Below are 70,716 nucleotides of genomic sequence, written 5' to 3'. Positions count from 1 at the left end.
TGTGGAGGAGTCCTCTGGTTCACAAGACATTGTTGTGGAGGAGTCTTCTGGTTCACAAGACGTTGTTGTGGATGAGACTTATGGTTCACAAGACATTGTTGTGGAGGAGTCATTGGGTCAGCAAGACGTTGTTGTGGATGAGACTTATGGTTCACAATACGTTGTTGTGGAGGAGACTTATGGTTCATAAGACGTTGTTGTGGAGGAGTCTTCCGGTTCACAAGACGTTGTTGTGGAGGAGTCTTCCGGTTCACAAGACGTTGTTGTGGAACAGTCTACCAGTTCACAAGACGTTGTTGTGGATGAGTCTTCCGGTTCACAAGACGTTGTTGTGGAGAAGTATTCCGGTTGACAAGACGTTGTTGTGGAACCGTCTCTCCGGTTCACAAGACGTTGTTGTGGAGGAGTCGTTTTGCTTACAAGATGATGTTCTGGAGGAGTTTTCCGGTTCACAAGACGTTGTTGTGGAGGAGTCAGTTGTTCAGCAAGACGTTGTTGTGGAGGAGTCCTCTGGTCCACAAGACGTTGTTGTGGAGGAATCATTGGGTTAGCAAGACGTTGTTGTGGATGAGACTTATGGTTTACAATACGTTGTTGTGGAGGAGTCTTCCGGTTCGCAAGACGTTGTTGTGGACAAGTCTTTTGGTTCACAAGACGTTGTTGTGGAGGAGTCTTCCGGTTCACAAGACGTTGTTGTGGAGGAGTCTTCCAGTTCACAAGACGTTGTTGATCTATGTAATACCGGCACCATCCGCACAACAGAGATTAGTGGTGGTGACTGCAGAAATCTGTTGTCGGATTGGTGCACAATCGCACCCCCTGTTAACGAATAAGAATGGACAGGATTCTAACATTTTCTCCAGTGACCATCCTGATCGATGACGAAACTGTAATCGATAGTAATTGATAGATTAAAAATTTGGAAATGCTCTGCGACCCTCCGCCAGATCTGCAGGTGTGTTCCATTGTCAATAAACTTGTGGAGTGCTCGCCTAATTTTAAACACTCAAGCAAGCACTCCAAAGAAACGGTTGAGAAGGAACGGCTGGCTTGGCAAGCGACAGCAAGCTGATTGCTCATGGAAAATACATTGTGTTGCAAAGCCTGATTGTCGTTAAGGACGCGTAGACTGCCTGGAAACCGCGAAGCCACGCCCCTCGGTCAGTTGTGTTTTTAATGAGTCGAAATCGATGAACGAGTGCAACTTATAAACGTCTAATTGCTTCACTGTGAGTTGTGTCGTCCTTTAAAAGGCTGAAATATCATATGAAAACGAAGGTGGTTTCCTCGAGAAGAAGGAACGAGGTCAGAATACCTTCAAAGTATTAAATTGCTTATTTAAGTTGTGATTTTAACAGATTTTGAGGTTGTTTGAAGATGACTAAAGGAAAGTTATTCGAATATTCCCTTTTGGAGAATTTCTCAAAGAAATCCGCAATGAGGGAAATTCATGTGAGCTCCATCGGACGATGAACGGAAGAAAGGCGACGGTAAAGAGAGGGAAATAAAGCACAAACGTTTGGACGGATCAGGAGGGCGTGTCCTCGACGAAGTCCGCCTTTCCGGGATATAAATCGCGCAATTCAGCCAATTGATCTGGGTAGTGAACGGTCACCACCTCGTTGTCTCTTGTGGTCAAAGCTCCTTGGTCCTTGGAGGAGTCTTCCGGTTCACAAGACGTTGTTGTGGATGAGTCTTCCGGTTCACAAGACGTTGGGGTGGAGGAGTCTTCCGGTTCACAAGACGTTGTTGTGGAGGATTCTTCCGGTTCACAAGATGTTGTTGTGGAGGAGTCTTTCGGTTTACAAGACGTTGTTGTGGAGGAGTCTTCCAGTTCAAAATATGTTGTTGTGGAGAAGTCTTTTGGTTCACAAGACGTTGTTGTGGAGGAGTCTTCCGGTTCACAAGACGTTGTTGTGGAGGAGTCTTCCGGTTCACAAGACGTTGTTGTGGAGGAGTCTTCCGGTTCAAAAGACATTGTTGTGGAGGAGTCTTCCTGTTCACAAGACGTTGTTGTGGAGGAGTCTTCCGGTTCACAAGACGTTGTTGTGGAGGAGTCCTCTGGTTCACAAGACATTGTTGTGGAGGAGTCTTCTGGTTCACAAGACGTTGTTGTGGATGAGACTTATGGTTCACAAGACATTGTTGTGGAGGAGTCATTGGGTCAGCAAGACGTTGTTGTGGATGAGACTTATGGTTCACCATACGTTGTTGTGGAGGAGACTTATGGTTCATAAGACGTTGTTGTGGAGGAGTCTTCCGGTTCACAAGACGTTGCTGTGGAACAGTCTACCAGTTCACAAGACGTTGTTGTGGATGAGTCTTCCGGTTCACAAGACGTTGTTGTGGAGAAGTATTCCGGTTGACAAGACGTTGTTGTGGAACCGTCTCTCCGGTTCACAAGACGTTGTTGTGGAGGAGTCGTTCGGCTTACAAGATGTTGTTCTGGAGGAGTCTTCCGGTTCACAAGACGTTGTTGTGGAGGAGTCATTTGGTCAGCAAGACGTTGTTGTGGAGGAGTCCTCTGGTCCACAAGACGTTGTTGTGGAGGAATCATTGGGTTAGCAAGACGTTGTTGTGGATGAGACTTATGGTTTACAATACGTTGTTGTGGAGGAGTCTTCCGGTTCGCAGAGACGTTGTTGTGGACAAGTCTTTTGGTTCACAAGACGTTGTTGTGGAGGAGTCTTCCGGTTCACAAGACGTTGTTGTGGAGGAGTCTTCCAGTTCACAAGACGTTGTTGATCTATGTAATACCGGCACCATACGCACAACAGAGATTAGTGGTGGTGACTGCAGAAATCTGTTGTCGGATTGGCGCACAATCGCACCCCCTGTTAACGAATAAGAATGGACAGGATTCTAACATTTTCTCCAGTGACCATCCTGATCGATGACGAAACTGTAATCGATAGTAATTGATAGATTAAAAATTTGGAAATGCTCTGCGACCCTCCGCCAGGTCTGCAGGTGTGTTCCATTGTCAATAAACTTGTGGAGTGCTCGCCTAATTTTAAACACTCAAGCAAGCACTCCAAAGAAACGGTTGAGAAGGAACGGCTGGCTTGGCAAGCGACAGCAAGCTGATTGCTCATGGAAAATACATTGTGTTGCAAAGCCTGATTGTCGTTAAGGACGCGTAGACTGCCTGGAAACCGCGAAGCCACGCCCCTCGGTCAGTTGTGTTTTTAATGAGTCGAAATCGATGAACTAGTGCAACTTATAAACGTCTAATTGCTTCACTGTGAGTTGTGTCGTCCTTTAAAAGGCTGAAATATCATATGAAAACGAAGGTGGTTTCCTCGAGAAGAAGGAACGAGGTCAGAATACCTTCAAAGTATTAAATTGCTTATTTAAGTTGTGATTTTAACAGATTTTGAGGTTGTTTGAAGATGACTAAAGGAAAGTTATTCGAATATTCCCTTTTGGAGAATTTCTCAAAGAAATCCGCAATGAGGGAAATTCATGTGAGCTCCATCGGACGATGAACGGAAGAAAGGCGACGGTAAAGAGAGGGAAATAAAGCACAAACGTTTGGACGGATCAGGAGGGCGTGTCCTCGACGAAGTCCGCCTTTCCGGGATATAAATCGCGCAATTCAGCCAATTGATCTGGGTAGTGAACGGTCACCACCTCGTTGTCTCTTGTGGTCAAAGCTCCTTGGTCCTTGGAGGAGTCTTCCGGTTCACAAGACGTTGTTGTGGATGAGTCTTCCGGTTCACAAGACGTTGGGGTGGAGGAGTCTTCCGGTTCACAAGACGTTGTTGTGGAGGATTCTTCCGGTTCACAAGATGTTGTTGTGGAGGAGTCTTTCGGTTTACAAGACGTTGTTGTGGAGGAGTCTTCCAGTTCAAAATATGTTGTTGTGGAGAAGTCTTTTGGTTCACAAAACGTTGTTGTGGAGGAGTCTTCCGGTTCACAAGACGTTGTTGTGGAGGAGTCTTCCGGTTCACAAGACGTTGTTGTGGAGGAGTCTTCCGGTTCACAAGACATTGTTGTGGAGGAGTCTTCCTGTTCACAAGACGTTGTTGTGGAGGAGTCTTCCGGTTCACAAGACGTTGTTGTGGAGGAGTCCTCTGGTTCACAAGACATTGTTGTGGAGGAGTCTTCTGGTTCACAAGACGTTGTTGTGGATGAGACTTATGGTTCACAAGACATTGTTGTGGAGGAGTCATTGGGTCAGCAAGACGTTGTTGTGGATGAGACTTATGGTTCACAATACGTTGTTTGTGGAGGAGACTTATGGTTCATAAGACGTTGTTGTGGAGGAGTCTTCCGGTTCACAAGACGTTGTTGTGGAGGAGTCTTCCGGTTCACAAGACGTTGTTACAGAGGAGTTTTCTGGTTCAGAAAACGTTGTTGTGGAGGAGTCTTCCGGTTCACAAGACGTTGTTGTAGAGGAGTCTTCCAGTTCACAAGACGTTGTTGTGGAACAGTCTCCCAGTTCACAAGACGTTGTTGTGGAGGAGTCTTCCGGTTCACAAGACGTTGTTGTGGAGGAGTCTTTCGGTTTACAAGACGTTGTGGAGGAGTCTTCCGGTTCACAAGATGTTGTTGTGGAGGCGTCTTCCGGTTCACAGGACGTTGTTGTGGATGAGTCTTCCGGTTCACAAGACGTTGTTTTGTGGAGGAGTCTTCCGGTTCACAAGACGTTGTGGAGGAGTCTTACGGTTCACAAGATGTTGTTGTGGAGCAGTCTTCCGGTTCACAAGACGTTGTTGCGTCAGAGTCTTCTGGTTCACAAAACGTGGTTTTGTTGTGGAGGAAACGTTGTTTTGTGGAGGAGTCTTCCGGTTCACAAGACGTTGTGGAGGAGTCTTACGGTTCACAAGATGTTGTTGTGGAGCAGTCTTCCGGTTCACAAGACGTTGTTGCGTCGGAGTCTTCCGGTTCACAAAACGTTGTTGTGAAGGTATCTTCCGGTTCACAAGATGTTGTTGTGGAGGAGTCTTCCAGTTCACAAGACGTTGTTGTGGAGGAGTCTTCTGGTTCATAAGACGTTGTTGTGGAGGAGTCTTCCGGTTCACAAGACATTGTTGTGGAGGAGACTTCCGGTTCACAAGACGTTGTTGCGGAGGAGTTTTCCGGTTCAAAAAACGTTGTTGTGGAGGAGTCTTCTGGTTCACAAGACGTTGTTGTAGAGGATTCTTCCAGTTCACAAGACGTTGTTGTGGAACAGTCTACGAGTTCACAAGACGTTGTTGTGGATGAGTCTTCCGGTTCACAAGACGTTGTTGTGGAGAAGTATTCCGGTTGACAAGACGTTGTTGTGGAACCGTCTTCCGGTTCACAAGACGTTGTTGTGGAGGAGTCGTTCGGCTTACAAGATGTTGTTCTGGAGGAGTCTACCGGTTCACAAGACGTTGTGGTGGAGAATTTTTTTGGTTCACAAGACGTTGTTGTGGAGGACTCTTCCGGTTCAAAGACGTTGTTGTGGAGGAGTCTTCCGGTTCACAAGACGTTGTTGCGGGGGAGTCTTCTGGTTCACAAGACGTTGTTGTGGAGGAGTCTTACGGTTCACAAGATGTTGTTGTGGAGCAGTCTTCCGGTTCACAAGACGTTGTAGCGTCGGAGTCTTCCGGTTCACAAAACGTTGTTGTGAAGGTATCTTCCGGTTCACAAGATGTTGTTGTGGAGGAGTCTTCCAGTTCACAAGACATTGTTGTGGAGGAGTCTTCTGGTTCATAAGACGTTGTTGTGGAGGAGTCTTCCGGTTCACAAGACATTGTTGTGGAGGAGTCTTCTGGTTCACAAGACGTTGTTGCGGAGGAGTTTTTCGGTTCAAAAAACGTTGTTGTGGAGGAGTCTTCTGGTTCACAAGACGTTGTTGTAGAGGAGTCTTCCAGTTCACAAGACGTTGTTGTGGAACAGTCTACCAGTTCACAAGACGTTGTTGTGGATGAGTCTTCCGGTTCACAAGACGTTGTTGTGGAGAAGTATTCCGGTTGACAAGACGTTGTTGTGGAACCGTCTTCCGGTTCACAAGACGTTGTTGTGGAGGAGTCGTTCGGCTTACAAGATGTTGTTCTGGAGGAGTCTTCTGGTTCACAAGACGTTGTTGTGGAGAATTTTTTTGGTTCACAAGACGTTGTTGTGGAGGAGTCTTCCGGTTCAAAGACGTTGTTGTGGAGGAGTCTTCCGGTTCACAAGACGTTGTTGCGGGGGAGTCTTCTGGTTCACAAGACGTTGTTGTGGATGAGTCTTCCGGTTCACAAGACGTTGTTGTGGAGGAGTCATTTGGTCAGCAAGACGTTGTTGTGGAGGAGTCCTCTGGTCCACAAGACGTTGTTGTGGAGGAGTCATTGGGTTAGCAAGACGTTGTTGTGGATGAGACTTATGGTTTACAATACGTTGTTGTGGAGGAGTCTTCCGGTTCGCAAGACGTTGTTGTGGAGAAGTCTTTTGGTTCACAAGACGTTGTTGTGGAACAGTCTACCAGTTCACAAGACGTTGTTGTGGATGAGTCTTCCGGTTCACAAGACGTTGTTGTGGAGAAGTATTCCGGTTGACAAGACGTTGTTGTGGAACCGTCTCTCCGGTTCACAAGACGTTGTTGTGGAGGAGTCGTTCGGCTTACAAGATGTTGTTCTGGAGGAGTCTTCCGGTTCACAAGACGTTGTTGTGGAGGAGTCATTTGGTCAGCAAGACGTTGTTGTGGAGGAGTCCTCTGGTCCACAAGACGTTGTTGTGGAGGAATCATTGGGTTAGCAAGACGTTGTTGTGGATGAGTCTTATGGTTTACAAGACGTTGTTGTGGAGGATTCTTCCGGTTAACAAGATGTTGTTGTGGAGGATTCTTCCAGTTCACAAGACGTTGTTGTGCAATAGTCTTCCGGTTCACAAGACGTTGTTGTGGAGGAGTCTTTCGGTTCACAAGACGTTGTTGTGGAAGAGTCTTCCGGTTCACAAGACGTTGTTGTGGAGGAGTCATTGGGTTTGCAAGAAGTTGTTGTGGAGGAGTCTTCCGGTTCACAAGACGTTGTTGTGGAGGAGTCTTCCGGTTCACAAGACGTTGTTGTGGAGGAGTCTTCCGGATCACAAGACGTTGTTGTGGAGGGGTCTTCCTGTTCACAAAACGTTGTTGTGGAGGAGTCTTCCGGTTCACAAGACGTTGTTGTGGAGGAGTCTTATGGTTCACAAGACGTTGTTGTGGAGGAGTCTTCTGGTTCACAAGACGTTGTTGTCGAAGAGTCTGCCGGTTCACAAGACATTGTTGTGGAGGAGTCTTCTGGTTCACAAGACGTTGTTGTGGAGGAGTCTTCCGGTTCACAAGACGTTGTTGTTGAGGAGTCTTGTGATTCACAAGACGTTGTTGTGGAGGAGACTTAATGTTCACAAGACGTTGTTGTGGAGGATTCTTCCGGTTCACAAGATGTTGTTGTGGAGGATTCTTCCAGTTCACAAGACGTTGTTGTGGAATAGTCTTCCAGTTCACAAGACGTTGTTGTGGAGGAGTCTTTTGGTTCACAAGACGTTGTTGTGGAGGAGTCTTCCGGTTCACAAGACGTTGTTGCGGAGGAGTCATTGGGTTTGCAAGACGTTGTTGTGGAGGAGTCTTCCGGTTCACAAGACGTTGTTGTGGAGGAGTCTTCCGGTTCACAAGACGTTGTTGTGAAGGAGTCTTCCGGTTCACAAGACATTGTTGTGGAGGAGTCTTTTGGTTCACAAGACGTTGTTGTGGAGGAGTCTTCCAGTTCACAAGACGTTGTTGTGGAGGAGTCATCCGGTTCACAAGACATTGTTGTGGAGGAGTCTTCCGATTCACAAGACGTTGTTGTGGAGGAGTCTTCCGGTTCGCATGATGTTGTTGTGGATGAGACTTATGGTTCACAAGATGTAGTTGTGGAGGAGTCTTCCTGTTCACAAGACATTGTTGTGGAGGAGTCTTATGGTTCACAAGACGTTGTTGTGGAGGAGTCATCCGGTTCACAAGACATTGTTGTGGAGGAGTCTTCCGGTTCACAAGACGTTGTTGTGGAGGAGTCTTCTGGGTCGCATGACGTTGTTGTGGATGAAACTTATGGTTCACAAGACGTAGTTGTGGAGGAGTCTTACGGTTCACAAGACGTTGTTGTGGAGGAGTCGTCTGGTTCACAAGACGTTGTTGTGGATGAGTCTTCCGGTTCACAAGACGTTGTTGTGGAGAAGTATTCCGGTTGACAAGACGTTGTTGTGGAACCGTCTTCCGGTTCACAAGACGTTGTTGTGGAGGAGTCGTTCGGCTTACAAGATGTTGTTCTGGAGGAGTCTTCCGGTTCACAAGACGTTGTTGTGGAGAATTTTTTTGGTTCACAAGACGTTGTTGTGGAGGAGTCTTCCGGTTCAAAGACGTTGTTGTGGAGGAGTCTTCCGGTTCACAAGACGTTGTTGCGGGGGAGTCTTCTGGTTCACAAGACGTTGTTGTGGATGAGTCTTCCGGTTCACAAGACGTTGTTGTGGAGGAGTCATTTGGTCAGCAAGACGTTGTTGTGGAGGAGTCCTCTGGTCCACAAGACGTTGTTGTGGAGGAGTCATTGGGTTAGCAAGACGTTGTTGTGGATGAGACTTATGGTTTACAATACGTTGTTGTGGAGGAGTCTTCCGGTTCGCAAGACGTTGTTGTGGAGAAGTCTTTTGGTTCACAAGACGTTGTTGTGGAACAGTCTACCAGTTCACAAGACGTTGTTGTGGATGAGTCTTCCGGTTCACAAGACGTTGTTGTGGAGAAGTATTCCGGTTGACAAGACGTTGTTGTGGAACCGTCTCTCCGGTTCACAAGACGTTGTTGTGGAGGAGTCGTTCGGCTTACAAGATGTTGTTCTGGAGGAGTCTTCCGGTTCACAAGACGTTGTTGTGGAGGAGTCATTTGGTCAGCAAGACGTTGTTGTGGAGGAGTCCTCTGGTCCACAAGACGTTGTTGTGGAGGAATCATTGGGTTAGCAAGACGTTGTTGTGGATGAGACTTATGGTTTACAAGACGTTGTTGTGGAGGATTCTTCCGGTTAACAAGATGTTGTTGTGGAGGATTCTTCCAGTTCACAAGACGTTGTTGTGCAATAGTCTTCCAGTTCACAAGACGTTGTTGTGGAGGAGTCTTTCGGTTCACAAGACGTTGTTGTGGAAGAGTCTTCCGGTTCACAAGACGTTGTTGTGGAGGAGTCATTGGGTTTGCAAGAAGTTGTTGTGGAGGAGTCTTCCGGTTCACAAGACGTTGTTGTGGAGGAGTCTTCCGGTTCACAAGACGTTGTTGTGGAGGAGTCTTCCGGATCACAAGACGTTGTTGTGGAGGGGTCTTCCTGTTCACAAAACGTTGTTGTGGAGGAGTCTTCCGGTTCACAAGACTTTGTTGTGGAGGAGTCTTACGGTTCACAAGACGTTGTTGTGGAGGAGTCTTCTGGTTCACAAGACGTTGTTGTCGAAGAGTCTTCCGGTTCACAAGACATTGTTGTGGAGGAGTCTTCTGGTTCACAAGACGTTGTTGTGGAGGAGTCTTCCGGTTCACAAGACGTTGTTGTTGAGGAGTCTTGTGATTCACAAGATGTTGTTGTGGAGGAGACTTAATGTTCACAAGACGTTGTTGTGGAGGATTCTTCCGGTTCACAAGATGTTGTTGTGGAGGATTCTTCCAGTTCACAAGACGTTGTTGTGGAATAGTCTTCCAGTTCACAAGACGTTGTTGTGGAGGAGTCTTTTGGTTCACAAGACGTTGTTGTGGAGGAGTCTTCCGGTTCACAAGACGTTGTTGCGGAGGAGTCATTGGGTTTGCAAGACGTTGTTGTGGAGGAGTCTTCCGGTTCACAAGACGTTGTTGTGGAGGAGTCTTCCGGTTCACAAGACGTTGTTGTGAAGGAGTCTTCCGGTTCACAAGACATTGTTGTGGAGGAGTCTTTTGGTTCACAAGACGTTGTTGTGGAGGAGTCTTCCAGTTCACAAGACGTTGTTGTGGAGGAGTCATCCGGTTCACAAGACATTGTTGTGGAGGAGTCTTCCGATTCACAAGACGTTGTTGTGGAGGAGTCTTCCGGTTTGCATGATGTTGTTGTGGATGAGACTTATGGTTCACAAGATGTAGTTGTGGAGGAGTCTTCCTGTTCACAAGACATTGTTGTGGAGGAGTCTTATGGTTCACAAGACGTTGTTGTGGAGGAGTCATCCGGTTCACAAGACATTGTTGTGGAGGAGTCTTCCGGTTCACAAGACGTTGTTGTGGAGGAGTCTTCTGGGTCGCATGACGTTGTTGTGGATGAAACTTATGGTTCACAAGACGTAGTTGTGGAGGAGTCTTACGGTTCACAAGACGTTGTTGTGGAGGAGTCGTCTGGTTCACAAGACGTTGTTGTTGAAGAGTCTTCCGGTTCACAAGACATTGTTGTGGAGGAGTCTTCTGGTTCACAAGACGTTGTTGTGGAGGAGGCTTCCGGTTCACAAGACGTTGTTGTTGAGGAGTCTTGTGATTCACAAGACGTTGTTGTGGAGGAGACTTAATGTTCACAAGACGTTGTTGTGGAGGATTCTTCCGGTTCACAAGATGTTGTTGTGGAGGATTCTTCCAGTTCACAAGACGTTGTTGTGGAATAGTCTTCCAGTTCACAAGACGTTGTTGTGGAGGAGTCTTTTGGTTCACAAGACGTTGTTGTGGAGGAGTCTTCCGGTTCACAAGACGTTGTTGTGGAGGAGTCATTGGGTTTGCAAGACGTTGTTGTGGAGGAGTCTTCCGGTTCACAAGACGTTGTTGTGGAGGAGTCTTCCGGTTCACAAGACGTTGTTGTGGAGGAGTCTTCCGGTTCACAAGACGTTGTTGATCTATGTAATACCGGCACCATCCGCACAATAGAGATAAGTGGTGGTGACTGCAGAAATCTGTTGTCGGATTGGCGCACACTCGCACCCCCTGTTAACCAATAAGAATGGACAGGATTCTAACATTTTCTCCAGTGACCATCCTGATCGATGACGAAACTGTAATCGATAGTAATTGATAGATTAAAAATTTGGAAATGCTCTGCGACCCTCCGCCAGGTCTGCAGGTGTGTTCCATTGTCAATAAACTTGTGGAGTGCTCGCCTAATTTTAAACACTCAAGCAAGCACTCCAAAGAAACGGTTGAGAAGGAACGGCTGGCTTGGCAAGCGACAGCAAGCTGATTGCTCATGGAAAATACATTGTGTTGCAAAGCCTGATTGTCGTTAAGGACGCGTAGACTGCCTGGAAACCGCGAAGCCACGCCCTTCGGTCAGTTGTGTTTTTAATGAGTCGAAATCGATGAACAAGTGCAACTTATAAACGTCTAATTGCTTCACTGTGAGTTGTGTCGTCCTTTAAAAGGCTGAAATATCATATGAAAACGAAGGTGGTTTCCTCGAGAAGAAGGAACGAGGTCAGAATACCTTCAAAGTATTAAATTGCTTATTTAAGTTGTGATTTTAACAGATTTTGAGGTTGTTTGAAGATGACTAAAGGAAAGTTATTCGAATATTCCCTTTTGGAGAATTTCTCAAAGAAATCCGCAATGAGGGAAACTCATGTGAGCTCCATCGGACGATGAACGGAGGAAAGGCGACGGTAAAGAGAGGGAAATAAAGCACAAACGTTTGGACGGATCAGGAGGGCGTGTCCTCGACGAAGTCCGCCTTTCCGGCATATAAATCGCGCAATTCAGCCAATTGATCTGGGTAGTGAACGGTCACCACCTCGTTGTCTCTTGTGGTCAAAGCTCCTTGGTCCTTGGAGGAGTCTTCCGGTTCACAAGACGTTGTTGTGGATGAGTCTTCCGGTTCACAAGACGTTGGGGTGGAGGAGTCTTCCGGTTCACAAGACGTTGTTGTGGAGGATTCTTCCGGTTCACAAGATGTTGTTGTGGAGGAGTCTTTCGGTTTACAAGACGTTGTTGTGGAGGAGTCTTCCAGTTCAAAATATGTTGTTGTGGAGAAGTCTTTTGGTTCACAAGACGTTGTTGTGGAGGAGTCTTCCGGTTCACAAGACGTTGTTGTGGAGGAGTCTTCCGGTTCACAAGACGTTGTTGTGGAGGAGTCTTCTGGTTCACAAGACATTGTTGTGGAGGAGTCTTCCTGTTCACAAGACGTTGTTGTGGAGGAGTCTTCCGGTTCACAAGACGTTGTTGTGGAGGAGTCCTCTGGTTCACAAGACATTGTTGTGGAGGAGTCTTCGGGTTCACAAGACGTTGTTGTGGATGAGACTTATGGTTCACAAGACATTGTTGTGGAGGAGTCATTGGGTCAGCAAGACGTTGTTGTGGATGAGACTTATGGTTCACAATACGTTGTTGTGGAGGAGACTTATGGTTCATAAGACGTTGTTGTGGAGGAGTCTTCCGGTTCACAAGACGTTGTTGTGGAGGAGTCTTCCGGTTCACAAGACGTTGTTGTGGAACAGTCTACCAGTTCACAAGACGTTGTTGTGGATGAGTCTTCCGGTTCACAAGACGTTGTTGTGGAGAAGTATTCCGGTTGACAAGACGTTGTTGTGGAACCGTCTCTCCGGTTCACAAGACGTTGTTGTGGAGGAGTCGTTTTGCTTACAAGACGTTGTTGTGAAGGAGTCTTCCGGTTCACAAGACATTGTTGTGGAGGAGTCTTTTGGTTCACAAGACGTTGTTGTGGAGGAGTCTTCCAGTTCACAAGACGTTGTTGTGGAGGAGTCATCCGGTTCACAAGACATTGTTGTGGAGGAGTCTTCCGATTCACAAGACGTTGTTGTGGAGGAGTCTTCCGGTTCGCATGATGTTGTTGTGGATGAGACTTATGGTTCACAAGATGTAGTTGTGGAGGAGTCTTCCTGTTCACAAGACATTGTTGTGGAGGAGTCTTATGGTTCACAAGACGTTGTTGTGGAGGAGTCATCCGGTTCACAAGACATTGTTGTGGAGGAGTCTTCCGGTTCACAAGACGTTGTTGTGGAGGAGTCTTCTGGGTCGCATGACGTTGTTGTGGATGAAACTTATGGTTCACAAGACGTAGTTGTGGAGGAGTCTTACGGTTCACAAGACGTTGTTGTGGAGGAGTCGTCTGGTTCACAAGACGTTGTTGTGGATGAGTCTTCCGGTTCACAAGACGTTGTTGTGGAGAAGTATTCCGGTTGACAAGACGTTGTTGTGGAACCGTCTTCCGGTTCACAAGACGTTGTTGTGGAGGAGTCGTTCGGCTTACAAGATGTTGTTCTGGAGGAGTCTTCCGGTTCACAAGACGTTGTTGTGGAGAATTTTTTTGGTTCACAAGACGTTGTTGTGGAGGAGTCTTCCGGTTCAAAGACGTTGTTGTGGAGGAGTCTTCCGGTTCACAAGACGTTGTTGCGGGGGAGTCTTCTGGTTCACAAGACGTTGTTGTGGATGAGTCTTCCGGTTCACAAGACGTTGTTGTGGAGGAGTCATTTGGTCAGCAAGACGTTGTTGTGGAGGAGTCCTCTGGTCCACAAGACGTTGTTGTGGAGGAGTCATTGGGTTAGCAAGACGTTGTTGTGGATGAGACTTATGGTTTACAATACGTTGTTGTGGAGGAGTCTTCCGGTTCGCAAGACGTTGTTGTGGAGAAGTCTTTTGGTTCACAAGACGTTGTTGTGGAACAGTCTACCAGTTCACAAGACGTTGTTGTGGATGAGTCTTCCGGTTCACAAGACGTTGTTGTGGAGAAGTATTCCGGTTGACAAGACGTTGTTGTGGAACCGTCTCTCCGGTTCACAAGACGTTGTTGTGGAGGAGTCGTTCGGCTTACAAGATGTTGTTCTGGAGGAGTCTTCCGGTTCACAAGACGTTGTTGTGGAGGAGTCATTTGGTCAGCAAGACGTTGTTGTGGAGGAGTCCTCTGGTCCACAAGACGTTGTTGTGGAGGAATCATTGGGTTAGCAAGACGTTGTTGTGGATGAGACTTATGGTTTACAAGACGTTGTTGTGGAGGATTCTTCCAGTTAACAAGATGTTGTTGTGGAGGATTCTTCCAGTTCACAAGACGTTGTTGTGCAATAGTCTTCCAGTTCACAAGACGTTGTTGTGGAGGAGTCTTTCGGTTCACAAGACGTTGTTGTGGAAGAGTCTTCCGGTTCACAAGACGTTGTTGTGGAGGAGTCATTGGGTTTGCAAGAAGTTGTTGTGGAGGAGTCTTCCGGTTCACAAGACGTTGTTGTGGAGGAGTCTTCCGGTTCACAAGACGTTGTTGTGGAGGAGTCTTCCGGATCACAAGACGTTGTTGTGGAGGGGTCTTCCTGTTCACAAAACGTTGTTGTGGAGGAGACTTCCGGTTCACAAGACGTTGTTGTGGAGGAGTCTTACGGTTCACAAGACGTTGTTGTGGAGGAGTCTTCTGGTTCACAAGACGTTGTTGTCGAAGAGTCTTCCGGTTCACAAGACATTGTTGTGGAGGAGTCTTCTGGTTCACAAGACGTTGTTGTGGAGGAGTCTTCCGGTTCACAAGACGTTGTTGTTGAGGAGTCTTGTGATTCACAAGACGTTGTTGTGGAGGAGACTTAATGTTCACAAGACGTTGTTGTGGAGGATTCTTCCGGTTCACAAGATGTTGTTGTGGAGGATTCTTCCAGTTCACAAGACGTTGTTGTGGAATAGTCTTCCAGTTCACAAGACGTTGTTGTGGAGGAGTCTTTTGGTTCACAAGACGTTGTTGTGGAGGAGTCTTCCGGTTCACAAGACGTTGTTGCGGAGGAGTCATTGGGTTTGCAAGACGTTGTTGTGGAGGAGTCTTCCGGTTCACAAGACGTTGTCGTGGAGGAGTCTTCCGGTTCACAAGACGTTGTTGTGAAGGAGTCTTCCGGTTCACAAGACATTGTTGTGGAGGAGTCTTTTGGTTCACAAGACGTTGTTGTGGAGGAGTCTTCCAGTTCACAAGACGTTGTTGTGGAGGAGTCATCCGGTTCACAAGACATTGTTGTGGAGGAGTCTTCCGATTCACAAGACGTTGTTGTGGAGGAGTCTTCCGGTTCGCATGATGTTGTTGTGGATGAGACTTATGGTTCACAAGATGTAGTTGTGGAGGAGTCTTCCTGTTCACAAGACATTGTTGTGGAGGAGTCTTATGGTTCACAAGACGTTGTTGTGGAGGAGTCATCCGGTTCACAAGACATTGTTGTGGAGGAGTCTTCCGGTTCACAAGACGTTGTTGTGGAGGAGTCTTCTGGGTCGCATGACGTTGTTGTGGATGAAACTTATGGTTCACAAGACGTAGTTGTGGAGGAGTCTTACGGTTCACAAGACGTTGTTGTGGAAGAGTCGTCTGGTTCACAAGACGTTGTTGTTGAAGAGTCTTCCGGTTCACAAGACATTGTTGTGGAGGAGTCTTCTGGTTCACAAGACGTTGTTGTGGAGGAGGCTTCCGGTTCACAAGACGTTGTTGTTGAGGAGTCTTGTGATTCACAAGACGTTGTTGTGGAGGAGACTTAATGTTCACAAGACGTTGTTGTGGAGGATTCTTCCGGTTCACAAGATGTTGTTGTGGAGGATTCTTCCAGTTCACAAGACGTTGTTGTGGAATAGTCTTCCAGTTCACAAGACGTTGTTGTGGAGGAGTCTTTTGGTTCACAAGACGTTGTTGTGGAGGAGTCTTCCGGTTCACAAGACGTTGTTGTGGAGGAGTCATTGGGTTTGCAAGACGTTGTTGTGGAGGAGTCTTCCGGTTCACAAGACGTTGTTGTGGAGGAGTCTTCCGGTTCACAAGACGTTGTTGTGGAGGAGTCTTCCGGTTCACAAGACGTTGTTGATCTATGTAATACCGGCACCATCCGCACAATAGAGATTAGTGGTGGTGACTGCAGAAATCTGTTGTCGGATTGGCGCACACTCGCACCCCCTGTTAACCAATAAGAATGGACAGGATTCTAACATTTTCTCCAGTGACCATCCTGATCGATGACGAAACTGTAATCGATAGTAATTGATAGATTAAAAATTTGGAAATGCTCTGCGACCCTCCGCCAGGTCTGCAGGTGTGTTCCATTGTCAATAAACTTGTGGAGTGCTCGCCTAATTTTAAACACTCAAGCAAGCACTCCAAAGAAACGGTTGAGAAGGAACGGCTGGCTTGGCAAGCGACAGCAAGCTGATTGCTCATGGAAAATACATTGTGTTGCAAAGCCTGATTGTCGTTAAGGACGCGGAGACTGCCTGGAAACCGCGAAGCCACGCCCTTCGGTCAGTTGTGTTTTTAATGAGTCGAAATCGATGAACAAGTGCAACTTATAAACGTCTAATTGCTTCACTGTGAGTTGTGTCGTCCTTTAAAAGGCTGAAATATCATATGAAAACGAAGGTGGTTTCCTCGAGAAGAAGGAACGAGGTCAGAATACCTTCAAAGTATTAAATTGCTTATTTAAGTTGTGATTTTAACAGATTTTGAGGTTGTTTGAAGATGACTAAAGGAAAGTTATTCGAATATTCCCTTTTGGAGAATTTCTCAAAGAAATCCGCAATGAGGGAAACTCATGTGAGCTCCATCGGACGATGAACGGAGGAAAGGCGACGGTAAAGAGAGGGAAATAAAGCACAAACGTTTGGACGGATCAGGAGGGCGTGTCCTCGACGAAGTCCGCCTTTCCGGCATATAAATCGCGCAATTCAGCCAATTGACCTGGGTAGTGAACGGTCACCACCTCGTTGTCTCTTGTGGTCAAAGCTCCTTGGTCCTTGGAGGAGTCTTCCGGTTCACAAGACGTTGTTGTGGATGAGTCTTCCGGTTCACAAGACGTTGGGGTGGAGGAGTCTTCCGGTTCACAAGACGTTGTTGTGGAGGATTCTTCCGGTTCACAAGATGTTGTTGTGGAGGAGTCTTTCGGTTTACAAGACGTTGTTGTGGAGGAGTCTTCCAGTTCAAAATATGTTGTTGTGGAGAAGTCTTTTGGTTCACAAGACGTTGTTGTGGAGGAGTCTTCCGGTTCACAAGACGTTGTTGTGGAGGAGTCTTCCGGTTCACAAGACGTTGTTGTGGAGGAGTCTTCTGGTTCACAAGACATTGTTGTGGAGGAGTCTTCCTGTTCACAAGACGTTGTTGTGGAGGAGTCTTCCGGTTCACAAGACGTTGTTGTGGAGGAGTCCTCTGGTTCACAAGACATTGTTGTGGAGGAGTCTTCTGGTTCACAAGACGTTGTTGTGGATGAGACTTATGGTTCACAAGACATTGTTGTGGAGGAGTCATTGGGTCAGCAAGACGTTGTTGTGGATGAGACTTATGGTTCACAATACGTTGTTGTGGAGGAGACTTATGGTTCATAAGACGTTGTTGTGGAGGAGTCTTCCGGTTCACAAGACGTTGTTGTGGAGGAGTCTTCCGGTTCACAAGACGTTGTTGTGGAACAGTCTACCAGTTCACAAGACGTTGTTGTGGATGAGTCTTCCGGTTCACAAGACGTTGTTGTGGAGAAGTATTCCGGTTGACAAGACGTTGTTGTGGAACCGTCTCTCCGGTTCACAAGACGTTGTTGTGGAGGAGTCGTTTTGCTTACAAGATGTTGTTCTGGAGGAGTCTTCCGGTTCACAAGACGTTGTTGTGGAGGAGTCATTTGGTCAGCAAGACGTTGTTGTGGAGGAGTCCTCTGGTCCACAAGACGTTGTTGTGGAGGAATCATTGGGTTAGCAAGACGTTGTTGTGGATGAGACTTATGGTTTACAATACGTTGTTGTGGAGGAGTCTTCCGGTTCGCAAGACGTTGTTGTGGACAAGTCTTTTGGTTCACAAGACGTTGTTGTGGAGGAGTCTTCCGGTTCACAAGACGTTGTTGTGGAGGAGTCTTCCAGTTCACAAGACGTTGTTGATCTATGTAATACCGGCACCATCCGCACAACAGAGATTAGTGGTGGTGACTGCAGAAATCTGTTGTCGGATTGGTGCACAATCGCACCCCCTGTTAACGAATAAGAATGGACAGGATTCTAACATTTTCTCCAGTGACCATCCTGATCGATGACGAAACTGTAATCGATAGTAATTGATAGATTAAAAATTTGGAAATGCTCTGCGACCCTCCGCCAGGTCTGCAGGTGTGTTCCATTGTCAATAAACTTGTGGAGTGCTCGCCTAATTTTAAACACTCAAGCAAGCACTCCAAAGAAACGGTTGAGAAGGAACGGCTGGCTTGGCAAGCGACAGCAAGCTGATTGCTCATGGAAAATACATTGTGTTGCAAAGCCTGATTGTCGTTAAGGACGCGTAGACTGCCTGGAAACCGCGAAGCCACGCCCCTCGGTCAGTTGTGTTTTTAATGAGTCGAAATCGATGAACGAGTGCAACTTATAAACGTCTAATTGCTTCACTGTGAGTTGTGTCGTCCTTTAAAAGGCTGAAATATCATATGAAAACGAAGGTGGTTTCCTCGAGAAGAAGGAACGAGGTCAGAATACCTTCAAAGTATTAAATTGCTTATTTAAGTTGTGATTTTAACAGATTTTGAGGTTGTTTGAAGATGACTAAAGGAAAGTTATTCGAATATTCCCTTTTGGAGAATTTCTCAAAGAAATCCGCAATGAGGGAAATTCATGTGAGCTCCATCGGACGATGAACGGAAGAAAGGCGACGGTAAAGAGAGGGAAATAAAGCACAAACGTTTGGACGGATCAGGAGGGCGTGTCCTCGACGAAGTCCGCCTTTCCGGGATATAAATCGCGCAATTCAGCCAATTGATCTGGGTAGTGAACGGTCACCACCTCGTTGTCTCTTGTGGTCAAAGCTCCTTGGTCCTTGGAGGAGTCTTCCGGTTCACAAGACGTTGTTGTGGATGAGTCTTCCGGTTCACAAGACGTTGGGGTGGAGGAGTCTTCCGGTTCACAAGACGTTGTTGTGGAGGATTCTTCCGGTTCACAAGATGTTGTTGTGGAGGAGTCTTTCGGTTTACAAGACGTTGTTGTGGAGGAGTCTTCCAGTTCAAAATATGTTGTTGTGGAGAAGTCTTTTGGTTCACAAGACGTTGTTGTGGAGGAGTCTTCCGGTTCACAAGACGTTGTTGTGGAGGAGTCTTCCGGTTCACAAGACGTTGTTGTGGAGGAGTCTTCTGGTTCACAAGACATTGTTGTGGAGGAGTCTTCCTGTTCACAAGACGTTGTTGTGGAGGAGTCTTCCGGTTCACAAGACGTTGTTGTGGAGGAGTCCTCTGGTTCACAAGACATTGTTGTGGAGGAGTCTTCTGGTTCACAAGACGTTGTTGTGGATGAGACTTATGGTTCACAAGACATTGTTGTGGAGGAGTCATTGGGTCAGCAAGACGTTGTTGTGGATGAGACTTATGGTTCACAATACGTTGTTGTGGAGGAGACTTATGGTTCATAAGACGTTGTTGTGGAGGAGTCTTCCGGTTCACAAGACGTTGTTGTGGAGGAGTCTTCCGGTTCACAAGACGTTGTTGTGGAACAGTCTACCAGTTCACAAGACGTTGTTGTGGATGAGTCTTCCGGTTCACAAGACGTTGTTGTGGAGAAGTATTCCGGTTGACAAGACGTTGTTGTGGAACCGTCTCTCCGGTTCACAAGACGTTGTTGTGGAGGAGTCGTTTTGCTTACAAGATGTTGTTCTGGAGGAGTCTTCCGGTTCACAAGACGTTGTTGTGGAGGAGTCATTTGGTCAGCAAGACGTTGTTGTGGAGGAGTCCTCTGGTCCACAAGACGTTGTTGTGGAGGAATCATTGGGTTAGCAAGACGTTGTTGTGGATGAGACTTATGGTTTACAATACGTTGTTGTGGAGGAGTCTTCCGGTTCGCAAGACGTTGTTGTGGACAAGTCTTTTGGTTCACAAGACGTTGTTGTGGAGGAGTCTTCCGGTTCACAAGACGTTGTTGTGGAGGAGTCTTCCAGTTCACAAGACGTTGTTGATCTATGTAATACCGGCACCATCCGCACAACAGAGATTAGTGGTGGTGACTGCAGAAATCTGTTGTCGGATTGGTGCACAATCGCACCCCCTGTTAACGAATAAGAATGGACAGGATTCTAACATTTTCTCCAGTGACCATCCTGATCGATGACGAAACTGTAATCGATAGTAATTGATAGATTAAAAATTTGGAAATGCTCTGCGACCCTCCGCCAGGTCTGCAGGTGTGTTCCATTGTCAATAAACTTGTGGAGTGCTCGCCTAATTTTAAACACTCAAGCAAGCACTCCAAAGAAACGGTTGAGAAGGAACGGCTGGCTTGGCAAGCGACAGCAAGCTGATTGCTCATGGAAAATACATTGTGTTGCAAAGCCTGATTGTCGTTAAGGACGCGTAGACTGCCTGGAAACCGCGAAGCCACGCCCCTCGGTCAGTTGTGTTTTTAATGAGTCGAAATCGATGAACGAGTGCAACTTATAAACGTCTAATTGCTTCACTGTGAGTTGTGTCGTCCTTTAAAAGGCTGAAATATCATATGAAAACGAAGGTGGTTTCCTCGAGAAGAAGGAACGAGGTCAGAATACCTTCAAAGTATTAAATTGCTTATTTAAGTTGTGATTTTAACAGATTTTGAGGTTGTTTGAAGATGACTAAAGGAAAGTTATTCGAATATTCCCTTTTGGAGAATTTCTCAAAGAAATCCGCAATGAGGGAAATTCATGTGAGCTCCATCGGACGATGAACGGAAGAAAGGCGACGGTAAAGAGAGGGAAATAAAGCACAAACGTTTGGACGGATCAGGAGGGCGTGTCCTCGACGAAGTCCGCCTTTCCGGGATATAAATCGCGCAATTCAGCCAATTGATCTGGGTAGTGAACGGTCACCACCTCGTTGTCTCTTGTGGTCAAAGCTCCTTGGTCCTTGGAGGAGTCTTCCGGTTCACAAGACGTTGTTGTGGATGAGTCTTCCGGTTCACAAGACGTTGGGGTGGAGGAGTCTTCCGGTTCACAAGACGTTGTTGTGGAGGATTCTTCCGGTTCACAAGATGTTGTTGTGGAGGAGTCTTTCGGTTTACAAGACGTTGTTGTGGAGGAGTCTTCCAGTTCAAAATATGTTGTTGTGGAGAAGTCTTTTGGTTCACAAAACGTTGTTGTGGAGGAGTCTTCCGGTTCACAAGACGTTGTTGTGGAGGAGTCTTCCGGTTCACAAGACGTTGTTGTGGAGGAGTCTTCCGGTTCACAAGACATTGTTGTGGAGGAGTCTTCCTGTTCACAAGACGTTGTTGTGGAGGAGTCCTCTGGTTCACAAGACATTGTTGTGGAGGAGTCTTCTGGTTCACAAGACGTTGTTGTGGATGAGACTTATGGTTCACAAGACATTGTTGTGGAGGAGTCATTGGGTCAGCAAGACGTTGTTGTGGATGAGACTTATGGTTCACAATACGTTGTTGTGGAGGAGACTTATGGTTCATAAGACGTTGTTGTGGAGGAGTCTTCCGGTTCACAAGACGTTGTTGTGGAGGAGTCTTCCGGTTCACAAGACGTTGTTACAGAGGAGTTTTCTGGTTCAGAAAACGTTGTTGTGGAGGAGTCTTCCGGTTCACAAGACGTTGTTGTAGAGGAGTCTTCCAGTTCACAAGACGTTGTTGTGGAACAGTCTCCCAGTTCACAAGACGTTGTTGTGGAGGAGTCTTCCGGTTCACAAGACGTTGTTGTGGAGGAGTCTTTCGGTTTACAAGACGTTGTGGAGGAGTCTTCCGGTTCACAAGATGTTGTTGTGGAGGCGTCTTCCGGTTCACAGGACGTTGTTGTGGATGAGTCTTCCGGTTCACAAGACGTTGTTTTGTGGAGGAGTCTTCCGGTTCACAAGACGTTGTGGAGGAGTCTTACGGTTCACAAGATGTTGTTGTGGAGCAGTCTTCCGGTTCACAAGACGTTGTTGCGTCAGAGTCTTCTGGTTCACAAAACATGGTTTTGTTGTGGAGGAAACGTTGTTTTGTGGAGGAGTCTTCCGGTTCACAAGACGTTGTGGAGGAGTCTTACGGTTCACAAGATGTTGTTGTGGAGCAGTCTTCCGGTTCACAAGACGTTGTTGCGTCGGAGTCTTCCGGTTCACAAAACGTTGTTGTGAAGGTATCTTCCGGTTCACAAGATGTTGTTGTGGAGGAGTCTTCCAGTTCACAAGACATTGTTGTGGAGGAGTCTTCTGGTTCATAAGACGTTGTTGTGGAGGAGTCTTCCGGTTCACAAGACATTGTTGTGGAGGAGACTTCCGGTTCACAAGACGTTGTTGCGGAGGAGTTTTCCGGTTCAAAAAACGTTGTTGTGGAGGAGTCTTCTGGTTCACAAGACGTTGTTGTAGAGGAGTCTTCCAGTTCACAAGACGTTGTTGTGGAACAGTCTACGAGTTCACAAGACGTTGTTGTGGATGAGTCTTCCGGTTCACAAGACGTTGTTGTGGAGAAGTATTCCGGTTGACAAGACGTTGTTGTGGAACCGTCTTCCGGTTTACAAGACGTTGTTGTGGAGGAGTCGTTCGGCTTACAAGATGTTGTTCTGGAGGAGTCTACCGGTTCACAAGACGTTGTGGTGGAGAATTTTTTTGGTTCACAAGACGTTGTTGTGGAGGAGTCGTTCGGCTTACAAGATGTTGTTCTGGAGGAGTCTTCCGGTTCACAAGACGTTGTTGTGGAGGAGTCATTTGGTCAGCAAGACGTTGTTGTGGAGGAGTCCTCTGGTCCACAAGACGTTGTTGTGGAGGAATCATTGGGTTAGCAAGACGTTGTTGTGGATGAGACTTATGGTTTACAAGACGTTGTTGTGGAGGATTCTTCCGGTTAACAAGATGTTGTTGTGGAGGATTCTTCCAGTTCACAAGACGTTGTTGTGCAATAGTCTTCCGGTTCACAAGACGTTGTTGTGGAGGAGTCTTTTGGTTCACAAGACGTTGTTGTGGAAGAGTCTTCCGGTTCACAAGACGTTGTTGTGGAGGAGTCATTGGGTTTGCAAGAAGTTGTTGTGGAGGAGTCTTCCGGTTCACAAGACGTTGTTGTGGAGGAGTCTTCCGGTTCACAAGACGTTGTTGTGGAGGAGTCTTCCGGATCACAAGACGTTGTTGTGGAGGGGTCTTCCTGTTCACAAAACGTTGTTGTGGAGGAGTCTTCCGGTTCACAAGACGTTGTTGTGGAGGAGTCTTATGGTTCACAAGACGTTGTTGTGGAGGAGTCTTCTGGTTCACAAGACGTTGTTGTCGAAGAGTCTGCCGGTTCACAAGACATTGTTGTGGAGGAGTCTTCTGGTTCACAAGACGTTGTTGTGGAGGAGTCTTCCGGTTCACAAGACGTTGTTGTTGAGGAGTCTTGTGATTCACAAGACGTTGTTGTGGAGGAGACTTAATGTTCACAAGACGTTGTTGTGGAGGATTCTTCCGGTTCACAAGATGTTGTTGTGGAGGATTCTTCCAGTTCACAAGACGTTGTTGTGGAATAGTCTTCCAGTTCACAAGACGTTGTTGTGGAGGAGTCTTTTGGTTCACAAGACGTTGTTGTGGAGGAGTCTTCCGGTTCACAAGACGTTGTTGTTGAGGAGTCTTGTGATTCACAAGACGTTGTTGTGGAGGAGACTTAATGTTCACAAGACGTTGTTGTGGAGGATTCTTCCGGTTCACAAGATGTTGTTGTGGAGGATTCTTCCAGTTCACAAGACGTTGTTGTGGAATAGTCTTCCAGTTCACAAGACGTTGTTGTGGAGGAGTCTTTTGGTTCACAAGACGTTGTTGTGGAGGAGTCTTCCGGTTCACAAGACGTTGTTGCGGAGGAGTCATTGGGTTTGCAAGACGTTGTTGTGGAGGAGTCTTCCGGTTCACAAGACGTTGTTGTGGAGGAGTCTTCCGGTTCACAAGACGTTGTTGTGAAGGAGTCTTCCGGTTCACAAGACATTGTTGTGGAGGAGTCTTTTGGTTCACAAGACGTTGTTGTGGAGGAGTCTTCCAGTTCACAAGACGTTGTTGTGGAGGAGTCATCCGGTTCACAAGACATTGTTGTGGAGGAGTCTTCCGATTCACAAGACGTTGTTGTGGAGGAGTCTTCCGGTTCGCATGATGTTGTTGTGGATGAGACTTATGGTTCACAAGATGTAGTTGTGGAGGAGTCTTCCTGTTCACAAGACATTGTTGTGGAGGAGTCTTATGGTTCACAAGACGTTGTTGTGGAGGAGTCATCCGGTTCACAAGACATTGTTGTGGAGGAGTCTTCCGGTTCACAAGACGTTGTTGTGGAGGAGTCTTCTGGGTCGCATGACGTTGTTGTGGATGAAACTTATGGTTCACAAGACGTAGTTGTGGAGGAGTCTTACGGTTCACAAGACGTTGTTGTGGAGGAGTCGTCTGGTTCACAAGACGTTGTTGTGGATGAGTCTTCCGGTTCACAAGACGTTGTTGTGGAGAAGTATTCCGGTTGACAAGACGTTGTTGTGGAACCGTCTTCCGGTTCACAAGACGTTGTTGTGGAGGAGTCGTTCGGCTTACAAGATGTTGTTCTGGAGGAGTCTTCCGGTTCACAAGACGTTGTTGTGGAGAATTTTTTTGGTTCACAAGACGTTGTTGTGGAGGAGTCTTCCGGTTCAAAGACGTTGTTGTGGAGGAGTCTTCCGGTTCACAAGACGTTGTTGCGGGGGAGTCTTCTGGTTCACAAGACGTTGTTGTGGATGAGTCTTCCGGTTCACAAGACGTTGTTGTGGAGGAGTCATTTGGTCAGCAAGACGTTGTTGTGGAGGAGTCCTCTGGTCCACAAGACGTTGTTGTGGAGGAGTCATTGGGTTAGCAAGACGTTGTTGTGGATGAGACTTATGGTTTACAATACGTTGTTGTGGAGGAGTCTTCCGGTTCGCAAGACGTTGTTGTGGAGAAGTCTTTTGGTTCACAAGACGTTGTTGTGGAACAGTCTACCAGTTCACAAGACGTTGTTGTGGATGAGTCTTCCGGTTCACAAGACGTTGTTGTGGAGAAGTATTCCGGTTGACAAGACGTTGTTGTGGAACCGTCTCTCCGGTTCACAAGACGTTGTTGTGGAGGAGTCGTTCGGCTTACAAGATGTTGTTCTGGAGGAGTCTTCCGGTTCACAAGACGTTGTTGTGGAGGAGTCATTTGGTCAGCAAGACGTTGTTGTGGAGGAGTCCTCTGGTCCACAAGACGTTGTTGTGGAGGAATCATTGGGTTTGCAAGACGTTGTTGTGGATGAGACTTATGGTTTACAAGACGTTGTTGTGGAGGATTCTTCCGGTTAACAAGATGTTGTTGTGGAGGATTCTTCCAGTTCACAAGACGTTGTTGTGCAATAGTCTTCCAGTTCACAAGACGTTGTTGTGGAGGAGTCTTTCGGTTCACAAGACGTTGTTGTGGAAGAGTCTTCCGGTTCACAAGACGTTGTTGTGGAGGAGTCATTGGGTTTGCAAGAAGTTGTTGTGGAGGAGTCTTCCGGTTCACAAGACGTTGTTGTGGAGGAGTCTTCCGGTTCACAAGACGTTGTTGTGGAGGAGTCTTCCGGATCACAAGACGTTGTTGTGGAGGGGTCTTCCTGTTCACAAAACGTTGTTGTGGAGGAGTCTTCCGGTTCACAAGACGTTGTTGTGGAGGAGTCTTACGGTTCACAAGACGTTGTTGTGGAGGAGTCTTCTGGTTCACAAGACGTTGTTGTCGAAGAGTCTTCCGGTTCACAAGACATTGTTGTGGAGGAGTCTTCTGGTTCACAAGACGTTGTTGTGGAGGAGTCTTCCGGTTCACAAGACGTTGTTGTTGAGGAGTCTTGTGATTCACAAGACGTTGTTGTGGAGGAGACTTAATGTTCACAAGACGTTGTTGTGGAGGATTCTTCCGGTTCACAAGATGTTGTTGTGGAGGATTCTTCCAGTTCACAAGACGTTGTTGTGGAATAGTCTTCCAGTTCACAAGACGTTGTTGTGGAGGAGTCTTTTGGTTCACAAGACGTTGTTGTGGAGGAGTCTTCCGGTTCACAAGACGTTGTTGCGGAGGAGTCATTGGGTTTGCAAGACGTTGTTGTGGAGGAGTCTTCCGGTTCACAAGACGTTGTTGTGGAGGAATCTTCCGGTTCACAAGACGTTGTTGTGAAGGAGTCTTCCGGTTCACAAGACATTGTTGTGGAGGAGTCTTTTGGTTCACAAGACGTTGTTGTGGAGGAGTCTTCCAGTTCACAAGACGTTGTTGTGGAGGAGTCATCCGGTTCACAAGACATTGTTTTGGAGGAGTCTTCCGATTCACAAGACGTTGTTGTGGAGGAGTCTTCCGGTTTGCATGATGTTGTTGTGGATGAGACTTATGGTTCACAAGATGTAGTTGTGGAGGAGTCTTCCTGTTCACAAGACATTGTTGTGGAGGAGTCTTATGGTTCACAAGACGTTGTTGTGGAGGAGTCATCCGGTTCACAAGACATTGTTGTGGAGGAGTCTTCCGGTTCACAAGACGTTGTTGTGGAGGAGTCTTCTGGGTCGCATGACGTTGTTGTGGATGAAACTTATGGTTCACAAGACGTAGTTGTGGAGGAGTCTTACGGTTCACAAGACGTTGTTGTGGAGGAGTCGTCTGGTTCACAAGACGTTGTTGTTGAAGAGTCTTCCGGTTCACAAGACATTGTTGTGGAGGAGTCTTCTGGTTCACAAGACGTTGTTGTGGAGGAGGCTTCAGGTTCACAAGACGTTGTTGTTGAGGAGTCTTGTGATTCACAAGACGTTGTTGTGGAGGAGACTTAATGTTCACAAGACGTTGTTGTGGAGGATTCTTCCGGTTCACAAGATGTTGTTGTGGAGGATTCTTCCAGTTCACAAGACGTTGTTGTGGAATAGTCTTCCAGTTCACAAGACGTTGTTGTGGAGGAGTCTTTTGGTTCACAAGACGTTGTTGTGGAGGAGTCTTCCGGTTCACAAGACGTTGTTGTGGAGGAGTCATTGGGTTTGCAAGACGTTGTTGTGGAGGAGTCTTCCGGTTCACAAGACGTTGTTGTGGAGGAGTCTTCCGGTTCACAAGACGTTGTTGTGGAGGAGTCTTCCGGTTCACAAGACGTTGTTGATCTATGTAATACCGGCACCATCCGCACAATAGAGATAAGTGGTGGTGACTGCAGAAATCTGTTGTCGGATTGGCGCACACTCGCACCCCCTGTTAACCAATAAGAATGGACAGGATTCTAACATTTTCTCCAGTGACCATCCTGATCGATGACGAAACTGTAATCGATAGTAATTGATAGATTAAAAATTTGGAAATGCTCTGCGACCCTCCGCCAGGTCTGCAGGTGTGTTCCATTGTCAATAAACTTGTGGAGTGCTCGCCTAATTTTAAACACTCAAGCAAGCACTCCAAAGAAACGGTTGAGAAGGAACGGCTGGCTTGGCAAGCGACAGCAAGCTGATTGCTTATGGAAAATACATTGTGTTGCAAAGCCTGATTGTCGTTAAGGACGCGTAGACTGCCTGGAAACCGCGAAGCCACGCCCTTCGGTCAGTTGTGTTTTTAATGAGTCGAAATCGATGAACAAGTGCAACTTATAAACGTCTAATTGCTTCACTGTGAGTTGTGTCGTCCTTTAAAAGGCTGAAATATCATATGAAAACGAAGGTGGTTTCCTCGAGAAGAAGGAACGAGGTCAGAATACCTTCAAAGTATTAAATTGCTTATTTAAGTTGTGATTTTAACAGATTTTGAGGTTGTTTGAAGATGACTAAAGGAAAGTTATTCGAATATTCCCTTTTGGAGAATTTCTCAAAGAAATCCGCAATGAGGGAAACTCATGTGAGCTCCATCGGACGATGAACGGAGGAAAGGCGACGGTAAAGAGAGGGAAATAAAGCACAAACGTTTGGACGGATCAGGAGGGCGTGTCCTCGACGAAGTCCGCCTTTCCGGCATATAAATCGCGCAATTCAGCCAATTGATCTGGGTAGTGAACGGTCACCACCTCGTTGTCTCTTGTGGTCAAAGCTCCTTGGTCCTTGGAGGAGTCTTCCGGTTCACAAGACGTTGTTGTGGATGAGTCTTCCGGTTCACAAGACGTTGGGGTGGAGGAGTCTTCCGGTTCACAAGACGTTGTTGTGGAGGATTCTTCCGGTTCACAAGATGTTGTTGTGGAGGAGTCTTTCGGTTTACAAGACGTTGTTGTGGAGGAGTCTTCCAGTTCAAAATATGTTGTTGTGGAGAAGTCTTTTGGTTCACAAGACGTTGTTGTGGAGGAGTCTTCCGGTTCACAAGACGTTGTTGTGGAGGAGTCTTCCGGTTCACAAGACGTTGTTGTGGAGGAGTCTTCTGGTTCACAAGACATTGTTGTGGAGGAGTCTTCCTGTTCACAAGACGTTGTTGTGGAGGAGTCTTCCGGTTCACAAGACGTTGTTGTGGAGGAGTCCTCTGGTTCACAAGACATTGTTGTGGAGGAGTCTTCGGGTTCACAAGACGTTGTTGTGGATGAGACTTATGGTTCACAAGACATTGTTGTGGAGGAGTCATTGGGTCAGCAAGACGTTGTTGTGGATGAGACTTATGGTTCACAATACGTTGTTGTGGAGGAGACTTATGGTTCATAAGACGTTGTTGTGGAGGAGTCTTCCGGTTCACAAGACGTTGTTGTGGAGGAGTCTTCCGGTTCACAAGACGTTGTTGTGGAACAGTCTACCAGTTCACAAGACGTTGTTGTGGATGAGTCTTCCGGTTCACAAGACGTTGTTGTGGAGAAGTATTCCGGTTGACAAGACGTTGTTGTGGAACCGTCTCTCCGGTTCACAAGACGTTGTTGTGGAGGAGTCGTTTTGCTTACAAGACGTTGTTGTGAAGGAGTCTTCCGGTTCACAAGACATTGTTGTGGAGGAGTCTTTTGGTTCACAAGACGTTGTTGTGGAGGAGTCTTCCAGTTCACAAGACGTTGTTGTGGAGGAGTCATCCGGTTCACAAGACATTGTTGTGGAGGAGTCTTCCGATTCACAAGACGTTGTTGTGGAGGAGTCTTCCGGTTCGCATGATGTTGTTGTGGATGAGACTTATGGTTCACAAGATGTAGTTGTGGAGGAGTCTTCCTGTTCACAAGACATTGTTGTGGAGGAGTCTTATGGTTCACAAGACGTTGTTGTGGAGGAGTCATCCGGTTCACAAGACATTGTTGTGGAGGAGTCTTCCGGTTCACAAGACGTTGTTGTGGAGGAGTCTTCTGGGTCGCATGACGTTGTTGTGGATGAAACTTATGGTTCACAAGACGTAGTTGTGGAGGAGTCTTACGGTTCACAAGACGTTGTTGTGGAGGAGTCGTCTGGTTCACAAGACGTTGTTGTGGATGAGTCTTCCGGTTCACAAGACGTTGTTGTGGAGAAGTATTCCGGTTGACAAGACGTTGTTGTGGAACCGTCTTCCGGTTCACAAGACGTTGTTGTGGAGGAGTCGTTCGGCTTACAAGATGTTGTTCTGGAGGAGTCTTCCGGTTCACAAGACGTTGTTGTGGAGAATTTTTTTGGTTCACAAGACGTTGTTGTGGAGGAGTCTTCCGGTTCAAAGACGTTGTTGTGGAGGAGTCTTCCGGTTCACAAGACGTTGTTGCGGGGGAGTCTTCTGGTTCACAAGACGTTGTTGTGGATGAGTCTTCCGGTTCACAAGACGTTGTTGTGGAGGAGTCATTTGGTCAGCAAGACGTTGTTGTGGAGGAGTCCTCTGGTCCACAAGACGTTGTTGTGGAGGAGTCATTGGGTTAGCAAGACGTTGTTGTGGATGAGACTTATGGTTTACAATACGTTGTTGTGGAGGAGTCTTCCGGTTCGCAAGACGTTGTTGTGGAGAAGTCTTTTGGTTCACAAGACGTTGTTGTGGAACAGTCTACCAGTTCACAAGACGTTGTTGTGGATGAGTCTTCCGGTTCACAAGACGTTGTTGTGGAGAAGTATTCCGGTTGACAATACGTTGTTGTGGAACCGTCTCTCCGGTTCACAAGACGTTGTTGTGGAGGAGTCGTTCGGCTTACAAGATGTTGTTCTGGAGGAGTCTTCCGGTTCACAAGACGTTGTTGTGGAGGAGTCATTTGGTCAGCAAGACGTTGTTGTGGAGGAGTCCTCTGGTCCACAAGACGTTGTTGTGGAGGAATCATTGGGTTAGCAAGACGTTGTTGTGGATGAGACTTATGGTTTACAAGACGTTGTTGTGGAGGATTCTTCCGGTTAACAAGATGTTGTTGTGGAGGATTCTTCCAGTTCACAAGACGTTGTTGTGCAATAGTCTTCCAGTTCACAAGACGTTGTTGTGGAGGAGTCTTTCGGTTCACAAGACGTTGTTGTGGAAGAGTCTTCCGGTTCACAAGACGTTGTTGTGGAGGAGTCATTGGGTTTGCAAGAAGTTGTTGTGGAGGAGTCTTCCGGTTCACAAGACGTTGTTGTGGAGGAGTCTTCCGGTTCACAAGACGTTGTTGTGGAGGAGTCTTCCGGATCACAAGACGTTGTTGTGGAGGGGTCTTCCTGTTCACAAAACGTTGTTGTGGAGGAGACTTCCGGTTCACAAGACGTTGTTGTGGAGGAGTCTTACGGTTCACAAGACGTTGTTGTGGAGGAGTCTTCTGGTTCACAAGACGTTGTTGTCGAAGAGTCTTCCGGTTCACAAGACATTGTTGTGGAGGAGTCTTCTGGTTCACAAGACGTTGTTGTGGAGGAGTCTTCCGGTTCACAAGACGTTGTTGTTGAGGAGTCTTGTGATTCACAAGACGTTGTTGTGGAGGAGACTTAATGTTCACAAGACGTTGTTGTGGATGAGTCTTCCGGTTCACAAGACGTTGGGGTGGAGGAGTCTTCCGGTTCACAAGACGTTGTTGTGGAGGATTCTTCCGGTTCACAAGATGTTGTTGTGGAGGAGTCTTTCGGTTTACAAGACGTTGTTGTGGAGGAGTCTTCCAGTTCAAAATATGTTGTTGTGGAGAAGTCTTTTGGTTCACAAGACGTTGTTGTGGAGGAGTCTTCCGGTTCACAAGACGTTGTTGTGGAGGAGTCTTCCGGTTCACAAGACGTTGTTGTGGAGGAGTCTTCTGGTTCACAAGACATTGTTGTGGAGGAGTCTTCCTGTTCACAAGACGTTGTTGTGGAGGAGTCTTCCGGTTCACAAGACGTTGTTGTGGAGGAGTCCTCTGGTTCACAAGACATTGTTGTGGAGGAGTCTTCTGGTTCACAAGACGTTGTTGTGGATGAGACTTATGGTTCACAAGACATTGTTGTGGAGGAGTCATTGGGTCAGCAAGACGTTGTTGTGGATGAGACTTATGGTTCACAATACGTTGTTGTGGAGGAGACTTATGGTTCATAAGACGTTGTTGTGGAGGAGTCTTCCGGTTCACAAGACGTTGTTGTGGAGGAGTCTTCCGGTTCACAAGACGTTGTTGTGGAACAGTCTACCAGTTCACAAGACGTTGTTGTGGATGAGTCTTCCGGTTCACAAGACGTTGTTGTGGAGAAGTATTCCGGTTGACAAGACGTTGTTGTGGAACCGTCTCTCCGGTTCACAAGACGTTGTTGTGGAGGAGTCGTTTTGCTTACAAGATGTTGTTCTGGAGGAGTCTTCCGGTTCACAAGACGTTGTTGTGGAGGAGTCATTTGGTCAGCAAGACGTTGTTGTGGAGGAGTCCTCTGGTCCACAAGACGTTGTTGTGGAGGAATCATTGGGTTAGCAAGACGTTGTTGTGGATGAGACTTATGGTTTACAATACGTTGTTGTGGAGGAGTCTTCCGGTTCGCAAGACGTTGTTGTGGACAAGTCTTTTGGTTCACAAGACGTTGTTGTGGAGGAGTCTTCCGGTTCACAAGACGTTGTTGTGGAGGAGTCTTCCAGTTCACAAGACGTTGTTGATCTATGTAATACCGGCACCATCCGCACAACAGAGATTAGTGGTGGTGACTGCAGAAATCTGTTGTCGGATTGGTGCACAATCGCACCCCCTGTTAACGAATAAGAATGGACAGGATTCTAACATTTTCTCCAGTGACCATCCTGATCGATGACGAAACTGTAATCGATAGTAATTGATAGATTAAAAATTTGGAAATGCTCTGCGACCCTCCGCCAGGTCTGCAGGTGTGTTCCATTGTCAATAAACTTGTGGAGTGCTCGCCTAATTTTAAACACTCAAGCAAGCACTCCAAAGAAACGGTTGAGAAGGAACGGCTGGCTTGGCAAGCGACAGCAAGCTGATTGCTCATGGAAAATACATTGTGTTGCAAAGCCTGATTGTCGTTAAGGACGCGTAGACTGCCTGGAAACCGCGAAGCCACGCCCCTCGGTCAGTTGTGTTTTTAATGAGTCGAAATCGATGAACGAGTGCAACTTATAAACGTCTAATTGCTTCACTGTGAGTTGTGTCGTCCTTTAAAAGGCTGAAATATCATATGAAAACGAAGGTGGTTTCCTCGAGAAGAAGGAACGAGGTCAGAATACCTTCAAAGTATTAAATTGCTTATTTAAGTTGTGATTTTAACAGATTTTGAGGTTGTTTGAAGATGACTAAAGGAAAGTTATTCGAATATTCCCTTTTGGAGAATTTCTCAAAGAAATCCGCAATGAGGGAAATTCATGTGAGCTCCATCGGACGATGAACGGAAGAAAGGCGACGGTAAAGAGAGGGAAATAAAGCACAAACGTTTGGACGGATCAGGAGGGCGTGTCCTCGACGAAGTCCGCCTTTCCGGGATATAAATCGCGCAATTCAGCCAATTGATCTGGGTAGTGAACGGTCACCACCTCGTTGTCTCTTGTGGTCAAAGCTCCTTGGTCCTTGGAGGAGTCTTCCGGTTCACAAGACGTTGTTGTGGATGAGTCTTCCGGTTCACAAGACGTTGGGGTGGAGGAGTCTTCCGGTTCACAAGACGTTGTTGTGGAGGATTCTTCCGGTTCACAAGATGTTGTTGTGGAGGAGTCTTTCGGTTTACAAGACGTTGTTGTGGAGGAGTCTTCCAGTTCAAAATATGTTGTTGTGGAGAAGTCTTTTGGTTCACAAAACGTTGTTGTGGAGGAGTCTTCCGGTTCACAAGACGTTGTTGTGGAGGAGTCTTCCGGTTCACAAGACGTTGTTGTGGAGGAGTCTTCCGGTTCACAAGACATTGTTGTGGAGGAGTCTTCCTGTTCACAAGACGTTGTTGTGGAGGAGTCCTCTGGTTCACAAGACATTGTTGTGGAGGAGTCTTCTGGTTCACAAGACGTTGTTGTGGATGAGACTTATGGTTCACAAGACATTGTTGTGGAGGAGTCATTGGGTCAGCAAGACGTTGTTGTGGATGAGACTTATGGTTCACAATACGTTGTTGTGGAGGAGACTTATGGTTCATAAGACGTTGTTGTGGAGGAGTCTTCCGGTTCACAAGACGTTGTTGTGGAGGAGTCTTCCGGTTCACAAGACGTTGTTACAGAGGAGTTTTCTGGTTCAGAAAACGTTGTTGTGGAGGAGTCTTCCGGTTCACAAGACGTTGTTGTAGAGGAGTCTTCCAGTTCACAAGACGTTGTTGTGGAACAGTCTCCCAGTTCACAAGACGTTGTTGTGGAGGAGTCTTCCGGTTCACAAGACGTTGTTGTGGAGGAGTCTTTCGGTTTACAAGACGTTGTGGAGGAGTCTTCCGGTTCACAAGATGTTGTTGTGGAGGCGTCTTCCGGTTCACAGGACGTTGTTGTGGATGAGTCTTCCGGTTCACAAGACGTTGTTTTGTGGAGGAGTCTTCCGGTTCACAAGACGTTGTGGAGGAGTCTTACGGTTCACAAGATGTTGTTGTGGAGCAGTCTTCCGGTTCACAAGACGTTGTTGCGTCAGAGTCTTCTGGTTCACAAAACATGGTTTTGTTGTGGAGGAAACGTTGTTTTGTGGAGGAGTCTTCCGGTTCACAAGACGTTGTGGAGGAGTCTTACGGTTCACAAGATGTTGTTGTGGAGCAGTCTTCCGGTTCACAAGACGTTGTTGCGTCGGAGTCTTCCGGTTCACAAAACGTTGTTGTGAAGGTATCTTCCGGTTCACAAGATGTTGTTGTGGAGGAGTCTTCCAGTTCACAAGACATTGTTGTGGAGGAGTCTTCTGGTTCATAAGACGTTGTTGTGGAGGAGTCTTCCGGTTCACAAGACATTGTTGTGGAGGAGACTTCCGGTTCACAAGACGTTGTTGCGGAGGAGTTTTCCGGTTCAAAAAACGTTGTTGTGGAGGAGTCTTCTGGTTCACAAGACGTTGTTGTAGAGGAGTCTTCCAGTTCACAAGACGTTGTTGTGGAACAGTCTACGAGTTCACAAGACGTTGTTGTGGATGAGTCTTCCGGTTCACAAGACGTTGTTGTGGAGAAGTATTCCGGTTGACAAGACGTTGTTGTGGAACCGTCTTCCGGTTTACAAGACGTTGTTGTGGAGGAGTCGTTCGGCTTACAAGATGTTGTTCTGGAGGAGTCTACCGGTTCACAAGACGTTGTGGTGGAGAATTTTTTTGGTTCACAAGACGTTGTTGTGGAGGAGTCGTTCGGCTTACAAGATGTTGTTCTGGAGGAGTCTTCCGGTTCACAAGACGTTGTTGTGGAGGAGTCATTTGGTCAGCAAGACGTTGTTGTGGAGGAGTCCTCTGGTCCACAAGACGTTGTTGTGGAGGAATCATTGGGTTAGCAAGACGTTGTTGTGGATGAGACTTATGGTTTACAAGACGTTGTTGTGGAGGATTCTTCCGGTTAACAAGATGTTGTTGTGGAGGATTCTTCCAGTTCACAAGACGTTGTTGTGCAATAGTCTTCCGGTTCACAAGACGTTGTTGTGGAGGAGTCTTTTGGTTCACAAGACGTTGTTGTGGAAGAGTCTTCCGGTTCACAAGACGTTGTTGTGGAGGAGTCATTGGGTTTGCAAGAAGTTGTTGTGGAGGAGTCTTCCGGTTCACAAGACGTTGTTGTGGAGGAGTCTTCCGGTTCACAAGACGTTGTTGTGGAGGAGTCTTCCGGATCACAAGACGTTGTTGTGGAGGGGTCTTCCTGTTCACAAAACGTTGTTGTGGAGGAGTCTTCCGGTTCACAAGACGTTGTTGTGGAGGAGTCTTATGGTTCACAAGACGTTGTTGTGGAGGAGTCTTCTGGTTCACAAGACGTTGTTGTCGAAGAGTCTGCCGGTTCACAAGACATTGTTGTGGAGGAGTCTTCTGGTTCACAAGACGTTGTTGTGGAGGAGTCTTCCGGTTCACAAGACGTTGTTGTTGAGGAGTCTTGTGATTCACAAGACGTTGTTGTGGAGGAGACTTAATGTTCACAAGACGTTGTTGTGGAGGATTCTTCCGGTTCACAAGATGTTGTTGTGGAGGATTCTTCCAGTTCACAAGACGTTGTTGTGGAATAGTCTTCCAGTTCACAAGACGTTGTTGTGGAGGAGTCTTTTGGTTCACAAGACGTTGTTGTGGAGGAGTCTTCCGGTTCACAAGACGTTGTTGCGGAGGAGTCATTGGGTTTGCAAGACGTTGTTGTGGAGGAGTCTTCCGGTTCACAAGACGTTGTTGTGGAGGAGTCTTCCGGTTCACAAGACGTTGTTGTGAAGGAGTCTTCCGGTTCACAAGACATTGTTGTGGAGGAGTCTTTTGGTTCACAAGACGTTGTTGTGGAGGAGTCTTCCAGTTCACAAGACGTTGTTGTGGAGGAGTCATCCGGTTCACAAGACATTGTTGTGGAGGAGTCTTCCGATTCACAAGACGTTGTTGTGGAGGAGTCTTCCGGTTCGCATGATGTTGTTGTGGATGAGACTTATGGTTCACAAGATGTAGTTGTGGAGGAGTCTTCCTGTTCACAAGACATTGTTGTGGAGGAGTCTTATGGTTCACAAGACGTTGTTGTGGAGGAGTCATCCGGTTCACAAGACATTGTTGTGGAGGAGTCTTCCGGTTCACAAGACGTTGTTGTGGAGGAGTCTTCTGGGTCGCATGACGTTGTTGTGGATGAAACTTATGGTTCACAAGACGTAGTTGTGGAGGAGTCTTACGGTTCACAAGACGTTGTTGTGGAGGAGTCGTCTGGTTCACAAGACGTTGTTGTGGATGAGTCTTCCGGTTCACAAGACGTTGTTGTGGAGAAGTATTCCGGTTGACAAGACGTTGTTGTGGAACCGTCTTCCGGTTCACAAGACGTTGTTGTGGAGGAGTCGTTCGGCTTACAAGATGTTGTTCTGGAGGAGTCTTCCGGTTCACAAGACGTTGTTGTGGAGAATTTTTTTGGTTCACAAGACGTTGTTGTGGAGGAGTCTTCCGGTTCAAAGACGTTGTTGTGGAGGAGTCTTCCGGTTCACAAGACGTTGTTGCGGGGGAGTCTTCTGGTTCACAAGACGTTGTTGTGGATGAGTCTTCCGGTTCACAAGACGTTGTTGTGGAGGAGTCATTTGGTCAGCAAGACGTTGTTGTGGAGGAGTCCTCTGGTCCACAAGACGTTGTTGTGGAGGAGTCATTGGGTTAGCAAGACGTTGTTGTGGATGAGACTTATGGTTTACAATACGTTGTTGTGGAGGAGTCTTCCGGTTCGCAAGACGTTGTTGTGGAGAAGTCTTTTGGTTCACAAGACGTTGTTGTGGAACAGTCTACCAGTTCACAAGACGTTGTTGTGGATGAGTCTTCCGGTTCACAAGACGTTGTTGTGGAGAAGTATTCCGGTTGACAAGACGTTGTTGTGGAACCGTCTCTCCGGTTCACAAGACGTTGTTGTGGAGGAGTCGTTCGGCTTACAAGATGTTGTTCTGGAGGAGTCTTCCGGTTCACAAGACGTTGTTGTGGAGGAGTCATTTGGTCAGCAAGACGTTGTTGTGGAGGAGTCCTCTGGTCCACAAGACGTTGTTGTGGAGGAATCATTGGGTTAGCAAGACGTTGTTGTGGATGAGACTTATGGTTTACAAGACGTTGTTGTGGAGGATTCTTCCGGTTAACAAGATGTTGTTGTGGAGGATTCTTCCAGTTCACAAGACGTTGTTGTGCAATAGTCTTCCAGTTCACAAGACGTTGTTGTGGAGGAGTCTTTCGGTTCACAAGACGTTGTTGTGGAAGAGTCTTCCGGTTCACAAGACGTTGTTGTGGAGGAGTCATTGGGTTTGCAAGAAGTTGTTGTGGAGGAGTCTTCCGGTTCACAAGACGTTGTTGTGGAGGAGTCTTCCGGTTCACAAGACGTTGTTGTGGAGGAGTCTTCCGGATCACAAGACGTTGTTGTGGAGGGGTCTTCCTGTTCACAAAACGTTGTTGTGGAGGAGTCTTCCGGTTCACAAGACGTTGTTGTGGAGGAGTCTTACGGTTCACAAGACGTTGTTGTGGAGGAGTCTTCTGGTTCACAAGACGTTGTTGTCGAAGAGTCTTCCGGTTCACAAGACATTGTTGTGGAGGAGTCTTCTGGTTCACAAGACGTTGTTGTGGAGGAGTCTTCCGGTTCACAAGACGTTGTTGTTGAGGAGTCTTGTGATTCACAAGACGTTGTTGTGGAGGAGACTTAATGTTCACAAGACGTTGTTGTGGAGGATTCTTCCGGTTCACAAGATGTTGTTGTGGAGGATTCTTCCAGTTCACAAGACGTTGTTGTGGAATAGTCTTCCAGTTCACAAGACGTTGTTGTGGAGGAGTCTTTTGGTTCACAAGACGTTGTTGTGGAGGAGTCTTCCGGTTCACAAGACGTTGTTGCGGAGGAGTCATTGGGTTTGCAAGACGTTGTTGTGGAGGAGTCTTCCGGTTCACAAGACGTTGTTGTGGAGGAGTCTTCCGGTTCACAAGACGTTGTTGTGAAGGAGTCTTCCGGTTCACAAGACATTGTTGTGGAGGAGTCTTTTGGTTCACAAGACGTTGTTGTGGAGGAGTCTTCCAGTTCACAAGACGTTGTTGTGGAGGAGTCATCCGGTTCACAAGACATTGTTTTGGAGGAGTCTTCCGATTCACAAGACGTTGTTGTGGAGGAGTCTTCCGGTTTGCATGATGTTGTTGTGGATGAGACTTATGGTTCACAAGATGTAGTTGTGGAGGAGTCTTCCTGTTCACAAGACATTGTTGTGGAGGAGTCTTATGGTTCACAAGACGTTGTTGTGGAGGAGTCATCCGGTTCACAAGACATTGTTGTGGAGGAGTCTTCCGGTTCACAAGACGTTGTTGTGGAGGAGTCTTCTGGGTCGCATGACGTTGTTGTGGATGAAACTTATGGTTCACAAGACGTAGTTGTGGAGGAGTCTTACGGTTCACAAGACGTTGTTGTGGAGGAGTCGTCTGGTTCACAAGACGTTGTTGTTGAAGAGTCTTCCGGTTCACAAGACATTGTTGTGGAGGAGTCTTCTGGTTCACAAGACGTTGTTGTGGAGGAGGCTTCAGGTTCACAAGACGTTGTTGTTGAGGAGTCTTGTGATTCACAAGACGTTGTTGTGGAGGAGACTTAATGTTCACAAGACGTTGTTGTGGAGGATTCTTCCGGTTCACAAGATGTTGTTGTGGAGGATTCTTCCAGTTCACAAGACGTTGTTGTGGAATAGTCTTCCAGTTCACAAGACGTTGTTGTGGAGGAGTCTTTTGGTTCACAAGACGTTGTTGTGGAGGAGTCTTCCGGTTCACAAGACGTTGTTGTGGAGGAGTCATTGGGTTTGCAAGACGTTGTTGTGGAGGAGTCTTCCGGTTCACAAGACGTTGTTGTGGAGGAGTCTTCCGGTTCACAAGACGTTGTTGTGGAGGAGTCTTCCGGTTCACAAGACGTTGTTGATCTATGTAATACCGGCACCATCCGCACAATAGAGATAAGTGGTGGTGACTGCAGAAATCTGTTGTCGGATTGGCGCACACTCGCACCCCCTGTTAACCAATAAGAATGGACAGGATTCTAACATTTTCTCCAGTGACCATCCTGATCGATGACGAAACTGTAATCGATAGTAATTGATAGATTAAAAATTTGGAAATGCTCTGCGACCCTCCGCCAGGTCTGCAGGTGTGTTCCATTGTCAATAAACTTGTGGAGTGCTCGCCTAATTTTAAACACTCAAGCAAGCACTCCAAAGAAACGGTTGAGAAGGAACGGCTGGCTTGGCAAGCGACAGCAAGCTGATTGCTCATGGAAAATACATTGTGTTGCAAAGCCTGATTGTCGTTAAGGACGCGTATACTGCCTGGAAACCGCGAAGCCACGCCCTTCGGTCAGTTGTGTTTTTAATGAGTCGAAATCGATGAACAAGTGCAACTTATAAACGTCTAATTGCTTCACTGTGAGTTGTGTCGTCCTTTAAAAGGCTGAAATATCATATGAAAACGAAGGTGGTTTCCTCGAGAAGAAGGAACGAGGTCAGAATACCTTCAAAGTATTAAATTGCTTATTTAAGTTGTGATTTTAACAGATTTTGAGGTTGTTTGAAGATGACTAAAGGAAAGTTATTCGAATATTCCCTTTTGGAGAATTTCTCAAAGAAATCCGCAATGAGGGAAACTCATGTGAGCTCCATCGGACGATGAACGGAGGAAAGGCGACGGTAAAGAGAGGGAAATAAAGCACAAACGTTTGGACGGATCAGGAGGGCGTGTCCTCGACGAAGTCCGCCTTTCCGGCATATAAATCGCGCAATTCAGCCAATTGATCTGGGTAGTGAACGGTCACCACCTCGTTGTCTCTTGTGGTCAAAGCTCCTTGGTCCTTGGAGGAGTCTTCCGGTTCACAAGACGTTGTTGTGGATGAGTCTTCCGGTTCACAAGACGTTGGGGTGGAGGAGTCTTCCGGTTCACAAGACGTTGTTGTGGAGGATTCTTCCGGTTCACAAGATGTTGTTGTGGAGGAGTCTTTCGGTTTACAAGACGTTGTTGTGGAGGAGTCTTCCAGTTCAAAATATGTTGTTGTGGAGAAGTCTTTTGGTTCACAAGACGTTGTTGTGGAGGAGTCTTCCGGTTCACAAGACGTTGTTGTGGAGGAGTCTTCCGGTTCACAAGACGTTGTTGTGGAGGAGTCTTCTGGTTCACAAGACATTGTTGTGGAGGAGTCTTCCTGTTCACAAGACGTTGTTGTGGAGGAGTCTTCCGGTTCACAAGACGTTGTTGTGGAGGAGTCCTCTGGTTCACAAGACATTGTTGTGGAGGAGTCTTCGGGTTCACAAGACGTTGTTGTGGATGAGACTTATGGTTCACAAGACATTGTTGTGGAGGAGTCATTGGGTCAGCAAGACGTTGTTGTGGATGAGACTTATGGTTCACAATACGTTGTTGTGGAGGAGACTTATGGTTCATAAGACGTTGTTGTGGAGGAGTCTTCCGGTTCACAAGACGTTGTTGTGGAGGAGTCTTCCGGTTCACAAGACGTTGTTGTGGAACAGTCTACCAGTTCACAAGACGTTGTTGTGGATGAGTCTTCCGGTTCACAAGACGTTGTTGTGGAGAAGTATTCCGGTTGACAAGACGTTGTTGTGGAACCGTCTCTCCGGTTCACAAGACGTTGTTGTGGAGGAGTCGTTTTGCTTACAAGACGTTGTTGTGAAGGAGTCTTCCGGTTCACAAGACATTGTTGTGGAGGAGTCTTTTGGTTCACAAGACGTTGTTGTGGAGGAGTCTTCCAGTTCACAAGACGTTGTTGTGGAGGAGTCATCCGGTTCACAAGACATTGTTGTGGAGGAGTCTTCCGATTCACAAGACGTTGTTGTGGAGGAGTCTTCCGGTTCGCATGATGTTGTTGTGGATGAGACTTATGGTTCACAAGATGTAGTTGTGGAGGAGTCTTCCTGTTCACAAGACATTGTTGTGGAGGAGTCTTATGGTTCACAAGACGTTGTTGTGGAGGAGTCATCCGGTTCACAAGACATTGTTGTGGAGGAGTCTTCCGGTTCACAAGACGTTGTTGTGGAGGAGTCTTCTGGGTCGCATGACGTTGTTGTGGATGAAACTTATGGTTCACAAGACGTAGTTGTGGAGGAGTCTTACGGTTCACAAGACGTTGTTGTGGAGGAGTCGTCTGGTTCACAAGACGTTGTTGTGGATGAGTCTTCCGGTTCACAAGACGTTGTTGTGGAGAAGTATTCCGGTTGACAAGACGTTGTTGTGGAACCGTCTTCCGGTTCACAAGACGTTGTTGTGGAGGAGTCGTTCGGCTTACAAGATGTTGTTCTGGAGGAGTCTTCCGGTTCACAAGACGTTGTTGTGGAGAATTTTTTTGGTTCACAAGACGTTGTTGTGGAGGAGTCTTCCGGTTCAAAGACGTTGTTGTGGAGGAGTCTTCCGGTTCACAAGACGTTGTTGCGGGGGAGTCTTCTGGTTCACAAGACGTTGTTGTGGATGAGTCTTCCGGTTCACAAGACGTTGTTGTGGAGGAGTCATTTGGTCAGCAAGACGTTGTTGTGGAGGAGTCCTCTGGTCCACAAGACGTTGTTGTGGAGGAGTCATTGGGTTAGCAAGACGTTGTTGTGGATGAGACTTATGGTTTACAATACGTTGTTGTGGAGGAGTCTTCCGGTTCGCAAGACGTTGTTGTGGAGAAGTCTTTTGGTTCACAAGACGTTGTTGTGGAACAGTCTACCAGTTCACAAGACGTTGTTGTGGATGAGTCTTCCGGTTCACAAGACGTTGTTGTGGAGAAGTATTCCGGTTGACAAGACGTTGTTGTGGAACCGTCTCTCCGGTTCACAAGACGTTGTTGTGGAGGAGTCGTTCGGCTTACAAGATGTTGTTCTGGAGGAGTCTTCCGGTTCACAAGACGTTGTTGTGGAGGAGTCATTTGGTCAGCAAGACGTTGTTGTGGAGGAGTCCTCTGGTCCACAAGACGTTGTTGTGGAGGAATCATTGGGTTAGCAAGACGTTGTTGTGGATGAGACTTATGGTTTACAAGACGTTGTTGTGGAGGATTCTTCCGGTTAACAAGATGTTGTTGTGGAGGATTCTTCCAGTTCACAAGACGTTGTTGTGCAATAGTCTTCCAGTTCACAAGACGTTGTTGTGGAGGAGTCTTTCGGTTCACAAGACGTTGTTGTGGAAGAGTCTTCCGGTTCACAAGACGTTGTTGTGGAGGAGTCATTGGGTTTGCAAGAAGTTGTTGTGGAGGAGTCTTCCGGTTCACAAGACGTTGTTGTGGAGGAGTCTTCCGGTTCACAAGACGTTGTTGTGGAGGAGTCTTCCGGATCACAAGACGTTGTTGTGGAGGGGTCTTCCTGTTCACAAAACGTTGTTGTGGAGGAGACTTCCGGTTCACAAGACGTTGTTGTGGAGGAGTCTTACGGTTCACAAGACGTTGTTGTGGAGGAGTCTTCTGGTTCACAAGACGTTGTTGTCGAAGAGTCTTCCGGTTCACAAGACATTGTTGTGGAGGAGTCTTCTGGTTCACAAGACGTTGTTGTGGAGGAGTCTTCCGGTTCACAAGACGTTGTTGTTGAGGAGTCTTGTGATTCACAAGACGTTGTTGTGGAGGAGACTTAATGTTCACAAGACGTTGTTGTGGAGGATTCTTCCGGTTCACAAGATGTTGTTGTGGAGGATTCTTCCAGTTCACAAGACGTTGTTGTGGAATAGTCTTCCAGTTCACAAGACGTTGTTGTGGAGGAGTCTTTTGGTTCACAAGACGTTGTTGTGGAGGAGTCTTCCGGTTCACAAGACGTTGTTGCGGAGGAGTCATTGGGTTTGCAAGACGTTGTTGTGGAGGAGTCTTCCGGTTCACAAGACGTTGTTGTGGAGGAGTCTTCCGGTTCACAAGACGTTGTTGTGAAGGAGTCTTCCGGTTCACAAGACATTGTTGTGGAGGAGTCTTTTGGTTCACAAGACGTTGTTGTGGAGGAGTCTTCCAGTTCACAAGACGTTGTTGTGGAGGAGTCATCCGGTTCACAAGACATTGTTGTGGAGGAGTCTTCCGATTCACAAGACGTTGTTGTGGAGGAGTCTTCCGGTTCGCATGATGTTGTTGTGGATGAGACTTATGGTTCACAAGATGTAGTTGTGGAGGAGTCTTCCTGTTCACAAGACATTGTTGTGGAGGAGTCTTATGGTTCACAAGACGTTGTTGTGGAGGAGTCATCCGGTTCACAAGACATTGTTGTGGAGGAGTCTTCCGGTTCACAAGACGTTGTTGTGGAGGAGTCTTCTGGGTCGCATGACGTTGTTGTGGATGAAACTTATGGTTCACAAGACGTAGTTGTGGAGGAGTCTTACGGTTCACAAGACGTTGTTGTGGAAGAGTCGTCTGGTTCACAAGACGTTGTTGTTGAAGAGTCTTCCGGTTCACAAGACATTGTTGTGGAGGAGTCTTCTGGTTCACAAGACGTTGTTGTGGAGGAGGCTTCCGGTTCACAAGACGTTGTTGTTGAGGAGTCTTGTGATTCACAAGACGTTGTTGTGGAGGAGACTTAATGTTCACAAGACGTTGTTGTGGAGGATTCTTCCGGTTCACAAGATGTTGTTGTGGAGGATTCTTCCAGTTCACAAGACGTTGTTGTGGAATAGTCTTCCAGTTCACAAGACGTTGTTGTGGAGGAGTCTTTTGGTTCACAAGACGTTGTTGTGGAGGAGTCTTCCGGTTCACAAGACGTTGTTGTGGAGGAGTCATTGGGTTTGCAAGACGTTGTTGTGGAGGAGTCTTCCGGTTCACAAGACGTTGTTGTGGAGGAGTCTTCCGGTTCACAAGACGTTGTTGTGGAGGAGTCTTCCGGTTCACAAGACGTTGTTGATCTATGTAATACCGGCACCATCCGCACAATAGAAATTAGTGGTGGTGACTGCAGAAATCTGTTGTCGGATTGGCGCACACTCGCACCCCCTGTTAACCAATAAGAATGGACAGGATTCTAACATTTTCTCCAGTGACCATCCTGATCGATGACGAAACTGTAATCGATAGTAATTGATAGATTAAAAATTTGGAAATGCTCTGCGACCCTCCGCCAGGTCTGCAGGTGTGTTCCATTGTCAATAAACTTGTGGAGTGCTCGCCTAATTTTAAACACTCAAGCAAGCACTCCAAAGAAACGGTTGAGAAGGAACGGCTGGCTTGGCAAGCGACAGCAAGCTGATTGCTCATGGAAAATACATTGTGTTGCAAAGCCTGATTGTCGTTAAGGACGCGGAGACTGCCTGGAAACCGCGAAGCCACGCCCTTCGGTCAGTTGTGTTTTTAATGAGTCGAAATCGATGAACAAGTGCAACTTATAAACGTCTAATTGCTTCACTGTGAGTTGTGTCGTCCTTTAAAAGGCTGAAATATCATATGAAAACGAAGGTGGTTTCCTCGAGAAGAAGGAACGAGGTCAGAATACCTTCAAAGTATTAAATTGCTTATTTAAGTTGTGATTTTAACAGATTTTGAGGTTGTTTGAAGATGACTAAAGGAAAGTTATTCGAATATTCCCTTTTGGAGAATTTCTCAAAGAAATCCGCAATGAGGGAAACTCATGTGAGCTCCATCGGACGATGAACGGAGGAAAGGCGACGGTAAAGAGAGGGAAATAAAGCACAAACGTTTGGACGGATCAGGAGGGCGTGTCCTCGACGAAGTCCGCCTTTCCGGCATATAAATCGCGCAATTCAGCCAATTGACCTGGGTAGTGAACGGTCACCACCTCGTTGTCTCTTGTGGTCAAAGCTCCTTGGTCCTTGGAGGAGTCTTCCGGTTCACAAGACGTTGTTGTGGATGAGTCTTCCGGTTCACAAGACGTTGGGGTGGAGGAGTCTTCCGGTTCACAAGACGTTGTTGTGGAGGATTCTTCCGGTTCACAAGATGTTGTTGTGGAGGAGTCTTTCGGTTTACAAGACGTTGTTGTGGAGGAGTCTTCCAGTTCAAAATATGTTGTTGTGGAGAAGTCTTTTGGTTCACAAGACGTTGTTGTGGAGGAGTCTTCCGGTTCACAAGACGTTGTTGTGGAGGAGTCTTCCGGTTCACAAGACGTTGTTGTGGAGGAGTCTTCTGGTTCACAAGACATTGTTGTGGAGGAGTCTTCCTGTTCACAAGACGTTGTTGTGGAGGAGTCTTCCGGTTCACAAGACGTTGTTGTGGAGGAGTCCTCTGGTTCACAAGACATTGTTGTGGAGGAGTCTTCTGGTTCACAAGACGTTGTTGTGGATGAGACTTATGGTTCACAAGACATTGTTGTGGAGGAGTCATTGGGTCAGCAAGACGTTGTTGTGGATGAGACTTATGGTTCACAATACGTTGTTGTGGAGGAGACTTATGGTTCATAAGACGTTGTTGTGGAGGAGTCTTCCGGTTCACAAGACGTTGTTGTGGAGGAGTCTTCCGGTTCACAAGACGTTGTTGTGGAACAGTCTACCAGTTCACAAGACGTTGTTGTGGATGAGTCTTCCGGTTCACAAGACGTTGTTGTGGAGAAGTATTCCGGTTGACAAGACGTTGTTGTGGAACCGTCTCTCCGGTTCACAAGACGTTGTTGTGGAGGAGTCGTTTTGCTTACAAGATGTTGTTCTGGAGGAGTCTTCCGGTTCACAAGACGTTGTTGTGGAGGAGTCATTTGGTCAGCAAGACGTTGTTGTGGAGGAGTCCTCTGGTCCACAAGACGTTGTTGTGGAGGAATCATTGGGTTAGCAAGACGTTGTTGTGGATGAGACTTATGGTTTACAATACGTTGTTGTGGAGGAGTCTTCCGGTTCGCAAGACGTTGTTGTGGACAAGTCTTTTGGTTCACAAGACGTTGTTGTGGAGGAGTCTTCCGGTTCACAAGACGTTGTTGTGGAGGAGTCTTCCAGTTCACAAGACGTTGTTGATCTATGTAATACCGGCACCATCCGCACAACAGAGATTAGTGGTGGTGACTGCAGAAATCTGTTGTCGGATTGGTGCACAATCGCACCCCCTGTTAACGAATAAGAATGGACAGGATTCTAACATTTTCTCCAGTGACCATCCTGATCGATGACGAAACTGTAATCGATAGTAATTGATAGATTAAAAATTTGGAAATGCTCTGCGACCCTCCGCCAGGTCTGCAGGTGTGTTCCATTGTCAATAAACTTGTGGAGTGCTCGCCTAATTTTAAACACTCAAGCAAGCACTCCAAAGAAACGGTTGAGAAGGAACGGCTGGCTTGGCAAGCGACAGCAAGCTGATTGCTCATGGAAAATACATTGTGTTGCAAAGCCTGATTGTCGTTAAGGACGCGTAGACTGCCTGGAAACCGCGAAGCCACGCCCCTCGGTCAGTTGTGTTTTTAATGAGTCGAAATCGATGAACGAGTGCAACTTATAAACGTCTAATTGCTTCACTGTGAGTTGTGTCGTCCTTTAAAAGGCTGAAATATCATATGAAAACGAAGGTGGTTTCCTCGAGAAGAAGGAACGAGGTCAGAATACCTTCAAAGTATTAAATTGCTTATTTAAGTTGTGATTTTAACAGATTTTGAGGTTGTTTGAAGATGACTAAAGGAAAGTTATTCGAATATTCCCTTTTGGAGAATTTCTCAAAGAAATCCGCAATGAGGGAAATTCATGTGAGCTCCATCGGACGATGAACGGAAGAAAGGCGACGGTAAAGAGAGGGAAATAAAGCACAAACGTTTGGACGGATCAGGAGGGCGTGTCCTCGACGAAGTCCGCCTTTCCGGGATATAAATCGCGCAATTCAGCCAATTGATCTGGGTAGTGAACGGTCACCACCTCGTTGTCTCTTGTGGTCAAAGCTCCTTGGTCCTTGGAGGAGTCTTCCGGTTCACAAGACGTTGTTGTGGATGAGTCTTCCGGTTCACAAGACGTTGGGGTGGAGGAGTCTTCCGGTTCACAAGACGTTGTTGTGGAGGATTCTTCCGGTTCACAAGATGTTGTTGTGGAGGAGTCTTTCGGTTTACAAGACGTTGTTGTGGAGGAGTCTTCGAGTTCAAAATATGTTGTTGTGGAGAAGTCTTTTGGTTCACAAAACGTTGTTGTGGAGGAGTCTTCCGGTTCACAAGACGTTGTTGTGGAGGAGTCTTCCGGTTCACAAGACGTTGTTGTGGAGGAGTCTTCCGGTTCACAAGACATTGTTGTGGAGGAGTCTTCCTGTTCACAAGACGTTGTTGTGGAGGAGTCCTCTGGTTCACAAGACATTGTTGTGGAGGAGTCTTCTGGTTCACAAGACGTTGTTGTGGATGAGACTTATGGTTCACAAGACATTGTTGTGGAGGAGTCATTGGGTCAGCAAGACGTTGTTGTGGATGAGACTTATGGTTCACAATACGTTGTTGTGGAGGAGACTTATGGTTCATAAGACGTTGTTGTGGAGGAGTCTTCCGGTTCACAAGACGTTGTTGTGGAGGAGTCTTCCGGTTCACAAGACGTTGTTACAGAGGAGTTTTCTGGTTCAGAAAACGTTGTTGTGGAGGAGTCTTCCGGTTCACAAGACGTTGTTGTAGAGGAGTCTTCCAGTTCACAAGACGTTGTTGTGGAACAGTCTCCCAGTTCACAAGACGTTGTTGTGGAGGAGTCTTCCGGTTCACAAGACGTTGTTGTGGAGGAGTCTTTCGGTTTACAAGACGTTGTGGAGGAGTCTTCCGGTTCACAAGATGTTGTTGTGGAGGCGTCTTCCGGTTCACAGGACGTTGTTGTGGATGAGTCTTCCGGTTCACAAGACGTTGTTTTGTGGAGGAGTCTTCCGGTTCACAAGACGTTGTGGAGGAGTCTTACGGTTCACAAGATGTTGTTGTGGAGCAGTCTTCCGGTTCACAAGACGTTGTTGCGTCAGAGTCTTCTGGTTCACAAAACGTGGTTTTGTTGTGGAGGAAACGTTGTTTTGTGGAGGAGTCTTCCGGTTCACAAGACGTTGTGGAGGAGTCTTACGGTTCACAAGATGTTGTTGTGGAGCAGTCTTCCGGTTCACAAGACGTTGTTGCGTCGGAGTCTTCCGGTTCACAAAACGTTGTTGTGAAGGTATCTTCCGGTTCACAAGATGTTGTTGTGGAGGAGTCTTCCAGTTCACAAGACATTGTTGTGGAGGAGTCTTCTGGTTCATAAGACGTTGTTGTGGAGGAGTCTTCCGGTTCACAAGACATTGTTGTGGAGGAGACTTCCGGTTCACAAGACGTTGTTGCGGAGGAGTTTTCCGGTTCAAAAAACGTTGTTGTGGAGGAGTCTTCTGGTTCACAAGACGTTGTTGTAGAGGAGTCTTCCAGTTCACAAGACGTTGTTGTGGAACAGTCTACGAGTTCACAAGACGTTGTTGTGGATGAGTCTTCCGGTTCACAAGACGTTGTTGTGGAGAAGTATTCCGGTTGACAAGACGTTGTTGTGGAACCGTCTTCCGGTTTACAAGACGTTGTTGTGGAGGAGTCGTTCGGCTTACAAGATGTTGTTCTGGAGGAGTCTACCGGTTCACAAGACGTTGTGGTGGAGAATTTTTTTGGTTCACAAGACGTTGTTGTGGAGGAGTCTTCCGGTTCAAAGACGTTGTTGTGGAGGAGTCTTCCGGTTCACAAGACGTTGTTGCGGGGGAGTCTTCTGGTTCACAAGACGTTGTTGTGGAGGAGTCTTACGGTTCACAAGATGTTGTTGTGGAGCAGTCTTCCGGTTCACAAGACGTTGTAGCGTCGGAGTCTTCCGGTTCACAAAACGTTGTTGTGAAGGTATCTTCCGGTTCACAAGATGTTGTTGTGGAGGAGTCTTCCAGTTCACAAGACTTTGTTGTGGAGGAGTCTTCTGGTTCATAAGACGTTGTTGTGGAGGAGTCTTCCGGTTCACAAGACATTGTTGTGGAGGAGTCTTCTGGTTCACAAGACGTTGTTGCGGAGGAGTTTTTCGGTTCAAAAAACGTTGTTGTGGAGGAGTCTTCTGGTTCACAAGACGTTGTTGTAGAGGAGTCTTCCAGTTCACAAGACGTTGTTGTGGAACAGTCTACCAGTTCACAAGACGTTGTTGTGGATGAGTCTTCCGGTTCACAAGACGTTGTTGTGGAGAAGTATTCCGGTTGACAAGACGTTGTTGTGGAACCGTCTTCCGGTTCACAAGACGTTGTTGTGGAGGAGTCGTTCGGCTTACAAGATGTTGTTCTGGAGGAGTCTTCCGGTTCACAAGACGTTGTTGTGGAGAATTTTTTTGGTTCACAAGACGTTGTTGTGGAGGAGTCTTCCGGTTCAAAGACGTTGTTGTGGAGGAGTCTTCCGGTTCACAAGACGTTGTTGCGGGGGAGTCTTCTGGTTCACAAGACGTTGTTGTGGATGAGTCTTCCGGTTCACAAGACGTTGTTGTGGAGGAGTCATTTGGTCAGCAAGACGTTGTTGTGGAGGAGTCCTCTGGTCCACAAGACGTTGTTGTGGAGGAGTCATTGGGTTAGCAAGACGTTGTTGTGGATGAGACTTATGGTTTACAATACGTTGTTGTGGAGGAGTCTTCCGGTTCGCAAGACGTTGTTGTGGAGAAGTCTTTTGGTTCACAAGACGTTGTTGTGGAACAGTCTACCAGTTCACAAGACGTTGTTGTGGATGAGTCTTCCGGTTCACAAGACGTTGTTGTGGAGAAGTATTCCGGTTGACAAGACGTTGTTGTGGAACCGTCTCTCCGGTTCACAAGACGTTGTTGTGGAGGAGTCGTTCGGCTTACAAGATGTTGTTCTGGAGGAGTCTTCCGGTTCACAAGACGTTGTTGTGGAGGAGTCATTTGGTCAGCAAGACGTTGTTGTGGAGGAGTCCTCTGGTCCACAAGACGTTGTTGTGGAGGAATCATTGGGTTAGCAAGACGTTGTTGTGGATGAGATTTATGGTTTACAATACGTTGTTGTGGAGGAGTCTTCCGGTTCGCAAGACGTTGTTGTGGACAAGTCTTTTGGTTCACAAGACGTTGTTGTGGAGGAGTCTTCCGGTTCACAAGACGTTGTTGTGGAGGAGTCTTCCAGTTCACAAGACGTTGTTGATCTATGTAATACCGGCACCATCCGCACAACAGAGATTAGTGGTGGTGACTGCAGAAATCTGTTGTCGGATTGGCGCACAATCGCACCCCCTGTTAACGAATAAGAATGGACAGGATTCTAACATTTTCTCCAGTGACCATCCTGATCGATGACGAAACTGTAATCGATAGTAATTGATAGATTAAAAATTTGGAAATGCTCTGCGACCCTCCGCCAGGTCTGCAGGTGTGTTCCATTGTCAATAAACTTGTGGAGTGCTCGCCTAATTTTAAACACTCAAGCAAGCACTCCAAAGAAACGGTTGAGAAGGAACGGCTGGCTTGGCAAGCGACAGCAAGCTGATTGCTCATGGAAAATACATTGTGTTGCAAAGCCTGATTGTCGTTAAGGACGCGTAGACTGCCTGGAAACCGCGAAGCCACGCCCCTCGGTCAGTTGTGTTTTTAATGAGTCGAAATCGATGAACTAGTGCAACTTATAAACGTCTAATTGCTTCACTGTGAGTTGTGTCGTCCTTTAAAAGGCTGAAATATCATATGAAAACGAAGGTGGTTTCCTCGAGAAGAAGGAACGAGGTCAGAATACCTTCAAAGTATTAAATTGCTTATTTAAGTTGTGATTTTAACAGATTTTGAGGTTGTTTGAAGATGACTAAAGGAAAGTTATTCGAATATTCCCTTTTGGAGAATTTCTCAAAGAAATCCGCAATGAGGGAAATTCATGTGAGCTCCATCGGACGATGAACGGAAGAAAGGCGACGGTAAAGAGAGGGAAATAAAGCACAAACGTTTGGACGGATCAGGAGGGCGTGTCCTCGACGAAGTCCGCCTTTCCGGGATATAAATCGCGCAATTCAGCCAATTGATCTGGGTAGTGAACGGTCACCACCTCGTTGTCTCTTGTGGTCAAAGCTCCTTGGTCCTTGGAGGAGTCTTCCGGTTCACAAGACGTTGTTGTGGATGAGTCTTCCGGTTCACAAGACGTTGGGGTGGAGGAGTCTTCCGGTTCACAAGACGTTGTTGTGGAGGATTCTTCCGGTTCACAAGATGTTGTTGTGGAGGAGTCTTTCGGTTTACAAGACGTTGTTGTGGAGGAGTCTTCGAGTTCAAAATATGTTGTTGTGGAGAAGTCTTTTGGTTCACAAAACGTTGTTGTGGAGGAGTCTTCCGGTTCACAAGACGTTGTTGTGGAGGAGTCTTCCGGTTCACAAGACGTTGTTGTGGAGGAGTCTTCCGGTTCACAAGACATTGTTGTGGAGGAGTCTTCCTGTTCACAAGACGTTGTTGTGGAGGAGTCTTCCGGTTCACAAGACGTTGTTGTGGAGGAGTCCTCTGGTTCACAAGACATTGTTGTGGAGGAGTCTTCTGGTTCACAAGACGTTGTTGTGGATGAGACTTATGGTTCACAAGACATTGTTGTGGAGGAGTCATTGGGTCAGCAAGACGTTGTTGTGGATGAGACTTATGGTTCACAATACGTTGTTGTGGAGGAGACTTATGGTTCATAAGACGTTGTTGTGGAGGAGTCTTCCGGTTCACAAGTCGTTGTTGTGGAGGAGTCTTCCGGTTCACAAGACGTTGTTACAGAGGAGTTTTCTGGTTCAGAAAACGTTGTTGTGGAGGAGTCTTCCGGTTCACAAGACGTTGTTGTAGAGGAGTCTTCCAGTTCACAAGACGTTGTTGTGGAACAGTCTCCCAGTTCACAAGACGTTGTTGTGGAGGAGTCTTCCGGTTCACAAGACGTTGTTGTGGAGGAGTCTTTCGGTTTACAAGACGTTGTGGAGGAGTCTTCCGGTTCACAAGATGTTGTTGTGGAGGCGTCTTCCGGTTCACAGGACGTTGTTGTGGATGAGTCTTCCGGTTCACAAGACGTTGTTTTGTGGAGGAGTCTTCCGGTTCACAAGACGTTGTGGAGGAGTCTTACAGTTCACAAGATGTTGTTGTGGAGCAGTCTTCCGGTTCACAAGACGTTGTTGCGTCAGAGTCTTCTGGTTCACAAAACGTGGTTTTGTTGTGGAGGAAACGTTGTTTTGTGGAGGAGTCTTCCGGTTCACAAGACGTTGTGGAGGAGTCTTACGGTTCACAAGATGTTGTTGTGGAGCAGTCTTCCGGTTCACAAGACGTTGTTGCGTCGGAGTCTTCCGGTTCACAAAACGTTGTTGTGAAGGTATCTTCCGGTTCACAAGATGTTGTTGTGGAGGAGTCTTCCAGTTCACAAGACATTGTTGTGGAGGAGTCTTCTGGTTCATAAGACGTTGTTGTGGAGGAGTCTTCCGGTTCACAAGACATTGTTGTGGAGGAGACTTCCGGTTCACAAGACGTTGTTGCGGAGGAGTTTTCCGGTTCAAAAAACGTTGTTGTGGAGGAGTCTTCTGGTTCACAAGACGTTGTTGTAGAGGAGTCTTCCAGTTCACAAGACGTTGTTGTGGAACAGTCTACGAGTTCACAAGACGTTGTTGTGGATGAGTCTTCCGGTTCACAAGACGTTGTTGTGGAGAAGTATTCCGGTTGACAAGACGTTGTTGTGGAACCGTCTTCCGGTTCACAAGACGTTGTTGTGGAGGAGTCGTTCGGCTTACAAGATGTTGTTCTGGAGGAGTCTACCGGTTCACAAGACGTTGTGGTGGAGAATTTTTTTGGTTCACAAGACGTTGTTGTGGAGGAGTCTTCCGGTTCAAAGACGTTGTTGTGGAGGAGTCTTCCGGTTCACAAGACGTTGTTGCGGGGGAGTCTTCTGGTTCACAAGGCGTTGTTGTGGAGGAGTCTTACGGTTCACAAGATGTTGTTGTGGAGCAGTCTTCCGGTTCACAAGACGTTGTAGCGTCGGAGTCTTCCGGTTCACAAAACGTTGTTGTGAAGGTATCTTCCGGTTCACAAGATGTTGTTGTGGAGGAGTCTTCCAGTTCACAAGACATTGTTGTGGAGGAGTCTTCTGGTTCATAAGACGTTGTTGTGGAGGAGTCTTCCGGTTCACAAGACATTGTTGTGGAGGAGTCTTCTGGTTCACAAGACGTTGTTGCGGAGGAGTTTTTCGGTTCAAAAAACGTTGTTGTGGAGGAGTCTTCTGGTTCACAAGACGTTGTTGTAGAGGAGTCTTCCAGTTCACAAGACGTTGTTGTGGAACAGTCTACCAGTTCACAAGACGTTGTTGTGGATGAGTCTTCCGGTTCACAAGACGTTGTTGTGGAGGAGTCTTCCGGTTCACAAGACGTTGTTGTGGAGGAGTCTTCCGGTTCACAAGACGTTGTTGATCTATGTAATACCGGCACCATCCGCACAATAGAGATTAGTGGTGGTGACTGCAGAAATCTGTTGTCGGATTGGCGCACACTCGCACCCCCTGTTAACCAATAAGAATGGACAGGATTCTAACATTTTCTCCAGTGACCATCCTGATCGATGACGAAACTGTAATCGATAGTAATTGATAGATTAAAAATTTGGAAATGCTCTGCGACCCTCCGCCAGGTCTGCAGGTGTGTTCCATTGTCAATAAACTTGTGGAGTGCTCGCCTAATTTTAAACACTCAAGCAAGCACTCCAAAGAAACGGTTGAGAAGGAACGGCTGGCTTGGCAAGCGACAGCAAGCTGATTGCTCATGGAAAATACATTGTGTTGCAAAGCCTGATTGTCGTTAAGGACGCGTAGACTGCCTGGAAACCGCGAAGCCACGCCCTTCGGTCAGTTGTGTTTTTAATGAGTCGAAATCGATGAACAAGTGCAACTTATAAACGTCTAATTGCTTCACTGTGAGTTGTGTCGTCCTTTAAAAGGCTGAAATATCATATGAAAACGAAGGTGGTTTCCTCGAGAAGAAGGAACGAGGTCAGAATACCTTCAAAGTATTAAATTGCTTATTTAAGTTGTGATTTTAACAGATTTTGAGGTTGTTTGAAGATGACTAAAGGAAAGTTATTCGAATATTCCCTTTTGGAGAATTTCTCAAAGAAATCCGCAATGAGGGAAACTCATGTGAGCTCCATCGGACGATGAACGGAGGAAAGGCGACGGTAAAGAGAGGGAAATAAAGCACAAACGTTTGGACGGATCAGGAGGGCGTGTCCTCGACGAAGTCCGCCTTTCCGGCATATAAATCGCGCAATTCAGCCAATTGATCTGGGTAGTGAACGGTCACCACCTCGTTGTCTCTTGTGGTCAAAGCTCCTTGGTCCTTGGAGGAGTCTTCCGGTTCACAAGACGTTGTTGTGGATGAGTCTTCCGGTTCACAAGACGTTGGGGTGGAGGAGTCTTCCGGTTCACAAGACGTTGTTGTGGAGGATTCTTCCGGTTCACAAGATGTTGTTGTGGAGGAGTCTTTCGGTTTACAAGACGTTGTTGTGGAGGAGTCTTCCAGTTCAAAATATGTTGTTGTGGAGAAGTCTTTTGGTTCACAAGACGTTGTTGTGGAGGAGTCTTCCGGTTCACAAGACGTTGTTGTGGAGGAGTCTTCCGGTTCACAAGACGTTGTTGTGGAGGAGTCTTCTGGTTCACAAGACATTGTTGTGGAGGAGTCTTCCTGTTCACAAGACGTTGTTGTGGAGGAGTCTTCCGGTTCACAAGACGTTGTTGTGGAGGAGTCCTCTGGTTCACAAGACATTGTTGTGGAGGAGTCTTCTGGTTCACAAGACGTTGTTGTGGATGAGACTTATGGTTCACAAGACATTGTTGTGGAGGAGTCATTGGGTCAGCAAGACGTTGTTGTGGATGAGACTTATGGTTCACAATACGTTGTTGTGGAGGAGACTTATGGTTCATAAGACGTTGTTGTGGAGGAGTCTTCCGGTTCACAAGACGTTGTTGTGGAGGAGTCTTCCGGTTCACAAGACGTTGTTGTGGAACAGTCTACCAGTTCACAAGACGTTGTTGTGGATGAGTCTTCCGGTTCACAAGACGTTGTTGTGGAGAAGTATTCCGGTTGACAAGACGTTGTTGTGGAACCGTCTCTCCGGTTCACAAGACGTTGTTGTGGAGGAGTCGTTTTGCTTACAAGATGTTGTTCTGGAGGAGTCTTCCGGTTCACAAGACGTTGTTGTGGAGGAGTCATTTGGTCAGCAAGACGTTGTTGTGGAGGAGTCCTCTGGTCCACAAGACGTTGTTGTGGAGGAATCATTGGGTTAGCAAGACGTTGTTGTGGATGAGACTTATGGTTTACAATACGTTGTTGTGGAGGAGTCTTCCGGTTCGCAAGACGTTGTTGTGGACAAGTCTTTTGGTTCACAAGACGTTGTTGTGGAGGAGTCTTCCGGTTCACAAGACGTTGTTGTGGAGGAGTCTTCCAGTTCACAAGACGTTGTTGATCTATGTAATACCGGCACCATCCGCACAACAGAGATTAGTGGTGGTGACTGCAGAAATCTGTTGTCGGATTGGTGCACAATCGCACCCCCTGTTAACGAATAAGAATGGACAGGATTCTAACATTTTCTCCAGTGACCATCCTGATCGATGACGAAACTGTAATCGATAGTAATTGATAGATTAAAAATTTGGAAATGCTCTGCGACCCTCCGCCAGGTCTGCAGGTGTGTTCCATTGTCAATAAACTTGTGGAGTGCTCGCCTAATTTTAAACACTCAAGCAAGCACTCCAAAGAAACGGTTGAGAAGGAACGGCTGGCTTGGCAAGCGACAGCAAGCTGATTGCTCATGGAAAATACATTGTGTTGCAAAGCCTGATTGTCGTTAAGGACGCGTAGACTGCCTGGAAACCGCGAAGCCACGCCCCTCGGTCAGTTGTGTTTTTAATGAGTCGAAATCGATGAACGAGTGCAACTTATAAACGTCTAATTGCTTCACTGTGAGTTGTGTCGTCCTTTAAAAGGCTGAAATATCATATGAAAACGAAGGTGGTTTCCTCGAGAAGAAGGAACGAGGTCAGAATACCTTCAAAGTATTAAATTGCTTATTTAAGTTGTGATTTTAACAGATTTTGAGGTTGTTTGAAGATGACTAAAGGAAAGTTATTCGAATATTCCCTTTTGGAGAATTTCTCAAAGAAATCCGCAATGAGGGAAATTCATGTGAGCTCCATCGGACGATGAACGGAAGAAAGGCGACGGTAAAGAGAGGGAAATAAAGCACAAACGTTTGGACGGATCAGGAGGGCGTGTCCTCGACGAAGTCCGCCTTTCCGGGATATAAATCGCGCAATTCAGCCAATTGATCTGGGTAGTGAACGGTCACCACCTCGTTGTCTCTTGTGGTCAAAGCTCCTTGGTCCTTGGAGGAGTCTTCCGGTTCACAAGACGTTGTTGTGGATGAGTCTTCCGGTTCACAAGACGTTGGGGTGGAGGAGTCTTCCGGTTCACAAGACGTTGTTGTGGAGGATTCTTCCGGTTCACAAGATGTTGTTGTGGAGGATTCTTTCGGTTTACAAGACGTTGTTGTGGAGGAGTCTTCCAGTTCAAAATATGTTGTTGTGGAGAAGTCTTTTGGTTCACAAAACGTTGTTGTGGAGGAGTCTTCCGGTTCACAAGACGTTGTTGTGGAGGAGTCTTCCGGTTCACAAGACGTTGTTGTGGAGGAGTCTTCCGGTTCACAAGACATTGTTGTGGAGGAGTCTTCCTGTTCACAAGACGTTGTTGTGGAGGAGTCTTCCGGTTCACAAGACGTTGTTGTGGAGGAGTCCTCTGGTTCACAAGACATTGTTGTGGAGGAGTCTTCTGGTTCACAAGACGTTGTTGTGGATGAGACTTATGGTTCACAAGACATTGTTGTGGAGGAGTCATTGGGTCAGCAAGACGTTGTTGTGGATGAGACTTATGGTTCACAATACGTTGTTGTGGAGGAGACTTATGGTTCATAAGACGTTGTTGTGGAGGAGTCTTCCGGTTCACAAGACGTTGTTGTGGAGGAGTCTTCCGGTTCACAAGACGTTGTTACAGAGGAGTTTTCTGGTTCAGAAAACGTTGTTGTGGAGGAGTCTTCCGGTTCACAAGACGTTGTTGTAGAGGAGTCTTCCAGTTCACAAGACGTTGTTGTGGAACAGTCTCCCAGTTCACAAGACGTTGTTGTGGAGGAGTCTTCCGGTTCACAAGACGTTGTTGTGGAGGAGTCTTTCGGTTTACAAGACGTTGTGGAGGAGTCTTCCGGTTCACAAGATGTTGTTGTGGAGGCGTCTTCCGGTTCACAGGACGTTGTTGTGGATGAGTCTTCCGGTTCACAAGACGTTGTTTTGTGGAGGAGTCTTCCGGTTCACAAGACGTTGTGGAGGAGTCTTACGGTTCACAAGATGTTGTTGTGGAGCAGTCTTCCGGTTCACAAGACGTTGTTGCGTCAGAGTCTTCTGGTTCACAAAACGTGGTTTTGTTGTGGAGGAAACGTTGTTTTGTGGAGGAGCCTTCCGGTTCACAAGACGTTGTGGAGGAGTCTTACGGTTCACAAGATGTTGTTGTGGAGCAGTCTTCCGGTTCACAAGACGTTGTTGCGTCGGAGTCTTCCGGTTCACAAAACGTTGTTGTGAAGGTATCTTCCGGTTCACAAGATGTTGTTGTGGAGGAGTCTTCCAGTTCACAAGACATTGTTGTGGAGGAGTCTTCTGGTTCATAAGACGTTGTTGTGGAGGAGTCTTCCGGTTCACAAGACATTGTTGTGGAGGAGACTTCCGGTTCACAAGACGTTGTTGCGGAGGAGTTTTCCGGTTCAAAAAACGTTGTTGTGGAGGAGTCTTCTGGTTCACAAGACGTTGTTGTAGAGGAGTCTTCCAGTTCACAAGACGTTGTTGTGGAACAGTCTACGAGTTCACAAGACGTTGTTGTGGATGAGTCTTCCGGTTCACAAGACGTTGTTGTGGAGAAGTATTCCGGTTGACAAGACGTTGTTGTGGAACCGTCTTCCGGTTTACAAGACGTTGTTGTGGAGGAGTCGTTCGGCTTACAAGATGTTGTTCTGGAGGAGTCTACCGGTTCACAAGACGTTGTGGTGGAGAATTTTTTTGGTTCACAAGACGTTGTTGTGGAGGAGTCTTCCGGTTCAAAGACGTTGTTGTGGAGGAGTCTTCCGGTTCACAAGACGTTGTTGCGGGGGAGTCTTCTGGTTCACAAGACGTTGTTGTGGAGGAGTCTTACGGTTCACAAGATGTTGTTGTGGAGCAGTCTTCCGGTTCACAAGACGTTGTAGCGTCGGAGTCTTCCGGTTCACAAAACGTTGTTGTGAAGGTATCTTCCGGTTCACAAGATGTTGTTGTGGAGGAGTCTTCCAGTTCACAAGACTTTGTTGTGGAGGAGTCTTCTGGTTCATAAGACGTTGTTGTGGAGGAGTCTTCCGGTTCACAAGACATTGTTGTGGAGGAGTCTTCTGGTTCACAAGACGTTGTTGCGGAGGAGTTTTTCGGTTCAAAAAACGTTGTTGTGGAGGAGTCTTCTGGTTCACAAGACGTTGTTGTAGAGGAGTCTTCCAGTTCACAAGACGTTGTTGTGGAACAGTCTACCAGTTCACAAGACGTTGTTGTGGATGAGTCTTCCGGTTCACAAGACGTTGTTGTGGAGAAGTATTCCGGTTGACAAGACGTTGTTGTGGAACCGTCTTCCGGTTCACAAGACGTTGTTGTGGAGGAGTCGTTCGGCTTACAAGATGTTGTTCTGGAGGAGTCTTCCGGTTCACAAGACGTTGTTGTGGAGAATTTTTTTGGTTCACAAGACGTTGTTGTGGAGGAGTCTTCCGGTTCAAAGACGTTGTTGTGGAGGAGTCTTCCGGTTCACAAGACGTTGTTGCGGGGGAGTCTTCTGGTTCACAAGACGTTGTTGTGGATGAGTCTTCCGGTTCACAAGACGTTGTTGTGGAGGAGTCATTTGGTCAGCAAGACGTTGTTGTGGAGGAGTCCTCTGGTCCACAAGACGTTGTTGTGGAGGAGTCATTGGGTTAGCAAGACGTTGTTGTGGATGAGACTTATGGTTTACAATACGTTGTTGTGGAGGAGTCTTCCGGTTCGCAAGACGTTGTTGTGGAGAAGTCTTTTGGTTCACAAGACGTTGTTGTGGAACAGTCTACCAGTTCACAAGACGTTGTTGTGGATGAGTCTTCCGGTTCACAAGACGTTGTTGTGGAGAAGTATTCCGGTTGACAAGACGTTGTTGTGGAACCGTCTCTCCGGTTCACAAGACGTTGTTGTGGAGGAGTCGTTCAGCTTACAAGATGTTGTTCTGGAGGAGTCTTCCGGTTCACAAGACGTTGTTGTGGAGGAGTCATTTGGTCAGCAAGACGTTGTTGTGGAGGAGTCCTCTGGTCCACAAGACGTTGTTGTGGAGGAATCATTGGGTTAGCAAGACGTTGTTGTGGATGAGACTTATGGTTTACAATACGTTGTTGTGGAGGAGTCTTCCGGTTCGCAAGACGTTGTTGTGGACAAGTCTTTTGGTTCACAAGACGTTGTTGTGGAGGAGTCTTCCGGTTCACAAGACGTTGTTGTGGAGGAGTCTTCCAGTTCACAAGACGTTGTTGATCTATGTAATACCGGCACCATCCGCACAACAGAGATTAGTGGTGGTGACTGCAGAAATCTGTTGTCGGATTGGCGCACAATCGCACCCCCTGTTAACGAATAAGAATGGACAGGATTCTAACATTTTCTCCAGTGACCATCCTGATCGATGACGAAACTGTAATCGATAGTAATTGATAGATTAAAAATTTGGAAATGCTCTGCGACCCTCCGCCAGGTCTGCAGGTGTGTTCCATTGTCAATAAACTTGTGGGGTGCTCGCCTAATTTTAAACACTCAAGCAAGCACTCCAAAGAAACGGTTGAGAAGGAACGGCTGGCTTGGCAAGCGACAGCAAGCTGATTGCTCATGGAAAATACATTGTGTTGCAAAGCCTGATTGTCGTTAAGGACGCGTCGAGTGCCTGGAAACCGCGAAGCCACGCCCCTCGGTCAGTTGTGTTTTTAATGAGTCGAAATCGATGAACTAGTGCAACTTATAAACGTCTAATTGCTTCACTGTGAGTTGTGTCGTCCTTTAAAAGGCTGAAATATCATATGAAAACGAAGGTGGTTTCCTCGAGAAGAAGGAACGAGGTCAGAATACCTTCAAAGTATTAAATTGCTTATTTAAGTTGTGATTTTAACAGATTTTGAGGTTGTTTGAAGATGACTAAAGGAAAGTTATTCGAATATTCCCTTTTGGAGAATTTCTCAAAGAAATCCGCAATGAGGGAAATTCATGTGAGCTCCATCGGACGATGAACGGAGGAAAGGCGACGGTAAAGAGAGGGAAATAAAGCACAAACGTTTGGACGGATCAGGAGGGCGTGTCCTCGACGAAGTCCGCCTTTCCGGCATAGAAATCGCGCAATTCAGCCAATTGATCTGGGTAGTGAACGGTCACCACCTCGTTGTCTCTTGTGGTCAAAGCTCCTTGGTCCTTGCAGGAGTCTTCCGGTTCACAAGACGTTGTTGTGGATGAGTCTTCCGGTTCACAAGACGTTGGGGTGGAGGAGTCTTCCGGTTCACAAGACGTTGTTGTGGAGGATTCTTCCGGTTCACAAGATGTTGTTGTGGAGGAGTCTTTCGGTTTACAAGACGTTGTTGTGGAGGAGTCTTCCAGTTCAAAATATGTTGTTGTGGAGAAGTCTTTTGGTTCACAAGACGTTGTTGTGGAGGAGTCTTCCGGTTCACAACACGTTGTTGTGGAGGAGTCTTCCGGTTCACAAGACGTTGTTGTGGAGGAGTCTTCCGGTTCACAAGACATTGTTGTGGAGGAGTCTTCCTGTTCACAAGACGTTGTTGTGGAGGAGTCTTCCGGTTCACAAGACGTTGTTGTGGAGGAGTCCTCTGGTTCACAAGACATTGTTGTGGAGGAGTCTTCTGGTTCACAAGACGTTGTTGTGGATGAGACTTATGGTTCACAAGACATTGTTGTGGAGGAGTCATTGGGTCAGCAAGACGTTGTTGTGGATGAGACTTATGGTTCACAATACGTTGTTGTGGAGGAGTCTTCCGGTTCACAAGACGTTGTTGTGGAGGAATCTTCCGGTTCACAAGACATTGTTGTGGAGGAGTCATTGGGTCAGCGAGACGTTGTTGTGGATGAGACTTATGGTTCATAAGACGTTGTTGTGGAGGAGTCTTCCGGTTCACAAGACGTTGTTGTGGAGGAGTCTTCCGGTTCACAAGACGTTGTTGTGGAACAGTCTACCAGTTCACAAGACGTTGTTGTGGATGAGTCTTCCGGTTCACAAGACGTTGTTGTGGAGAAGTATTCCGGTTGACAAGACGTTGTTGTGGAACCGTCTCTCCGGTTCACAAGACGTTGTTGTGGAGGAGTCGTTCGGCTTACAAGATGTTGTTCTGGAGGAGTCTTCCGGTTCACAAGACGTTGTTGTGGAGGAGTCATTTGGTCAGCAAGACTTTGTTGTGGAGGAGTCCTCTGGTCCACAAGACGTTGTTGTGGAGGAATCATTGGGTTAGCAAGACGTTGTTGTGGATGAGACTTATGGTTTACAATACGTTGTTGTGGAGGAGTCTTCCGGTTCGCAAGACGTTGTTGTGGACAAGTCTTTTGGTTCACAAGACGTTGTTGTGGAGGAGTCTTCCGGTTCACAAGACGTTGTTGTGGAGGAGTCTTCCAGTTCACAAGACGTTGTTGATCTATGTAATACCGGCACCATCCGCACAACAGAGATTAGTGGTGGTGACTGCAGAAATCTGTTGTCGGATTGGTGCACAATCGCACCCCCTGTTAACGAATAAGAATGGACAGGATTCTAACATTTTCTCCAGTGACCATCCTGATCGATGACGAAACTGTAATCGATAGTAATTGATAGATTAAAAATTTGGAAATGCTCTGCGACCCTCCGCCAGATCTGCAGGTGTGTTCCATTGTCAATAAACTTGTGGAGTGCTCGCCTAATTTTAAACACTCAAGCAAGCACTCCAAAGAAACGGTTGAGAAGGAACGGCTGGCTTGGCAAGCGACAGCAAGCTGATTGCTCATGGAAAATACATTGTGTTGCAAAGCCTGATTGTCGTTAAGGACGCGTAGACTGCCTGGAAACCGCGAAGCCACGCCCCTCGGTCAGTTGTGTTTTTAATGAGTCGAAATCGATGAACTAGTGCAACTTATAAACGTCTAATTGCTTCACTGTGAGTTGTGTCGTCCTTTAAAAGGCTGAAATATCATATGAAAACGAAGGTGGTTTCCTCGAGAAGAAGGAACGAGGTCAGAATACCTTCAAAGTATTAAATTGCTTATTTAAGTTGTGATTTTAACAGATTTTGAGGTTGTTTGAAGATGACTAAAGGAAAGTTATTCGAATATTCCCTTTTGGAGAATTTCTCAAAGAAATCCGCAATGAGGGAAATTCATGTGAGCTCCATCGGACGATGAACGGAAGAAAGGCGACGGTAAAGAGAGGGAAATAAAGCACAAACGTTTGGACGGATCAGGAGGGCGTGTCCTCGACGAAGTCCGCCTTTCCGGGATATAAATCGCGCAATTCAGCCAATTGATCTGGGTAGTGAACGGTCACCACCTCGTTGTCTCTTGTGGTCAAAGCTCCTTGGTCCTTGGAGGAGTCTTCCGGTTCACAAGACGTTGTTGTGGATGAGTCTTCCGGTTCACAAGACGTTGGGGTGGAGGAGTCTTCCGGTTCACAAGACGTTGTTGTGGAGGATTCTTCCGGTTCACAAGATGTTGTTGTGGAGGAGTCTTTCGGTTTACAAGACGTTGTTGTGGAGGAGTCTTCCAGTTCAAAATATGTTGTTGTGGAGAAGTCTTTTGGTTCACAAGACGTTGTTGTGGAGGAGTCTTCCGGTTCACAAGACGTTGTTGTGGAGGAGTCTTCCGGTTCACAAGACGTTGTTGTGGAGGAGTCTTCCGGTTCACAAGACATTGTTGTGGAGGAGTCTTCCTGTTCACAAGACGTTGTTGTGGAGGAGTCTTCCGGTTCACAAGACGTTGTTGTGGAGGAGTCCTCTGGTTCACAAGACATTGTTGTGGAGGAGTCTTCTGGTTCACAAGACGTTGTTGTGGATGAGACTTATGGTTCACAAGACATTGTTGTGGAGGAGTCATTGGGTCAGCAAGACGTTGTTGTGGATGAGACTTATGGTTCACAAGACGTTGTTGTGGAGGAGTCATTGGGTCAGCAAGACGTTGTTGTGGATGAGACTTATGGTTCACAAGACGTTGTTGTGGAGGAGACTTATGGTTCACAAGACGTTGTTGTGGAGGAGTCATTCGGTTCACAAGACGTTGTTGTGGAGGAGTCTTCCGGTTCACAAGACGTTGTTGTGGAGGACTCTTCCGGTTCACAAGACATTGTTGCGGAGAGTTTTCTGGTTCAAAAAACGTTGTTGTGGAGGAGTCTTCCTTTTAACAAGACGTTGTTGTAGAGGAGTCTTCCAGTTCACAAGACGTTGTTGTGGAAGAGTCTGCCAGTTCACAAGACGTTGTTTTGTGGAGGAGTCTTCTTTTTCACAGGATGTTGTTGTGGGGGAGTCAATGGGTCAGCAAGACGTTGTTGTGGATGAGACTTATGGTTCACAAGACGTTGTTGTGGAGGAGACTTATGGTTCACAAGACGTTGTTGTGGAGGAGTCATTGGGTTCGCAAGACGTTGTTGTGGAGGAGTCTTCCGGTTCACAAGCCGTTGTTGCGGAGGAGTTTTCTGGTTCATAAAACGTTGTTGTGGAGGAGTCTTCCTTTTAACAAGACATTGTTGAAGAGGAGTCTTCCAGTTCACAAGACGTTGTTGTGGAAGAGTCTACCAGTTCACAAGACGTTGTTTTGTGGAGGAGTCTTCTGGTTCACAAGACCTTGTTGTGGAAGAGTCTTCCGGTTCACAAGACGTTGTTTTGTGGAGGAGTCTTCTGGTTCACAAGACGTTGTTGTGGAGGAGTCTTCCGGTTCACAAGACGTTGTTGTGGAGGAGTCTTCCGGTTCACAAGACGTTGTTGTGGAGGAGTCTTTTGGTTTACAAGACGTTGTTGTGGAGGAGTCTTTTGGTTTACAAGACGGTGTTGTAGAGGAGTCTTCCAGTTCACAAGACGTTGTTGGAGAGGAGTCTTCCAGTTCACAAGAGGTTGTTGTTGAAGAGTCTTCCGGTTCACAAGACGTTGTTGTGGAGGAGTCTTCCGGTTCACAAGACGTTGTTGTGGAACACTCTTCTGGTTCACAAGACGTTGTTGTGGAACAGTCTTCCGGTTCACAAGACGTTGTTGTGAAGGAGTCTTTCGGTTCACAAGAAGTTGTTATGGAGGAGTCTTCCAGTTCACAAGACGTTGTTTTGTGGAGGAGTCTTCCGGTTCACAAGACGTTGTTGTGGAAGAGTCTTCCGGTTCACAAGACATTGTTTTGTTGAGGAGTCTTCCGATTCACAAGACGTTGTTGTGGAGGAGTCTTCCAGTTCACAAGAGGTTGTTGTTGAAGAGTCTTCCGGTTCACAAGACGTTGTTGTGGAGGAGTCTTCCGGTTCACAAGACGTTGTTGTGGAACACTCTTCTGGTTCACAAGACGTTGTTGTGGAACAGTCTTCCGGTTCACAAGACGTTGTTGTGAAGGAGTCTTTCGGTTCACAAGAAGTTGTTATGGAGGAGTCTTCCAGTTCACAAGACGTTGTTGTAGAGGAGTCTTCCAGTTCACAAGAGGTTGTTGTTGAAGAGTCTTCCGGTTCACAAGACGTTGTTGTGGAGGAGTCTTCCGGTTCACAAGACGTTGTTGTGGAACACTCTTCTGGTTCACAAGACGTTGTTGTGGAACAGTCTTCCGGTTCACAAGACGTTGTTGTGAAGGAGTCTTTCGGTTCACAAGAAGTTGTTATGGAGGAGTCTTCCAGTTCACAAGACGTTGTTTTGTGGAGGAGTCTTCCGGTTCACAAGACGTTGTTGTGGAGGAGTCTTTCGGTTCACAAGACGTTGTTGTGGAGGAGTCTACCGGTTCACAAGACGTTGTTGTGGAGGAGTCTTTCGGTTTACAAGACGTTGTTGTGGAGGAGTCTTCCTTTTAACAAGACGTTGTTGTAGAGGAGTCTACCAGTTCACAAGACGTTGTTTTGTGGAGGAGTCTTCCGGTTCACAAGACGTTGTTGTGGAGGAGTTCCGGTTCACAAGACGTTGTTGTGGAGGAGTCTTTCGGTTTACAAGACGTTGTTGTGGAGGAGTCTTCCGGTTCACAAGAAGTTGTTGTGGAGGAGGTCTCCGGTTCACAAGACGTTGTTGTGGAGGAGTCTTCCGGTTCACAAGACGTTGTTGTGGAGGAGTCTTCCGGTTCACAAGACGTTGTTGTGGAGGAGTCTTCCGTTTTACAAGACATTGTTGTGGAGGAGTCTTCTGGTTTGCAAGTCGTTGTTGTGGATGAGACTTATGGTTCACAAGACGTTGTTGTGGAGGAGTAATTGGGTCAGCAAGACGTTGTTGTGGATGAGACTTACGGTTCACAAGACGTTGTTGTGGAGGAGACTTATGGTTCACAAGACGTTTTTGTGGAGGAGTCTTCCGGTTCACAAGACGTTGTTGTGGAGGAGTCTTCCGGTCCACAAGACGTTGTTGCGGAGGAGTTTTCCGGTTCAAAAAACGTTGTTGTGGAGGAGTCTTCCGGTTCACAAGACCTTGTTGTTGAGGAGTCTTGTGATTCACAAGACGTTGTTGTGGAGGAGTCTTAATGTTCACAAGACATTGTTGTGGAGGAGTCTTCTGGTTCACAAGACGTTGTTGTGGAGGATTCTTCCGGTTAACAAGACGTTGTTGTGAAGGAGTCTTCCAGTTCAAAATATGTTGTTGTGGAGAAGTCTTTTGGTTCACAAGACGTTGTTGTGGAGGAGTCTTCCGGTTCACAAGACGTTGTTGTGGAGGAGTCTTCCGGTTCACAAGACGTTGTTGTGGAGGAGTCTTCCGGTTCACAAGACATTGTTGTGGAGGAGTCTTCCTGTTCACAAGACGTTGTTGTGGAGGAGTCTTCCGGTTCACAAGACGTTGTTGTGGAGGAGTCTTCCGGTTCACAAGACGTTGTTGTGGAGGAGTCTTCCGGATCACAAGACGTTGTTGTGGAGGGGTCTTCCTGTTCACAAAACGTTGTTGTGGAGGAGTCTTCCGGTTCACAAGACGTTGTTGTGGAGGAGTCTTCCGGTTCACAAGACGTTGTTGTGGAGGAGTCTTCTGGTTCACAAGACGTTGTTGTCGAAGAGTCTTCCGGTTCACAAGACATTGTTGTGGAGGAGTCTTCTGGTTCACAAGACGTTGTTGTGGAGGAGTCTTCCGGTTCACAAGACGTTGTTGTTGAGGAGTCTTGTGATTCACAAGACGTTGTTGTGGAGGAGACTTAATGTTCACAAGACGTTGTTGTGGAGGATTCTTCCGGTTCACAAGATGTTGTTGTGGAGGATTCTTCCAGTTCACAAGACGTTGTTGTGGAATAGTCTTCCAGTTCACAAGACGTTGTTGTGGAGGAGTCTTTTGGTTCACAAGACGTTGTTGTGGAGGAGTCTTCCGGTTCACAAGACGTTGTTGCGGAGGAGTCATTGGGTTTGCAAGACGTTGTTGTGGAGGAGTCTTCCGGTTCACAAGACGTTGTTGTGGAGGAGTCTTCCGGTTCACAAGACGTTGTTGTGAAGGAGTCTTCCGGTTCACAAGACATTGTTGTGGAGGAGTCTTTTGGTTCACAAGACGTTGTTGTGGAGGAGTCTTCCAGTTCACAAGACGTTGTTGTGGAGGAGTCATCCGGTTCACAAGACATTGTTGTGGAGGAGTCTTCCGATTCACAAGACGTTGTTGTGGAGGAGTCTTCCGGTTCGCATGACGTTGTTGTGGATGAGACTTATGGTTCACAAGATGTAGTTGTGGAGGAGTCTTCCTGTTCACAAGACATTGTTGTGGAGGAGTCTTATGGTTCACAAGACGTTGTTGTGGAGGAGTCATCCGGTTCACAAGACATTGTTGTGGAGGAGTCTTCCGGTTCACAAGACGTTGTTGTGGAGGAGTCTTCTGGGTCGCATGACGTTGTTGTGGATGAAACTTATGGTTCACAAGACGTAGTTGTGGAGGAGTCTTCCGGTTCACAAGACATTGTTGTGGAGGAGTCTTACGGTTCACAAGACGTTGTTGTGGAGGAGTCGTCTGGTTCACAAGACGTTGTTGTTGAAGAGTCTTCCGGTTCACAAGACATTGTTGTGGAGGAGTCTTCTGGTTCACAAGACGTTGTTGTGGAGGAGGCTTCCGGTTCACAAGACGTTGTTGTTGAGGAGTCTTGTGATTCACAAGACGTTGTTGTGGAGGAGACTTAATGTTCACAAGACGTTGTTGTGGAGGATTCTTCCGGTTCACAAGATGTTGTTGTGGAGGATTCTTCCAGTTCACAAGACGTTGTTGTGGAATAGTCTTCCAGTTCACAAGACGTTGTTGTGGAGGAGTCTTTTGGTTCACAAGACGTTGTTGTGGAGGAGTCTTCCGGTTCACAAGACGTTGTTGTGGAGGAGTCTTCCGGTTCACAAGACGTTGTTGATCTATGTAATACCGGCACCATCCGCACAATAGAGATTAGTGGTGGTGACTGCAGAAATCTGTTGTCGGATTGGCGCACACTCGCACCCCCTGTTAACCAATAAGAATGGACAGGATTCTAACATTTTCTCCAGTGACCATCCTGATCGATGACGAAACTGTAATCGATAGTAATTGATAGATAAAAAATTTGGAAATGCTCTGCGACCCTCCGCCAGGTCTGCAGGTGTGTTCCATTGTCAATAAACTTGTGGAGTGCTCGCCTAATTTTAAACACTCAAGCAAGCACTCCAAAGAAACGGTTGAGAAGGAACGGCTGGCTTGGCAAGCGACAGCAAGCTGATTGCTCATGGAAAATACATTGTGTTGCAAAGCCTGATTGTCGTTAAGGACGCGTAGACTGCCTGGAAACCGCGAAGCCACGCCCTTCGGTCAGTTGTGTTTTTAATGAGTTGAAATCGATGAACTAGTGCAACTTATAAACGTCTAATTGCTTCACTGTGAGTTGTGTCGTCCTTTAAAAGGCTGAAATATCATATGAAAACGAAGGTGGTTTCCTCGAGAAGAAGGAACGAGGTCAGAATACCTTCAAAGTATTAAATTGCTTATTTAAGTTGTGATTTTAACAGATTTTGAGGTTGTTTGAAGATGACTAAAGGAAAGTTATTCGAATATTCCCTTTTGGAGAATTTCTCAAAGAAATCCGCAATGAGGGAAACTCATGTGAGCTCCATCGGACGATGAACGGAGGAAAGGCGACGGTAAAGAGAGGGAAATAAAGCACAAACGTTTGGACGGATCAGGAGGGCGTGTCCTCGACGAAGTCCGCCTTTCCGGCATATAAATCGCGCAATTCAGCCAATTGATCTGGGTAGTGAACGGTCACCACCTCGTTGTCTCTTGTGGTCAAAGCTCCTTGGTCCTTGGAGGAGTCTTCCGGTTCACAAGACGTTGTTGTGGATGAGTCTTCTGGTTCACAAGACGTTGGGGTGGAGGAGTCTTCCGGTTCACAAGACGTTGTTGTGGAGGATTCTTCCGGTTCACAAGATGTTGTTGTGGAGGAGTCTTTCGGTTTACAAGACGTTGTTGTGGAGGAGTCTTCCAGTTCAAAATATGTTGTTGTGGAGAAGTCTTTTGGTTCACAAGACGTTGTTGTGGAGGAGTCTTCCGGTTCACAAGACGTTGTTGTGGAGGAGTCTTCCGGTTCACAAGACGTTGTTGTGGAGGAGTCTTCCGGTTCACAAGACATTGTTGTGGAGGAGTCTTCCTGTTCACAAGACGTTGTTGTGGAGGAGTCTTCCGGTTCACAAGACGTTGTTGTGGAGGAGTCCTCTGGTTCACAAGACATTGTTGTGGAGGAGTCTTCTGGTTCACAAGACGTTGTTGTGGATGAGACTTATGGTTCACAAGACATTGTTGTGGAGGAGTCATTGGGTCAGCAAGACGTTGTTGTGGATGAGACTTATGGTTCACAATACGTTGTTGTGGAGGAGACTTATGGTTCATAAGACGTTGTTGTGGAGGAGTCTTCCGGTTCACAAGACGTTGTTGTGGAGGAGTCTTCCGGTTCACAAGACGTTGTTGTGGAACAGTCTACCAGTTCACAAGACGTTGTTGTGGAAGAGTCTTCCGGTTCACAAGACGTTGTTGTGGAGAAGTATTCCGGTTGACAAGACGTTGTTGTGGAACCGTCTCTCCGGTTCACAAGACGTTGTTGTGGAGGAGTCGTTCGGCTTACAAGATGTTGTTCTGGAGGAGTCTTCCGGTTCACAAGACGTTGTTGTGGAGGAGTCATTTGGTCAGCAAGACGTTGTTGTGGAGGAGTCCTCTGGTCCACAAGACGTTGTTGTGGAGGAATCATTGGGTTAGCAAGACGTTGTTGTGGATGAGACTTATGGTTTACAATACGTTGTTGTGGAGGAGTCTTCCGGTTCGCAGAGACGTTGTTGTGGACAAGTCTTTTGGTTCACAAGACGTTGTTGTGGAGGAGTCTTCCGGTTCACAAGACGTTGTTGTGGAGGAGTCTTCCAGTTCACAAGACGTTGTTGATCTATGTAATACCGGCACCATCCGCACAACAGAGATTAGTGGTGGTGACTGCAGAAATCTGTTGTCGGATTGGCGCACAATCGCTCCCCCTGTTAACGAATAAGAATGGGCAGGATTCTAACATTTTCTCCAGTGACCATCCTGATCGATGACGAAACTGTAATCGATAGTAATTGATAGATTAAAAATTTGGAAATGCTCTGCGACCCTCCGCCAGGTCTGCAGGTGTGTTCCATTGTCAATAAACTTGTGGAGTGCTCGCCTAATTTTAAACACTCAAGCAAGCATTCCAAAGAAACGGTTGAGAAGGAACGGCTGGCTTGGCAAGCGACAGCAAGCTGATTGCTCATGGAAAATACATTGTGTTGCAAAGCCTGATTGTCGTTAAGGACGCGTAGACTGCCTGGAAACCGCGAAGCCACGCCCCTCGGTCAGTTGTGTTTTTAATGAGTTGAAATCGATGAACTAGTGCAACTTATAAACGTCTAATTGCTTCACTGTGAGTTGTGTCGTCCTTTAAAAGGCTGAAATATCATATGAAAACGAAGGTGGTTTCCTCTAGAAGAAGGAACGAGGTCAGAATACCTTCAAAGTATTAAATTGCTTATTTAAGTTGTGATTTTAACAGATTTTGAGGTTGTTTGAAGATGACTAAAGGAAAGTTATTCGAATATTCCCTTTTGGAGAATTTCTCAAAGAAATCCGCAATGAGGGAAATTCATGTGAGCTCCATCGGACGATGAACGGAAGAAAGGCGACGGTAAAGAGAGGGAAATAAAGCACAAACGTTTGGACGGATCAGGAGGGCGTGTCCTCGACGAAGTCCGCCTTTCCGGGATATAAATCGCGCAATTCAGCCAATTGATCTGGGTAGTGAACGGTCACCACCTCGTTGTCTCTTGTGGTCAAAGCTCCTTGGGCCTTGGAGGAGTCTTCCGGTTCACAAGACGTTGTTGTGGATGAGTCTTCCGGTTCACAAGACGTTGGGGTGGAGGAGTCTTCCGGTTCACAAGATGTTGTTGTGGAGGATTCTTCCAGTTCACAAGATGTTGTTGTGGAGGAGTCTTTCGGTTTACAAGACGTTGTTGTGGAGGAGTCTTCCAGTTCAAAATATGTTGTTGTGGAGAAGTCTTTTGGTTCACAAAACGTTGTTGTGGAGGAGTCTTCCGGTTCACAAGACGTTGTTGTGGAGGAGTCTTCCGGTTCACAAGACGTTGTTGTGGAGGAGTCTTCCGGTTCACAAAACATTGTTGTGGAGGAGTCTTCCTGTTCACAAGACGTTGTTGTGGAGGAGTCTTCCAGTTCACAAGACGTTGTTGTGGAGGAGTCCTCTGGTTCACAAGACATTGTTGTGGAGGAGTCTTCTGGTTCACAAGACGTTGTTGTGGATGAGACTTATGGTTCACAAGACATTGTTGTGGAGGAGTCATTGGGTCAGCAAGACGTTGTTGTGGATGAGACTTATGGTTCACAATACGTTGTTGTGGAGGAGACTTATGGTTCATAAGACGTTGTTGTGGAGGAGTCTTCCGGTTCACAAGACGTTGTTGTGGAGGAGTCTTCCGGTTCACAAGACGTTGTTACAGAGGAGTTTTCTGGTTCAGAAAACGTTGTTGTGGAGGAGTCTTCCGGTTCACAAGACGTTGTTGTAG

This window comes from Myxine glutinosa, chromosome 1, assembly GCF_964187855.1.
Source record: "Myxine glutinosa chromosome 1, kmMyxGlut1.1, whole genome shotgun sequence".
NCBI classification, from domain to species: Eukaryota; Metazoa; Chordata; class Myxini; order Myxiniformes; family Myxinidae; genus Myxine; species Myxine glutinosa.
The sequence above is the reverse complement of the archived record's forward strand: the minus strand, read 5'-3'. Positions refer to the sequence as shown.